The sequence below is a fragment of the Paramormyrops kingsleyae genome, chromosome 1, assembly GCF_048594095.1.
Source record: "Paramormyrops kingsleyae isolate MSU_618 chromosome 1, PKINGS_0.4, whole genome shotgun sequence".
NCBI lineage: Eukaryota > Metazoa > Chordata > Actinopteri > Osteoglossiformes > Mormyridae > Paramormyrops > Paramormyrops kingsleyae.
In genome coordinates this window covers 72,737,262-72,806,852 of record NC_132797.1, presented here as the reverse complement: position 1 = coordinate 72,806,852, position 69,591 = coordinate 72,737,262, and the positions used below count along the sequence as shown (strand labels likewise).

The 69,591-nt window shown below is 46.2% G+C and overlaps 5 protein-coding genes across 11 annotated transcripts; 2 read left to right on the top strand and 3 right to left on the bottom strand.

The window, feature by feature from the left end:
* Nucleotides 1–1,878: 1,878 nt before the first annotated feature.
* On the bottom strand, nucleotides 1,879–6,591 carry LOC111848770 (inosine-uridine preferring nucleoside hydrolase-like). 3 transcript variants are annotated; one of them, XM_023821140.2, is made up of 6 exons: nucleotides 6,497–6,591; nucleotides 5,411–5,595; nucleotides 4,920–5,099; nucleotides 4,618–4,729; nucleotides 4,178–4,314; nucleotides 1,879–3,964 (listed from the first exon to the last, which is right to left on the bottom strand). In XM_023821140.2, the coding sequence occupies exons 2-6, from the start codon at nucleotides 5,585–5,587 to the stop codon at nucleotides 3,635–3,637; spliced, it is 936 nt and encodes a 311-aa protein (XP_023676908.1). In that variant the 5' UTR covers nucleotides 5,588–5,595; nucleotides 6,497–6,591; the 3' UTR covers nucleotides 1,879–3,634. The 3 variants fall into 3 exon arrangements, with proteins under 3 accessions (XP_023676908.1, XP_023676825.1, XP_023676984.1); XM_023821057.2 differs by having other exon boundaries at nucleotides 6,456–6,587; XM_023821216.2 differs by lacking the exon at nucleotides 6,497–6,591 and adding an exon at nucleotides 5,876–6,419.
* Nucleotides 6,592–10,743: 4,152 nt separating this feature from the next.
* Nucleotides 10,744–37,570, bottom strand: LOC111857105 (inositol polyphosphate-4-phosphatase type I A-like). 5 transcript variants are annotated; one of them, XM_023837823.2, is made up of 24 exons: nucleotides 37,020–37,562; nucleotides 28,682–28,858; nucleotides 28,401–28,445; nucleotides 27,685–27,803; nucleotides 27,471–27,587; nucleotides 27,290–27,369; nucleotides 26,432–26,543; nucleotides 26,210–26,300; nucleotides 24,907–25,054; nucleotides 24,684–24,814; nucleotides 24,448–24,552; nucleotides 23,952–24,060; nucleotides 22,831–22,848; nucleotides 22,356–22,542; nucleotides 21,890–22,108; nucleotides 21,475–21,751; nucleotides 19,648–19,680; nucleotides 19,197–19,369; nucleotides 18,139–18,262; nucleotides 17,758–18,025; nucleotides 17,375–17,472; nucleotides 17,072–17,184; nucleotides 16,791–16,945; nucleotides 10,744–11,758 (listed from the first exon to the last, which is right to left on the bottom strand). In XM_023837823.2, the coding sequence occupies exons 2-24, from the start codon at nucleotides 28,779–28,781 to the stop codon at nucleotides 11,626–11,628; spliced, it is 2,955 nt and encodes a 984-aa protein (XP_023693591.1). In that variant the 5' UTR covers nucleotides 28,782–28,858; nucleotides 37,020–37,562; the 3' UTR covers nucleotides 10,744–11,625. The 5 variants fall into 5 exon arrangements, with proteins under 5 accessions (XP_023693591.1, XP_023693753.1, XP_023693837.1 ...); XM_023837985.2 differs by having other exon boundaries at nucleotides 21,610–21,751; nucleotides 37,020–37,482; XM_023837907.2 differs by lacking the exon at nucleotides 10,744–11,758 and adding an exon at nucleotides 12,770–15,321 and having other exon boundaries at nucleotides 21,610–21,751; nucleotides 37,020–37,570.
* A 1,758-nt stretch (nucleotides 37,571–39,328) lies between these two features.
* slc9a2 (solute carrier family 9 member 2) lies at nucleotides 39,329–47,088 on the top strand. The gene is made up of 12 exons (XM_023806906.2): nucleotides 39,329–39,432; nucleotides 39,609–40,072; nucleotides 41,052–41,302; nucleotides 41,723–41,940; nucleotides 42,162–42,361; nucleotides 42,747–42,836; nucleotides 43,171–43,241; nucleotides 43,872–44,039; nucleotides 44,557–44,662; nucleotides 44,810–44,926; nucleotides 45,272–45,359; nucleotides 45,753–47,088. The coding sequence occupies exons 2-12, from the start codon at nucleotides 39,617–39,619 to the stop codon at nucleotides 46,148–46,150; spliced, it is 2,163 nt and encodes a 720-aa protein (XP_023662674.1). The 5' UTR covers nucleotides 39,329–39,432; nucleotides 39,609–39,616; the 3' UTR covers nucleotides 46,151–47,088.
* Nucleotide 47,089: 1 nt separating this feature from the next.
* On the bottom strand, nucleotides 47,090–53,178 carry mfsd9 (major facilitator superfamily domain containing 9). The gene is made up of 6 exons (XM_023807033.2): nucleotides 52,857–53,178; nucleotides 51,488–51,575; nucleotides 51,087–51,130; nucleotides 49,851–49,980; nucleotides 49,180–49,389; nucleotides 47,090–48,900 (listed from the first exon to the last, which is right to left on the bottom strand). Exons 1-6 carry the CDS (start codon nucleotides 52,938–52,940, stop codon nucleotides 48,170–48,172), a joined length of 1,287 nt encoding a protein of 428 aa, XP_023662801.1. The 5' UTR covers nucleotides 52,941–53,178; the 3' UTR covers nucleotides 47,090–48,169.
* Nucleotides 53,179–54,642: 1,464 nt separating this feature from the next.
* Nucleotides 54,643–59,364, top strand: tmem182a (transmembrane protein 182a). Its single transcript, XM_023818492.2, has 5 exons — nucleotides 54,643–54,870; nucleotides 56,761–56,878; nucleotides 57,438–57,530; nucleotides 57,727–57,864; nucleotides 58,443–59,364. The coding sequence occupies exons 1-5, from the start codon at nucleotides 54,727–54,729 to the stop codon at nucleotides 58,664–58,666; spliced, it is 717 nt and encodes a 238-aa protein (XP_023674260.1). The 5' UTR covers nucleotides 54,643–54,726; the 3' UTR covers nucleotides 58,667–59,364.
* The last annotated feature ends 10,227 nt before the right edge of the window (nucleotides 59,365–69,591 follow it).

The following is a 69,591-nucleotide window of genomic DNA, read 5'->3' as shown; positions in this document are numbered from 1 at the left end:
TGATTTCCCAACTCATGCTAAGGGCCGTACTCTGGGTCTTATTTGTTCTACTGGTTTACAGAATGTTTGTACATCTGGTTCTGTCATTGGTATCTCAGATCACAAGCTGGTTCAATTTAGTTTCAATTATCTGTTGCCTACATTAATTCAAAAATCTAAAATAACCTATCGTAACATTAAGAATGTTGATCAATTATCCTTCTCTATGTCTGTCGATGCTTCCTGTCTTTATGATGTTCTTCAGTTGTCTTGCCCAATGCAGATTCTGTCTCTGTATAATTCGACAATGTCACAAGTTTTAGACCATCACGCACCTATTAGATCCTTGTCTGTCCCTGCTACCCGGACCTCCCCATGGTTCACATCTGAGCTGCGTACCTTCAGCTACTACTGCTATGCCAATGGCACGCAACTGTATATAAGTGTTGATCCAACTGCATCATCCCCAGCCTTGCTGACTAACTGAATTAGTGAAATCAAACACTGGATGCTGGTTAACTTTTTTCTGCTCAACCCTGACAAAACCGAAATCCTATTGGTGGGTACTAAATCTGTCCTCTCTACCATTCGTGGGTTAAAAATTGATGTCGATGGGATCTTAGTGGAGCCCTCAACATCAGTCCGTAATTTGGGTGTCGTTTTTGATCAGCTTCCTGTTAGTCTCCGTAAGGAGAATTCTGTTATCCATTTTAAGCTCCTGATAAAAACACATCTATTTAATGAATATTATTCATCATGTATGTAACTTGCCTCCCTTGTTAAATGTGTTTTTCTAAATTGTCCTTGAGTGTATGAAAGGCGCTATATAAATAAAACATTATTATTATGTCCTTTTCATATTAGGATTAATTAACTTTAAAAAAGAGGGTAAATATCTTCAGCTTATTATCAGAGTTCTAAATGTTCAGTACATTGGTTTTAGAAAAGTTCCACTAGAGGGAGACAAATACGACTTTAACAAATATGAAGGTAGAAAGCTGCATTAAATGTAAGTGAAGAGATTGTCAGAATTTGGCATCGATCAAAATTAGTATTTTTTTTACTCAGGCAGTCAAAATCTAAAATGGACAGTGTCCCGAGTCCACACCAATACAATTTGCAGAGTAGGGCAGCAAATGGCAAAATTTTTCCCCAACGCATCACAGTTCTCTGCGATGTGTGTATATTGTATCCACATTAATCAGCTTACATCCAAGGCCTGCCCCCCCCCCCGCAGGAGCGAGTCCCATGTAGTATTATACTGTTTAAATACACTTTTCATATCAAGATATTCGTCACAGGGGGCATCCGAAGCATCATCTTTCTGGACCAATTGCTACCATTGTGCCCCCCCTTCGGGGGCTCAGAATCCTCGCCGCTAGGTGTCTTTACTATTATTCCCTGTCTTTTTTGGTAGAACCTTCTGGAAAAAAAAAGATTGTTGCAAAATGGCCTCCACAATGTTTTGCATACTCATGGCAGGGAGCCCAGTGTCAGCCAAGGGCACTGTGATAAAAGTCCAGGCAAGATGCGCAGAAGTATTGTGAGAACCCAGGTGTTTCTATAATAATGACCAGTAGCTGGCTACAGAGCCAGTTATACTCTTAGGCCATTAACATAGTGATAAGTTGCAGAGCTGATTAAGGCACATATTCATCAGCAGCAATTGGGCTATACAGTTGGCCCTCATTTATCGCGGTTAACGAGTTCCAGAGTACCGCGATAAGTGAATTTCCACAAAGTAGGATTCTTTATTTATAAATTGAATATTTTCATAGTTAGAGCATAGACGACCTGTTTACGACCTTCTAAATACGGTTTTTAACATTATTAGAGCCCTCTAGATATGAAATAGCACCCTTTAGTTACCATTACTGTTATGATTGCTGGACACGGAAGCAGGATCAAAGGGTTTATTTGGAATCACTCCAAATGCAGGACACAGGAACATGTAACATCAAAACGTCAATGACAGACCTGGGGTTACAGACTGACGTGGACTTAAATACACCGGACAAAAAACAGCTGGTTACAATCGGGGTTGCACAAATGGTTAATAAGGGGGCGTGACACACAAGAGGATCGTACAACTGTGGCAGCTTGGATCAAAAACTGGCTAACTGATAGGAAGCAGCGAGTAGTTATTAGAGGCACTATGTCACAGTGGGCCTCCGTTTATAGTGGGGTACCGCAGGGTTCAATTTTAGGACCACTATTGTTCCTAATTTACATTAATGATATTGACACGAATACATACAGTAAACTGGTTAAATTTGCGGACGACACTAAGGTGGGCGGGGTAGCAGATACTAATCAAGCAGCAGAGAGGCTTCAACGGGATCTGGATTTAATTAGCGAATGGGCTGATACTTGGCAGATGAAATTTAACACAGATAAATGTAAGGTAATCCATGCAGGGAGCAGAAATATACAGTACAGATATTTTATGGGTTCCACTGAAATAAAGGTAGCTGATTACGAGAAAGATCTCGGTATGTATGTTGATGCTTCCATGTCCCACTCTCGCCAATGTGGGGAAGCAATAAAAAAGGCGAACAGAATGTTGGGTTATATCTCTAGATGTGTGGAGTTTAAGTCAAGGGAGGTGATGTTACACTTATATAATTCCTTGGTAAGACCCCACCTAGAATACTGTGTGCAGGTTTGGTCACCATACCTCAAGAAGGACATTGCTGCCTTAGAAAAGGTGCAACGAAGAGCTACGAGAATGATTCCTGGTCTTAGAGGAATGTCTTACGAGGAGAGGTTAGCGGAACTGAATCTGTTCAGCCTTGAGCAAAGGAGACTAAGGGGGGATATGATTCAGGTCTATAAGATTCTAACGGGTCTGGATGCTGTTCAGCCAAATGACTATTTCAATATTAGTCTAAATACTAGAACTCGTGGCCATAAGTGGAAATTAGCGGGAGAACATTTTAAAACAAATTTGAGGAAGCACTTCTTTACACAGCGGGTAGTCAGAGTATGGAATAGTCTTCCTGCTATTGTAGTGGAAGCTAAAACCATGGGTTCCTTTAAATCAGAGCTAGATAAGATTTTAACAACTCTGAGATATTAGCTAAGTTCTCCCCAAACGAGCTTGATGGGCCGAATGGCCTCCTCTCGTTTGTAAATTTCTTATGTTCTTATGTTCTTACAAGAAGGTCATGACAATTACACTGGTATTACCACATATATTAGACAAAATCAGAGAAAATAAGACGTATTAGATGTTACAAATATATTATTGTACATTTAATTACGAAGAGCAAAAATGCTTCTGACACGTAGCGATGTATCATTTTCACTGTCTCGATCAACTTTTTAATGAATATACAAAAAAGAGAGTGAAGCCCCGAGAGTCGAAGCGCGAAGTGGCGAGGGACGACTGTATTCTCTAAAAGTTACAAGGTTACATTGTATTTTGCTGGTTACATCTTTATAATATTGTCCTAAGCATTACATTCACTAAGTGTGATACAGTGCTATACAATATTCTATATTATACTGGCTTCTGAGAGTATTCTTTATGGTTTGTGTATCATTACCCAGTAATATTATTCTTGGTCAGGCCCCAGACTGTGTTCTCCACTATTTCCACGCATCTTCCACTTGGCCAGCTGAACTGCTTGGGCACCATCTTGGTTCTGACTGGTTATTCAAGGGCTTTCATAAAGAGGGTCTTAAACTTCTCCATGTCCACCTTTTGCAGGATGAAGGCTTTATGTTCCTTCTTCAGATAGCTCATCCTATCTATGACCATCATACCTCGCGTATATGTGCCTGCCAACTCCACGGTGACCGGCACCTCCTCGCATTCTGTGACGAAGGATTTATCAATTGCTGCTGCCATGGCGAACGCATCACAAAACGCGAAGCCTGCCTCCCCCAACTGCCTCTGAGAGACATCTCTGCTGTACTGGAAGATCTGCTTCATGAAGCGGGCCTTTTCAGAGTCCTGGTCCAACCACTGATCATAAAAATCCTGAAAAAAATAAAACAAAGAAAATTAACCTTTTTCCTCACTGTTTACCTTTCACCTCATGTCACATCCTCACCAACTGAAATTTCATATTACCTTCTCTATCTTATACTATTTTGAGTTTACATGTATCCAGGAAATGTATTCAATTTCAAGTAAACTGCTTTTACATTGTGATTCTTTAGAGTTCAGCCCTCAAGGTGTTTTGGCTCTTACCCAAGACAGTATGTTCATGCAGGTGAACTCCCAACTTGCTATGTAGGTAGGGCACGGGAAATCATTCAACACGATGTAAGCCGCTTCTGGGTCGGCGGCAAAATTGAACTCAGCGCACATTGTGGTGTTCCCCCTAGCTGCGGACACGCACGGTCAGTCTGACAAAGCAGCACTATGACTGATATTCCTTTGTGCAGCTGTCAGAGCCAATAATGGTGAATGCTAGAGTCAGTAAATTGGAAGATAAATTAGAAGATGGGGGGTCAAGTAGGGTTGCAAAGAGATGGAAAATTTCTGGAAACTTTCCATTCCATGGGAAGTTAAGCTAGGGAATTTTGGAAATATTCCAAGCTGGAGACTTTCCTGGGGAATTAACAGAAATATATGGGAATTAATGGGAGAATTCCCAGAATTTTTCAACCCTAGGATCAAGGGCTTGCCTTCAGTGGTCCCTCCCATGATATAGAGACCCTTGAGCTTCTTAGGGAACGTGGGGTCGAGTCTCACAGCCAAAGCCAGGTTCGTCAGAGGGGCTGTTGCCACTAGGGACACCTGGGAGGTACAAAGGCATATTTTTTATTTTCAAAGTTAGTGTAAAGTAACACATCATAATTGTTTGGGGTCATCAATTACTCAGTTTATGAAAACGTGACCCTACTCTCAACATGTTGTATAACGGTGTCTCCAAGCAATAGAAATGTATATTATTAAATACATGTGCATAGATTCTGCAGGTACCCACCTCTCCTGCATGCTCGTTGGCGATCCGGATCATGGCCTCCACTGCCCCCTCCTTCTGGATCAGCTCCAGGCCTGGAGCATCGGGGTCTGGGACATCGCCAAGCCCATCCTTCCCATGGAAGGCCTCCGCCATCAGCACGTTGCCGAGGATAGGCCTCGAGGCCCCACGGAACACAGGGATCTAGAGCATGGATGGAGAGGCCATCTCCAGGTCATGTGATGAGTCTTATGAGAACAGATACCAGTCATAAACTTAGTTTCTCACCTCATGTACCTCATTCATTTCTATCTACCAGACTCTGAACTTCTGTAATTATTAAACCGCACAAATGATTGTCACTTTGCTTGTTATGCTCCTATAACCATCACAAGCTGCAGTACAGAGGTCCGTGACACTCTTAAGGTAGTCTGTCTTATAGCCAACCTGCAGTCCCCATGGCAACACTCCACTGAAGAGCAAGAATCTCCCCCTATGCTTCACACACATCGTACCTCTGGGCGCCGGCAAGCCTTGAGGACCCGTAGCGTGTTCCGGCAAACATTCTCCACACTCGTGTTGCCATTGACACAAGTGATACCCAGAAGCTGGACCTCAGGATCAGCCAGAGCCATCATGATGGCAGAGGCATCATCTACCCCACAGTCCACATCCACCAGGACCTTCACCATGCTGTGACCTGAAAGAAGCCAAAACATGCAGGCTATCAATTAATGTAATCTACATGTATCAATGTATCTAAATTAAGCCCCACTGGTGCACACCAATGCATTAAGATCAATATTCAGTACCAGTCTAAAGTGTGGAGGCACCTACTTTTAAAGCATTTGTCTGAAGTTATTTTGTTCACCTTATATTAAAAGGCCACGAGACAATGAAGTCATACATATTGAATACTGCAACGACCAAGAGAAGTGTTCAACATCTCTGAATTTTCTCAAATTTATAGGTGTAGCCACCTGGAACGCTTCTCCAACAGTCCTGAAGGGGTTTCCACAAGTTCTGGGTACAGGTTTGCTACCTTGCTTTTACTCTTTTTACTCCAAGCAGGTGAAAACTTGCATTTCTCCATACTAGGTAATAAATCTTGCTGGAGATTAATCAAGCGCGCACCCCCGCAGACAAACCCCCATTCCTCCGCTTGGGACGGGGCTCCTCATTATTCGGTCTGTGCACATCCTGGCGCTGACAAACAATTCAATCTAATTGTTTAATCTAGAGTATTAACGTCAATTCAGATGTTTTTTTTAATCAGATGTACCTAGTAGGCCAATTGTTAGTGTAGCCAATTGCATGGAAACGCCGAATTCATACTTTCTTTCCTTTTTCCATCCTTATGTTGACTTAGGAAAAAACAAAGCCAAATTCCATACTTTTACATACCGCGTAGGAGCCCCATATCTAACAACGTATTCATTAACCATTTTTATGTTTGCGCTAAGCAGGATTCAACTAGCAACCAACACATGAACAGTTTTATAAAGCGAGCGGAGCTGCGGCAGTGCACGGATTACAGTGAAAACCAGAAATGTATTTCACCTAGAAATGAATAAAAGAGACCCGTCTCATAGCCGATTCACCTCTCCTATTGTGTGTTGAGTCCAGACATATCTATGAGTCCAGATACGACGAGGATGCTGGCAAATTCTTCTTCGTCTTTTTCAATTCTTTTGGCGGATGGCATCCAGCTTCAACGGAGCATTACCGCCACCTACTGGACTGGAGGGTGGTACAGGACGCTAACCTCTCAACAGGGAGAGAAAAACTTCATAATAACTAATAATAATAATAATAATTATTATTATTATTTAAAAATCCTAATATGAATAATAAGACAGATAAGACAGAGTAATCTTTGTCTGTGTGTGAGATATTTGGGGCCGTGCAGAATAACATGTTTGACGGACTCTGGACAATCACAGTGAACACAATTGCCATCACTGTGTTTCCTCATTAAAAACAATAACCTCCTGAGACCCAATGAAAAAAGTGTCCTTCGATTGTAGGTTATTTGTTTTTGGAGGAAATAAGACATCTGACAATTTAGATTTTTTCAAATTTATTCTTATTTTAATTTCACAGCATGTCCTCTTTAGTGCACAACAAGAATAAATACGTTTCCCAACATCAGTGAAAAAATGTCCACCACAATGGGCATAAATGAATAGGTCGGGTCTCAGGAGGATAATGTCCTGTTCAGTCTTGTGTGCCCATATCTCATCCTGGAAATGATATCTTCTTCCTGTTTTACTTCTGTTCTCCTTTCCCCACTTTTTGGATGCTATAAAATAGTCTTCCAGTCTGTCCATTGTCCCATAGTGTCTGCCACTCCTTTTTAACTACAGTCTTCACCTTACTCTTAATTTCTGATTTGCTCTATTTAACATTAATGTCTACAGTGGATCTTCCTGCTGCTGTCTTGCCGGATGAATCTGCCATTTCATTCCCTTCAACTCCTATATGGGCTCTTACCCAAACAAAAGTTCTAGAAGCTCATGACTGTAACAGACTGTCTGCTAGTTGTACTATTTCAAATATAATATCTTGCCTGGATTCTGACTGACATGTTGTAAGGCTGATTAATGATGAACTGGAATCAGAAGCAATTACCGCCATCTTTGGCCTATTGCCTTCCACCCAAAGCAGAGCCAACCATATTGCGACTAATTCCGCTGTGTACACAGCTAGGTCATCATTAAGTCTTCTAGCGGTCACTAATTTTAGCTGAGGAATTATATAGGTGACTCCCACTCTCATCAGTCATCTTAGATGCATCTATATACAGAATTACATCTTCTCTGTGTCTTTCCACCATATAGTTCTCCACCCTATATCTATTCACGACACCTGCCCTCTTTTCTTCCAATAGTCCCAAGTCAACAGTCAATTCTTTAAGAATCCATGGGGGTATTGTTGGAAAGACTACAGTGGGGCTTATTTGAACTAAGCGGGCCTGTCGATTTTTTTTCGTCTTGTACCTCGAACGAAATCTTGGAACTCGACCGTTTCTGCTAAAACTTCTTTGGGGCGAGCCGCGTTCCAGTCTACCGATACGGACCTCGAACGGGTCGGCTGAGAAAAATCGAAAACTCGGAACACGACCAAACAAAAACAGACCTGCTAGCACTTGATGGGCTGAAGCGAAAGCGAACAAATCTACTAGGACGCTGATGCCTGTGAATCCGACGTGCGAAAGCTGCGTTCCTGTGTTCGGTGTGAATTTATTTCTGCTTTATCTACAGAACCCTTAGGGATACAGTAATCATGGCCCCTAAGAAAGAAGTGAGCAACAAACCAAAGAGGGAAGAAATTAAGAAATTAACAGTATAAATTAAGAAGAAAATACGTGAAGGTGGTACACACGTCTGTCTGCTCTCGTTTTGGAGTGTGTATTATCATTTATTTCATGTTTGTTGCTTTTGTATGTGTGTTTTTTCCCATTTGTGTATTAGTTTTATATTTATTGTTAATGTTTTTTTTATCATTAGTTAGGTAGGTAGATAAGTTTAAATAGGGGGTCTGAAACGGATTAAATTCATTTACCTTATTTCTTACGGGGAAATTAGACTTGGACCTTGATTAAATCGCAACTCGACCAGCCTTCTGGAACGAATTAAGTTCGTGTTCCAAGGTACCACGGTATCTCTATTCTCTGAAATGGCAACAGTATTAGTTTTGGGCTGCATATTCCACTTCTTTACTGCATCAATTGTTAGAAGTGTCTGTGTTTGTTTCTACTGCTCAAAGGTTGAATTCAGTTCAATTTCAGTAACACATTTAATAAGACCTGAATGAGTTCCCAGCCAAAGTGAGGACTGTTTGCTGCTCACTGGATTCATAAGTCCGCATTATCAGGCTTAGAAATTTATATAGACTAACTTCTGGGTGCTTTGCAGCTGAAAGAAAAACCATTTAAAATATATCAATGAAATCCTTTTATTAGATAATACTTTTTTGTGGAAAGAGTTAGGGAAGGTGCACATATTACAGCATAGATAGGGAGTTGTTCTGTGAACCAAAATAAATACAAAAAAAATCCAGCACATTCTCTATAGCAGGTGGTATTGTTGTAAATTATATCATTAAATTACACAGAGTTTATGTTCAAACGTAAAGGCAGAACGTTAAGGTGATGACAGGAGAATAAAAATGCACATGGAACACAGAAGAGAACATGGTGCTATAGCAGAACAGTGTACACAGCGAAGTAATAAAACATAAACGGCATTTCACAGTTCTAGCGGCTAGATCTCTACATTGGTTTACAGGGTTGCGTGGCGTGCTGCTACATGCTTTTAGACAACAGCACCTCCAGTATGTCATTTATGATAGATTTGAATCCGTTTTCTGGTGTGATATATAGTCAAAAATCATTTGATGTATATCTGATGAAAGTTTTGCCGGTATTAAAGCTCCTTCCTGTAACAATAAAGCTCACAGGCTGATCCATAAAGGACAGACGATACAAGATGCTGGTTCTTACTGGAATATTCCTCTTTTTCATGCATCCCTGAAATTCTTTAGCAAGAGCGAAGGCGAAAGACAGATCAGTTCTCAGCAAAGAACAAAATGTTTATTTTTTCCTTAGTTGTGCCCATTGATTTGTGAGCCTGTCAAACCCAACCTGTATTTAGCTCTCAGTCAATCTGCTTATCTGCCGTATAGGTGTCTGGCTGTGACATCATTTCCAGACAGGTGGGAACCATGCCACTCTTTCATTGGATGATTCAAATGACTGACAGGTTCGAGGTTCAAATCCATTGTGAACAAACATTGCCACTGGCCAATGTTTGCTGGAGGTACAGCTGAGTTTTCCAGCTAGCGAATCCCAGCCATCTTGTAGACTGAGGTAAGGTAGCAGAGCAGAAGAGCGTTTCTCAGGCCATGGGGCTTGATGGCCACTAACCACAGGCACACTTAAGACAGGTCCCCCTGCAAAAATGCATCTTTGCAAAGGTTTACAAAATGACACTATTTCCTCTAAAAAAAACTCACAAGCGCACTCCCAGTAAAAACACATTTTTCAGCGTTGTTATTGATTTGTGCCCACAGCCTGGCAGAAATGGGACATAGACACGTTTGCTTACAAAGAATAGCATTTAGCGTGTAGCATGGTTACTTCAAAAGAGAGGAGCAGTGCGGGTGGAAGGAGCCTGGGCCGCGGGGGCAGATGGGAGTGTTAGAGCACTCTCACCTCCTGGGCGCAACATTGACAAAAGGCACAGGAAGACCATATATGGAGACCAGCAGAGATCAACAAGAGCTTTGATTGATTACTTTAGCCATGTTTTGTCTTTGGGTACCAAAGGATTTTTGGGGGGGGGGGGGGTTTGTGAACCAGGGTGGGGAGGAGGGTCAACAAGTGTGAAGCTTAGGGTGTGGGTGGTGTGTGTGGGGGGGGGGGGTTGGCATGGGCTGAAGCAGCCTGGCAGGGAAAACAAAGCAGGCAGACAGCATGGGGGGGCAGTACCCAGGCTGAGTGAATGACTGTAGGGAATCCTGTTTCGCTAAGAGACTGTAAATCTCAGTTAAATGGGGGGCGGGGGTGGTTTGTGTGTCCACATCTCAGTAAAGCCCCCTCCTGAGATGTAATGACTCTGAAAGGGGATGTTTGGGGCAATGCTCAGTTCTGTAAACCAAAATAAAGCCTGAGAAGCAGCCCTGGCTAACATGGTCACTGATGGGATGGGTGGGGGTGGGGGGGGTACAATTAGTAACAGCCGACTGAGCAGCAAGTAGGATGAGTTGCCGGGTTTCCAGGAATCACAGATATCGCTGCGCGACAGATGGAGCCGCACTGGGCTGTGACACCATTTTCATACCCCCCCCCCCCCCCCCCCCAGAGTCCCTACGTCACCCCTCGGACCCCTTCATGAAGCGTGCACACAGCTGATCAGCGAGACTTCACTCTTTGCACACTTATTTTGGCTGCGAACCGTGCAAAAGAGATTTTAAAAACAAATTCCCATTAGAAATCCCCATTAATTATTTACTTGTGATATAACATATTTAAAATTTGCAGGAAAACAAATCTATGGAAATTTGTTTGAAAATATTTTGGCCACCAAAATGCCCTGTAGAGGAATTTTGGATTTGTTTTGTCAGCTAATTATCTAGTCACTTGTGTGGCCCTGGCCAATTAGGTGCACCGCAGTGAAAAGGTGGAAGTGACAGTCACTATAGTACTGAGGAATGGCACTCAGATGTCACGCTGCTGGCCTTCCCCATAGCAGCTTTTAGCACTTAGCATTTTGCTATGAACCATGCTCCCTCATTAAGTGGAAAAAACAACCCAAAGCTGCGTGTGAAGGCTAAAGTCTACTGTGACGTGCCTTAGCCATAGTTACAGGGCTCGTGGGAGATTTACTTACACAAAATTGTTTTGAGAGTAGAATGAAAAATGATTGGTTCAGAGAGATAACCAATCAGATTGTCGAGGAGGTAGGACCAAAATATCTAATTGGTTGGTTCCGCCTCCTCTAGATGCTTGGACCCACCTCCTGAACAATCTGATTTTTGTGTAAGTAAAACTCCCATGAGAGCTTACAGGGCTCACAAATGAAATGCTAGATGACACCTTGAAAGCAGATTATGTTTTGTCCTACATATACGTCTCCCACTTCCCCTATGATCAGTGACTCCCAAAGGATGGATGGCCATCTTTGCTGCAGGTTTGATTCATTCCTGGCCCTGTTGGTTGGCTGCCCTATCAGGTGTCCACCTTGCCATAAGTCCCTTCCGGAGCTCTGTAATGTTTTGGGAAGGCTTTTAACTGCAGAGAGTTAAAAGCATACTTGCGACATCCCACGTTCTTCACAGTGTTCTCCCGTCGACAGCCCTCGCTGGGGGGGGGGGGGGGGGGGGGCAGGGGGGCAGGTATAGAGACAGATGATAGCAGGTGAAAAAATAAAACAACCAAACCAAATAGAACTGCAATGTTATACACAGGGTTGCAAAACAAAATCTTAGCATGGCAGCCAGTACTGATGCAAATGGTCACATGACTGAGATAATGGTCACATGACTGAGATAATGGTCATATGACTGGGATAATGGGCACATGGAGCAGGAATTGGGTGAGTGAGGGTCTGGGGGAGCAGAGGAACCTCAAAAGAAATTTTGCTATTTTTATTTCTCAAAGCAATCAATTTAAAAGGCCAAAAACAATACATGGCACAAATAAACACGCACAAATGGGTCATCTTTACAAATGACCCATTTTATAAATTTATAGATATTATTTTTCTGTAGATACTTTTTGTGACAATGAAATTCATTTTACATGATATATATATATATCACAGAAAAACAACATTGAAAAACAATTATATACTTATGGCATAACATTCGTATTTTTGGATACCTGAAAACCAACAGACAAATGTATCTTATCTGTTGTCCTGCTACATTTGAAATTCATTCAAAAAGGCTGATTCAAGATCAAACTGCACAGAATCAGAATCATGCAGTAATAAGATATATACCACCACATAGACAACATTTACTATTAAAATATGGACTCTTTGCAAAATAAAGCTATAGATCAATAAACGCTTTCTTAGCAATATTTGGACAAAATATAGATACAAATACCACTTTAATTCGGATCAAAACAAAAAGCAGAGATTTTGATTTTCAACCAGTCCCTGTTACATTCTAGATATTGAGATACAAACTTATTCCTCTAAACCAGGGGTCTCCAACTCCGGTCCTGGAGAGCTACTATCCAGTAGGATTTCTATCCTACTTGGCTTCTGATGAGCCACACCTGCTCCTGGTATTTACCTGAGAACAGCTGTGGCTCATCAGAAGCCGGGTAGGATAGAAAACCCACTGGTTTTTGTCCAAGTAGCTCTCCAGGACCGGAGTTGGAGACCCCTGCTCGAAACCATTTTTTTTCTTTCTTTTTGAGCCCAGAGTAATTGGTCACATGCTGGTGACTCCATTCTACAGCTGTTGTCCAGAGAGGATACGTTCTAGCATTTTTGACTGTGGAATTTTCCATCACCGAAGCCCAACATTCCGGACAGAAAGCCAGCGGATGCTGTCAGGTTGGGGGGGGGGGGTGCTAATGCCAATGCAGTGCAGAGTCACACAGGATGCTTGACACTGATCAAACAGGCTGGTTAAAAACCTGCACCCCCACACACCTGGGTTCTACACTAATGCCGTTCTGCATATATCAAACCAGAACACCTTGAAACATCCCCTCCACTGGTTTACCTTCCTAGCAATTCCTGTTTGCATTTTTTTAACGTCTCACTGAAGAGCCAATTAGTCAGTCACACTACTGTTGTACTGGGTTTTCTGTTATATTTGTTTTCAAAGTAATATGTCAGCAGGGAATTGCAATTTCAACAAAACAGACAGGCATTTGTAACACTGGTAACACACTTGATGCTGACTTGATTATGTTAATAACAACTAAACACTGTGTGTGTGTGTGGGGGGGGTAGTTTTGGCTAAAGTGATGTGAGAAGTTAATCTGTGTGACACTTAAAAACACGTTTTCCTCTCACCCAGAATGTGGGGGCAATGAGGCCACAGCCTAGTGTTACAGAGTAGCCGGGCTGTACCTTATACGGTATTATTACGCTCAAATCAAAGCAACAAACCCAGGATCCAAAATATATTTATACTTTGGCAGATCAAGGTGTCGACTATGTGTACAATACACACAAGACATGTTTGTGATGATATCTGACGCACTCCAGTTCCAGCTTAAAACTACACTGCCGTTTTGACAGAAAAGTCATGCTAATCTCCCTCTCGCCGCTTGCTTGTGCCTCCAGAAGGCCTATTGTAGGACTGATCTGGCCTACAAAGGAGCACTCAACGAATTTCCTGAATATTCGAGCAAACGAGAAAATCACATCATGATGTAAGTTGTAACTGAAGGTGCTGCCAACTTTTCTCTGCTGTGTGACTCTCAGATTCACATTTCGCATTTGTGGCCTGCGATTGCATTTTTATACTCCATGCCCTTCACATTTTCTCATGGGTGACTCATTATCCAGTAAACACTCCCCCTTAGACAGTTAAACTGCATACAGTATGCTGCATATGGTGTTTATATTTGGAATATAAGCTTACAGGTGCATACAGTGCATATCATACAGAAATGAGTCATGCAAACGGTGTTTAATCTACATAATTAGGCACTCTTTCTGGAAATCCAGCGTAAACAAACACCCGCTATATCTCATCTTGTGTGACATACCACGCTAATGGAAACCTTACGAAAACCAAGGCGTAAAACTTAATCTCAGCTTCTTGTAGCAAAGTCAGAGTCTTCCTCCTAACCCGTGAGAAAAACCGGACTGACAGTCAGAAAAAGAGCTTGGTTTTGGCTGTTTTTGTATCAAAACGCAGAGGGAATGACCACCACAGTGGCCACAGAACGGAATGGCTTAAAGTATGTTTAGAAAACCAACTGAAATATCTATGTTCAGCTGGATATGCTTGTTGCTTCTCACTTACACTTCAAAGGTCTCTCGTTTCTGGGGTACTCAATAATTGTCTTGGAAATTAAAGTAAGGCATTTGTTGACAGTGTATTGGCATAGACCTTTACACCTGTGCACTGGGTCTGAGCACTGGGTCTGAGCTATTCACAAGAAGCAAGCTTGACAGAGCAGGTAAGTATGGAAATCATCTGGGTCATATCTTTCTCAGATTGTTCTACTATACAGTTAGATCTCTGAGATTAGATACACATTACTTAATAACTTAGTTTGTATAACCACTTTCATTTTGATTTACTAGTTATTAGTGATGGACAAAATGATGCTTCACAAACCATTCGATGTATTTTTTAACCCGACTAGATGGTGCTCTTGGTTTGCTTTGAGCTCTTTTTTTGAACATAGAGCACCATCTAGTGGAGTCAAAAAATACAGCAATTGGTTCATGAAGTGTCATTTTGTCCATCACTACTGGTTATGTATGTTTCTAGATGCATACATAGCTCAGCTTCATAATAAACCGATGGGCTCAGATTTACAGGCTAGCCGCCCTCCGTCCTGACATGGAAATGCAATTCTGGGCCAACATACGATACTCATGTACGGTGCCTTGCCGAGAGACACGAACGACTCTCAAGACTCAGAGCGTGCTGACCGACCGGTATACCTGACAGGCACACGGACAGGAAGGCCAGTGGCCAGACTGACAGTCAGACAGAATGGGAGTAGGCAGCTGAACTGGCAGGCGGGACGAACAGCCCTCAGTTGTAGCGCAGCTTGCTCAGCACGTAGACCGCGCTCAGAAATAACAAGACCATCAGGAGATTGGGGCTGAGCGCCAGCAAGGGCAGGGAGTACAGGAGGCTGGGGTCTAGGTTGAAAACACGGATGGGCAACAGGCCACTGAGGTTCTTCTGGGTGACCCCCTCCCTGGTGCCAATGCTGTGGGGGGAGAGGCATTGGGGTGGGACCACAGGAGACGGCATGGAACAGAAACATGCAAAAGTGGTAGCAGGTTTGGGGAACGCAGTGTGGAAGAGAAGTAAAGTGAATGGAATTATGGTTACCGCGGCGAATACAGTACATTGTAGCGTGAAATAATATTTAAGGAAATGGTAAACAAACAAATCGGGATAGAGCAGTGACGGACAGGAACAATGTCAATCAAGAAAAAACAAGGAAAACAAGCAATAATAAAGGAAGCAAAACAGGAAGTAAAACAGAGAAAGTAAGTAAAGCAGAAAAAAATGAGAAAGAGGGATGATATGATACAGAGAAAATTACACAAAAATTTCTATAGTCTTTGGAAAAGTAAAAAGATCAGTATGAGGAAACATTGACATAAAGGGGGACCAGTGGGAGTGTGGAGGACGGGGGGGGGGGGGGGGGGTGTATCATGCAAAGGAGTCATGCATCTTCCCCGCATGCAACAGTTACAGAGTCACCCTGGGCAGAATTTCAGATTATTCTGAGAGCACAGAAAGGTCCCGTAATTCCTTTTCCCTCCCTTGCAGCCCCAAGGAGGCTGATCACTGTCTGAAACTGAGCATCACGCAAAAGCAACTAGCAGGACCAGAGTCGAGTGAGTCACTCTGGCGGCGCAGGGCTGCCTGTGAACCCGGGACGGCAAGCTCTGTGCATAAGTCTGAGTCGGGATCAATCAAGCAGTGAGTCTCGGGGCAGATGGTGAGAGATGACAAGGTAGCGGCTAAACAGCATGACATCATCTTCTGAGAGGAGATGGGGGCTTTTCTCAGCCGCTTTTCATGGCCTCCAAACTGGGAGTTTTAACAGGGGGCCATCTACCCCCACTGAGGAGTGTGATTCAGCCATTTCCTCCCCCCCCCCCCCCCCTATAACGTTCCACAAGCAGCGTGTTAGCGTTCTGGGGGTTGGAGATGGAAGTAAAATGGATGGAAACATTCTGTGTGATCTGGCTGAATGGGCAGGATGTCGGGAGGTGAAGAATGGATCTGCAGGAGGGTGACAGTCTTCACGCAACTCAGAAAGGGCATTTCAACTCAAATAATAAGAAAAAACACATGAGTGTAGGAGTGCTGTTGCTTGGATCCCTAATGATAGTGATGGACAGCTGTGTGACTTCAGATTAACTCCATATCCCTGTCCACCTCCCTAAAATGTGTGTGAGACACGTATGAGCTCGTGTCAGCGTGTTCTGCGCAGTAAGGACGCGCAGCTGTGACCATCTGCAGAGCTGCCTGCCTTTTCAATCACTTTTCCTCTCAGACCTTCAGATTCTAAGCTTACATGGATGTATCAGTCTGGGTGACCATGATTTGGCATGCGGCACTCGGCATGGATTTTGCAGATGATGGTGGAGGAGGAGCTGATGTTGAATTTTACATATACACTTTAAATTTTCGACAGTTTTCTACAGTCGTTCAACCTACCTACGCATGCAGTCCAGGACCTGTGCGAAGACCTGCGGCGCCATGCCGTGCTCGTGCTGCAGGATCAGGCACTGCTCCAGCGTCACCGACATGGCTGTGCGGTCTTTGGCGCTCTTGCAGCTGGTGAAGCGCACGCCGTTCAGCCGCCGGCAGATCTGGAAGCGGGCGGCGCATGGACAAGGTCACATGACCGCATGCTCACAGACGCTAAGTTTCTAAATATACACTTGGACGCATCTGTCAGTGGGAGTAGCGCTCAGCGTGGGAGGACGGGCCCCCACCTCAGCGGCCTGCCACAATATGTCCACATTCTTGTTCTTTCTGACGCTGACGTTCTGACCCAGGAACCGCAGCAATTCTGGCAAGCAGGTCTGGCTACGAGACCGAGGAAGACCTGCAGGGATGGAAACCATGGGAACTGCTCCTCACTGCTACTGTGACTACTACTGTGTGGGGTAATAAGCATTACCCAGCCACAATGATAATAAAGGCATTCTATTCTAAATTCAATAATTTAAATTGGGTCAGTTTATCTCCTGATGAATATGTTTTGATGGGTGTGAGAGAGACGGTGGTGTAATTACAGTCTTCAGGTAAAACTTCCTTAAACTGCTCGTAGTAAGAACTTAGTCGAGTCAAACTCTCAGTGTTGACAATCTCCTGCAGAGACGTGTCTCCGAACCTGTGGAAAACACCCAGCAATAGAGGTAAAGAAAAGAAAGATCCATATTAGGTCAGTATCCATACAAAGATCGGCCAGAATTTTAAACCCTTGGCTTAATTTCAAACCCTTCCTCTCTGTCACACCAAAAACTGCTGTCACGTTCACTATGATAGCGCACGACTGTGCATTTTTTTGTGCACGAGTGAGGTAAAACAGTAAAGGCGAGAGCGTATCTCGTGTGTGAACTTGCAGAGCTCGGCCACACACGCACGCGCCCCCAGCCCCCGCCGGCTGCCCCCTCACTTCTCGGCCAGCGTCTGCTGCTCGTTGATGCCCACGTTGAAGAGCACCGGCTGCACGCGCAGCAGCATCCCGCTCTGGATCTCCCGTGGCAGCGCGTCGAAGACGGTCCCCGGCAGAGGGACGCGCACATTGAAGCCGTCGCGGTTCCCGGTGATGACGGGAAGCATGTCGGGGCTGGACATCGAGGTGGCCGGCGTCACCTTGAAGGTGACGTTTCTCAGGTCCATGACCCCCACATTCATGTCCTCCAACATGGCCAGCTCTTCTCCTGAAAGAGATGCCCTCAGCCTGACTCGGGTATCCACACCCCAAACACCCTCACGGACTGCACAGACCCAGAAAGCACCCCGATAAGCGCGCCGTGGGGCCGTGTGCGGTTACCGTAGGTACTCAGCAGGCTTTCGAATTGCGCCAGCAGGCCGATGGTGTAAAGCTGCCGCAGAAAGCCGTCGTCACGGAGACAGTTCCTCAGTTTGATGATGAAACCGCATATGAGAGCCGTTAGCTGGAGAAACGACATCGAAGGCAGCATGAACCTTTTGGCAGGTCACATTAACTAAGCGAAACAAGCAGCCCGTCCAGCTTCACATTTCAAAAAGGGTCACAACACGCAACTACAGAAGCAGCAGTAATCAGCCGATCTCTAACATCTAATTCTGCTGCCGCTTCCAGCCATTACTGTACAGAGTTGTTCATTTATATTGAGCTGTTTAATACAAATCTGCAGGAAGTAGAGTAGATGTTAACAAACTGAACACATCATTGCTGTCCGATAAAAAACATGCATCTCCAAAAATCCATTATTTCAGGACTGGGAAAAAAATGCATTTTCTCAGAAACTACTTTACACAATATACCTAAATCAAAGTAATCAGACACACTTAGTACCACAAATAGACACCTGTCTTTATACACCCGTCAGTGAACAGTTTAATGTTTTAAATGGACTTATGTGGATTGTTGTCAGTGAGGCAAATATGTCAGCATCTGCAAAACACAAACTAATGTCATATTATATTCACAATTAACAATAATGTTAGCTAACTATCTAGCTATCAACGTTAAGTAGTTAAAATTAGTGATATAAAGTAATCCATACAAACCACCATCAAGAATATAAATGCTAACTAGCACAAACATATATACTAGTTAAATAGATGACTTCATAAAACCTCTTTTCATTGGTCAATTAGATGTCAAACACTATCAGTAGACAGAGGAGAATGGGCGTATTCCATCTATGGTAAGAAGTCACAATCGTCAAAAATGAGACATACACAGATTTCATTGGACAGCAATCACATGACCTATGGGCTGGACCAACAGTCAGACACATCTGTTCATGGACCCCATTTTTTCCACTATGCCACCTGCTGTCTAATGAGACCCAGCAGTAATGAATACCCAAGCTCCCTCTGTCAGTCTGTGTGGGTACAGACCGTCTGGCAGAAGACCACATCGCGGCGGTACTGCAGGCTGAGCGCCGTGGCGATGGTGGGGGCGCTGTCCTGCATCAGCAGAAACACCATGGATTTCTTGGCCTTGTCGCTCATCATGGCCACACACTCTGTCAGTGTGGTGAGCAGTGGGTAGAGGGCGTCGCTCCACTGGCCTGTGGGGGCGCCGGCGAGGCACACACATGTACAGAGGCACATTTACACAGCATAAAAAAAGACACATTCAAACACTCAATCCACAACCCATAAATTTGAACCATTAGCTGTCCTATACATAATATCTTACAAAAATAGACCAGTCTGTTGAATTTATCGAAAGGCACTGTTCTTTATTTCCAAAACCACTGCGAGATCACAGAGAGACCACAATTGCAGTGACCTAGACCTGTGCTGCTGTTGATCTCTGAAGCAGGAGGAAGGGGTGGTGTCTTACCTGGGGTGGCTTCTTCTGCATTGGGGCTGCCATCTAAACAGGGTGGGGGGGCAGGGGGGGGTGCGACAAGCCTGGTTAGGAGGAAGCCCTACAGCGAAGGGTATTAGCCACCCAAAGCTGCCACAGACACTGGGAGCAAACAATCCGACTGACTGTGCTACTTGCAGAGGTGGAAGGTTCAGGTCCCGAAAGTACAAATCCAGACCAAGGTTTTGTTTCGACCAACCAGTTGAATATAGAGAGACACAGTCACAGAGTGCACAGCTGGTGCTACTTTCTGGGCATAAACTTTCCACCTCCAGCTACTTGCCAGTCAAAACCAATGAAGGATACAAGCAGGAGAAGCTCTTCTGCAGAACTATCGTGACAAAAATCAAAGGGGTCCGAGACGGCTGCCCCGTCCTCCTTCCTGGGGCCTGGCACACATTACCACATATGGACCAGTGGGTTCAAAACACAAACTGCTACGTCCTCCTTAAATGATCTCAGACTGAAATCTTACTTTTCATTTTTAGATGTCCAGACACACAGGAAGCAGGAACGAGAATCGAGTAGCCCTGTGGCAAACATATACATGCACCAAGCCTAGGATACGCTCTCTGGTTCATCGCTCTGGTCACATCAAGCGGGAAGCGGCTGGTAGCTTCTGTCAGCCTGGTCATATTGACCTAGTCGTGCTGTGACACACCAGGCTTGGTCTATATTACAGTAATATGGTATCCCGTGGAATTTTGGTAATACTACAAGATTCCCCCTTGCTTGCTTCCTGTGCTCCCCCCTATTTGCTCAGTGAATTTCATCACCAAGATGAAATTACCGGAATAGAAGTAATGAAAGTACCAGAATAGTGCTGCTTTTGAAAATACTGTCAAAATACCATATACTGTGGTATAACGCTTGGACGTTATGACACAGTGAAATATTAGATGCCGCCAAGCCTGCAACACACACTGCACGCACTGCAACACACACTGCACACACTGCAACAGAAAATGATGGAAATCTGTAGCAGTGAGATCAACTGCAGTCCTTGACTGGGTTCCATATACCAGCACTGATGCCAGTGTCCTTCACGCAATGTTGCAGGAATAAAATCGGTATCAGAGAGATACGTTTTCATAGCACTGGTGTTAAAGAGCAAAACTGGGGACCGGCTGCACTTAGGACCAGCAAAACAAATTTGGAGGCATTTACAGGATCGTTTTTCAAAAAACATGATCTAATATCTGATTGAGCTTGGGATCGTACAGTTTTTAAAAACCCAGTAGCACCTGTCTACTGAGCCATCGTCTACGCTGGCGGACGGCAAATCGATGATGCTTTTTAAGTAAGAGAACTCTTGGCGTGAGTTTGTACAGCAGAACGCGTCAATCACTAATGGATAAACAAAAACCATGAATGAGAGAAAACAGGGAAAGAAAGTGGTCAACAGGAAGAACAAGAGGAACTAGGTGAGAGGAGACCAATTCAGTTTTTTTCAATGGTGAATGACAGGCTTGGCTGAACGTTTAATGGCTGCTTTGCTAAGTATGGGGCTATGGTCTCTCCTGTCATTGGCTGACATGCTCATGCCCAGTGATGTCATCAATATGGGACAGCATATTTAACAAGGAGAGTCTAATCAAGGTGGCCATATCCTGTCCTGGTGATAAGCCAACAATACTTGTTTGTCAAAAACGTTTGTCTTCAGAGATATTATTATATATCTGTTGTTCTGGCTGGATTACGCATCTCTCCAAGTTCTTGACAGAGAGATTCAAATGAAAAACAAAGGAACCAACAGAGTGAAGAAAGATGTGGGGGGGAAAAAAAAGCCAGCAAACCTACGACTGATTTGGCATGCGGCACTCGGCATGGAGGGTGGAGGAGGGGCTGATGTGGAAGATGGCAGTGATGGTGACTCCTGAGATGATTCCTCCATGCTGCCAGGGTTAATCCAGAACACGCATGGCCTCTGGTTACCTGTCTTGCTGGCACCACCTGACTGTTCACCCTGGAAGACCTCCTCACTGCTGTCACTCCTCAGTCGCTCCCTCTGCAGGAGCTTGTCCACACGCTGGATGATACACTCCAGGCTCTTGTCCACATTTAGCCACACCTTCTCCTGAGGGATCATGGGAAAAGCTTTGGATTTATATTGTTTTCTAACTGGTGTCTATATGTGGTTTAAATTACGACCAACTGCATTAAGCTTATGCCCTATGACCCCTTGATCCCTGACCTTTGACCCAACTCTCTTTACCCATTCCTCCTCATGCCAATTGACATGAAGCGAGGTGCGACTGGTCCGTCCTGCCCACTTGGCCAGTAACGTGTCCTGGTCATTGCGCAGAACCACCTGCTCGGGTTCGGCGCCGGTCGGCGAGGCCTTGGAGGCGATGTACTCTGGCCGGGCTGCGTTCAGCGCCTGGATGGCGGATGCCAGAAGCTTGCAGTCACACACTGTGACCAGCTGCCGGGTCTGGGCAAGCGGAGGGAATGAGACAGCCATGATTAATGGGACGATGCGTCCCAAAGCGAAGCGTGCGGTGGATGTGAAGGTGCTGGTGGACAAAGGCCCAGGCAGATCATGAATGAAGCGTCTATGCCCTTAGGTGGACTGGGACTGCGCATCATTAATTACAGACTGCCATGCTCTGAGGTATGTGCAGTGTTCTATCCTGAGCTCGGAGGAGACGCCCCAAATTCATTAAGGGGACGGTGAATACCTTATCAGCCAGGATGGCCAGGGTCCTCTCCAGGCCGTTGGCGGAGCGCTCCTTGGCAGCGCGGGAAAGTCGCTCAGCATAGTAGCTGACCTGCGTCTTTAGCGTGTTGATGTGCGCGATGATCTCCTTGGCGCGGACGATGTCCTGCGGAATGTACACCATGGACTGGGATCCGGCCATCGCACTGCTGGAACGGGGTGGGGGGTGGGGGGGGTGAGTGAGTCAGACAGGAGAAGAGCCCCTACACACACAGAAATACACCGGAGCAGAACATGACATACACATGCACACGTATAAGCACTGAGGTACACCATCGTCATGGAAACCCGGGGTTTTCCCAGGGGAGACGCACAGTTTGACACATGGCCACCACACATGGCAAGCTGGTGAGGAGACACACTTCTTCATGCGCGTGAAACACACCAGTCGGAAATGGCCAAAGAAAAGAATCAACGATAGAAGGCAAGAGACTCACCAACCCTCCTCATAAAAGCTTTATAAAAAAAACAGCAACAACAAAAAGCAATTAAAAAGCCATCAAACTAATGAGCAGCCTGAGACAACGGCCCCATCAGAACAATTACAGAGACAAGGAACCCGGTCTGTGGTTCTACATGCAAGAACTTCAGAACCAAACACCACGAGGGCTCACTGACGCCACAGGGCTCGTCGAGGGGAAATCAGCAGTTACCATGAGCACATGACTGGATGCTTAGCTGATTAGATTAAAGGAGAACAGGGTTTCGGATCCCATCCAGGAATCAAGATAACTTAAATGTTATGTTAACAAGGCTTATGATGGCTGCCAAACAGGCTCCCAGAAACCTGCTGTGATCCTACCAAACAAACCAAGCATAAACTTGTGGGTGTGTTGTTGGAAAACAGAGTACAGTGTGCTGAGCTCTGTGAGGCTTGATGCAGACTCAACAGAGAAACCATCCAATAAGAACAGCACAGTGCTGTCCCCTCCCCCAGATAATATAACCAATCAGCAGCCAATGTGGAATGTGACGCGGCCAATGACTGCAAAATTTCAGCTTCCATTACATAACATGTTATCTGCATCAGCAAATCCCAACGAACCGGAGGATGCGGGGAGCCGCTGTGCTAACAAACGCAGGACTGCCAGCTGCTGAGGCGGAGATGATAACGGGACAGAAACAGACTTGAATAGCTAGCCGTTGCCATAGCAGCCAGTTGCTAGGGTAGTGATGACAGCTCATTAGTTTATTAGGCTATCAGTATAAAAACCGCAGCCTAATGAACGCTTACTAGTTTGGTGTACAGATAAGAGTGTGGCATGTTTTTTGTGTGTCAATCTGCAGTTTGATGCCCAATGCGGATATTTTGTAGAGCAAATTAAAAAACATACTATTAGCGAAGCACATAAACATACTTTCCTTTTCATAAGGAAAGGATTCGTCATGAAAAAGGTAAACTAAAAAATGGTAATGCAAGCAAACGCAGCCAAATATTTAGAAAAGCAGAGAGGAATCCAGATCGGCAGAACAGCAGGAAGGTTGAAGTGGGGCGCCAACGCCACAGCTCCTCACAGATAGGCATGACCTTTGACCTCTGACCCCACTCCCGACTTACTGCCGCCTGGCCTCCTCAAACTTGTTGATGATCCTCCGCAGGCCGCTGTGCTTGAAGCCCTGGCAGTGGGCCGCAGGGGCCCCGATGGTCACCACGTCGTACGTGTGATCTGTCAACGCAAGTGGCCAAGATACAACAAACGACAGGAGGCCTGTGGGAGTGACCTCTCTCCGGGGGAGTTCTGATGACCACTGATTTATGGTGGAGGTCATCACATGAGGCATGAACTGTTTGCCCCCCACAGACTGGACAGTCTGGGTCCTCATTCTGTCCTCTAAAGAAGGGCAATGAATAATTATGACACGGAGCACTAATCTGTACTTTAAGTCGCTTTGGGAGTTCATGGACGGGTTTTTCAGTGAACCTGCGGTTTTCTGTTTGTTCATGAATATGCATGAATGTGTGGAGTGCCAGTATTAGCATTAAGGTGCTAAAGTGAGCGGCTTCAGGGAGAAGAGATGGAGGTAGAGGTGACAGTGAAGACCAGGACTCTCACCCGAACCCGACTCATCCTGCACCCTCATTCTTTGCACATGGAGGTTAGTGGGAATGAACTCCAGCTTCTTCTCGGCCTTCAGGTTGCTGGCTTTGAAGGAGGGTCCTTGCAGGAGAGAGTGAAAGGGGGAAAGAGAGAGGAGAGATATCGGGGTAGATTGAGATCAAAGGTGACCAGTTAGATGGAATATAGATCAAGATCAACCCATGTGGTCATGACGAAATCTCAGCACTGACCCTTGTACTCATGTAGGTTATGGATGGTCTCCTGGTAGTTCAGGATGATGGTCTGATATTGAGTGATGATCTGTTTGCGCAGGTTCTCCCAGCACGGAGACAACTCGCCCAGTTCCTCCAGCTCGCAGACCCTGAGACAGACATGTGCTCCTTGGGTCTCCCAAACTCCCATCGCTGCCCCGGCCACGTGTCCCCGGCCATGCTGCCGTCTCCGGCTCCTTACCTGGCGGCGTCCTCCTCCAGCAGGAGTTTCACGAAGTTCCGGGGCACGGTGAGGGACAGCACGCTCTCCGCCATCTGCTCCAGGACCCGCAGGTGGTTCCCATCGGTGGTGGGGAAGCGGTACATGCGTGACATAGTGCCCCCGAACACTGGGCAGGACAGGGGTGAAGCACGGTCAAGACAGGATGGGCAAAGATGCGTGAAGGTGCACAATGGAGGGAGAAGTATGACCCCAAACTACTGGGCCACTATTTTATGGGGCAATTGATACAAGAGAAAACATCGCCTCTCTGTTCGGTGTGGAAAAACACACTAGCTGGGTTTATAAGCCTTTAGGACAGGTGTTTGTGTGCCGGTTCTCCAGCCTTTCCAGTTAGCCAACACCTCTATACAAAGTACCAGTCAAACGTCTGGACACATATATTGGAAGTAATTTATTTTTCAACAAGATAGCGACCCTGAGCACACCATTTCTTGTGAACAAGGAAGGAGGTGGAGTGCTGTGACAGATGACCTGGCCCCCACAACCCCCCGACCTAAACCCTGTAGAGCTGGTTTGGGATGAGTTGGATTGATGAGTAAGAGCAACCTGTGCCCAGAAGTTGTGGAAACTCCTTCAGGACTGCTGGAGAAGCATTCCAGGTGGCTACATCTGGAAACTGTCTGACAGAAGGCCAAGAGTCTGCAATGCTGTCATCAAAGCAAAAAGGGGCTGTTTCGAGGAATCTAAAATCTGAGAAAATGTTCAGATGTTGGACACCTCTCTTGGTAATTGCAATATTAAAACTGCAAATTTTCTTGAGGCCTTTTGTTACAGGGTGAGTAACGCAGCTAAAATAGAGACAAATGTATTAAAAACAGGTGTGTCCAGACTTTTGATTGATATTGTACATACTTTTTCACACATTTGTCTGCTGGATATAGCAAAATCCAGGACTTGAACCAGGAACCTGAAGTGTCATTCTGGGGTATTGAGTACCATTAGGTTCTGCTGTCTATGCATTTCCTATTTGCCATGAGTGTCCTGCTGGCCCTGGATTTGAATCAGCATCATGGGAAATCAAAGGTCTCCATTTCATAGGCGCAGATAAAGAGCAGCGGCACTAAGTGATGCATCATATTACCGCAGATGTCAATGTCTCCAGTAGGCTGTCATTTAGGAAGACTGTCCGAAATGACACTTTGAAATACAGGACCAAGACTGGGCCCCTGTTTACTTGACTATCAGTGAGACAGTGTCTCTGTTTGGTCCTGATTGTCATGTGATATAAAGGCGGGAGGGGGCAGAGGCGGAGCTGCGGTACCGGATTTAAGTAGGGTGTCCTTGCACAAAGAAGCGTATGTAGGTCTGATTCCCACAGACTCTGTCAGGCTCTCATCCACAGGAAGTATCATCTAGAGGTGGAGGAAGGCACTGGTCACTGTGAGCGCCAAAGCAGGAAGTGATGGCCGTTTGCACTGGTCACTGTGAGCGCCAAAGCAGGAAGTGATGGCGGTTTGCACTGGGCGTGGCCACGGATTCTCACCTTCCCATTGATGGTGTCTGGCAGTCTGGCCAGAAGAGGCCTCTGGTCCCTCTTTTCTTCCAGCCCCCAGGCGATGATGGAGATGTTGCCCACACACTCTCTGTCTGCTGACCTGATCGGGTGAGATCATCTGAATGGCCGACAGTCAGTGAATAAGACAAGCTGACCGCGTTGGCCGCCTCATCGGCCGTGTTTATTTCGCTGCCTCTGATCAATGTCGTCTTAGACAGGGAGAGTGACCCACCTGCCCCTTTTAACTGTGAAGGCAAACAAAGTTGCTCCAATCAGTCCATTTAGACCTGAGATCCATGTGGTCTAGATGTGGGGGCTTTTCATTATGTTCAAGGCTGTAGCCAGGATTTTTTAAATACTGAGGTTAGAAGTGTTCGCCCATCCTAGGTGTGCCCCAATGAATCATGGTTATTGAAGTAGCAGAAAAAAATACCGAGGACTTGACCTCAGTGTCATCAATGGTAGGTATGGGCATGGTGACGTTAGAGACACACTGAACCTTGGGCAAAATGCCATCTTCCTCACATCAGATTTCCCAGCACACTAGTCCTCGAGTCCCTTGATTTAAACCAGTTTTTCATTCATAAAGACAAAAATTGTACCCGTGATAGTTTCTATCCTTGCAGGTAAGTATTCCTGAAGACTTAAGTGCAAACTCACTTAAAGATGGCTTTCTCTGCTTTAATTTCACAAAGAGCCTAAATCCTGGTTGCCAGATTTGGAGTTAAAGCCAGTAACATGATACAAGACTTCATATTTCATTGCAGGAGCTGTCATTCGGGCTGCTGGTGTCTCTGGCTGCAGAATGGATAGGTTACCATGGTGATCGAGGGGGGGACCTCTTACCTGAGCGTCAGGTGAAGTCTGTGCTGGGGGTCCTGCAGCAGTTCCTTCACCGTAAACACAGCAGAGCCCAGCATGTACATCTGGGAAGGAGCGAGTGGAGCACTTAGAGAGCACACAGCAGGCCTTAACGACACACCACGTGAACAACAACGGCAGTGAGAGGCCATATTTCCACGTTTACCGTTCCCTGAGCGCGGTCCTTGACATCGTAGACTGACAGCTTGACCTGCGTCTGCTGACTGATGAGGGAGTCCTGGAAGAAGGCGATGCTGCTGAGGAAGATGGGATTACTGGTGCCCTGCAGGGAGATCATGGATTGATAGGCAGGGGTCAAAGGTCAAAGGTCACTGGCACTCTTCAGGAATAACAGTACAGCTGCAGGTGTTTTAGCTCACCTCTGTGATCTCCGTCTGGGCGTGCTTGGTCCAGAAAGCCTGGGGGGGTGTGGTGCAGCTAACGGCAACAAAACTGTTTGGTTTGCGCTCTAGAGCAGGAGTTGTGAGCTCACTACAGGCTGGGGGGGGGGAGAGAGACAGATTACCACCAACTTACAGCAGTGACACACGTAATGACTTCAAAGTTAAAAATAGCACAATTCATAACAAAGCCAAAATAAAAGACCCTTTGTTTTCAAACTCATACACAACTGGAACGGTGTTTTTCATTAGCTAAACAGTCATTATTTGTGCGAACCCCACCAGACCCACTAAACAGCTGAACCTAGAGGAAAACGAAAGGTGGGAATGTGACCATGTCACGTTAACTAAACAGAAATGCTTTTAAACCTGGCTGCTGGCTGTCAGATCTGATGCGGGAAAGCGAGGGTCTCAGTATACTGCCTGACAGGGACTTTGGGTGAGAGTGAAGTTTGGTTGGTTTAAGAAGAATCCTCCTGAAATCAACTTCACTTCATCAAGACTGGTGTATTTCCCTTATAAACACTGTCTCAATTATGCTAAACACGGAGCAGTCAATCAGCAAGCACTGGACAAGAAGCTAAAGACACTATGGTCTTCACCCACAAAGTGAGAGTCGGCCATAGCGTGAGACTCCAAACCTGCTTCCTGCACGCGAAATTGTCTGACGAACTATCCCATAATGCACCACTCACCCAGGCTGAACTCCAGCACAGGCTCATCAGGATCCTGGCTGTTTCCTAGGAGACGATGAGGACACAGTTATGATCCTACAACAGCTAAATCAGCATCCGGCCACCAAAGAAGATCAATGGGCAATAGAGACGCACAGAACCATAAAAACAAAATCTAAATGTGCCTAAATAATCCAACAAAATGAGTGGATAAATTTGGACAAATTAAATAACAAGCATATCGGCACAGGATCTAAAGAGGGCTGGTACTGAGAATAGATAGTAGGGAAGAGTTTACTCACCTGCCAGTGTGAGCCCCAGAATCTCGGAGGAGAGGTCAGTGGTGTTGGTGTGGTACATGGACCATGGCCGCTGGCGGGGGCAGCGATCTCTAGCAGACATCTTGGCAACGGTTGGGCGGTCTCACTAGGGGCGGGGACCACGCCCCCCGTAACCTTATTCAGTCAGCCTGGTGTTTCCTGGAGCATAAACAAACAAATATGTCCAACGTGGGTGAGCAACACCAGCCCGGAGTTCGGCCCCCTTCATGCCGCTCTCTCCAGCATCCTCCCTCTCGTCTTTCCTGCTCCATTGCTTTTCGGAACCCTGTACCCCCTAGTGGCACCGGCGATCGGGATCTTGGGGATGCCACAACACAAAGCTTAAAATCAGACTCAGATTAAATACAGACTTCCTGACTTAAACGCTTATATCAACATTAAACATGCTGGGAACTGTAAACCCTGGAGCAGCTCGTCCTGGTACACTCGCTCATTCCCATATAAACAGGACATTTTGTTACAAGATAATGCTAAATTATCTTGGCTCCTTACTCACAGGTTACCTTCAAGGGACCTGCAGTCTTTCCACTACTTACCACCAAGGAAAGATTATTTTTCACAGGCTTTAAAAACACTGGGAATAGGTTTAGCTTTGCTAATGATGTTCCTTGGCCAAGTTTCAGTTCTCTTTCATGAACTGCCTGATATTTATGTTTACTGTCACTATCCAAGGGAAGCTTGTTCCCTGAAGCAGCACAGGGCAGCCATCACTGCGTTTACACGACACAGATACATAAATGCTCGCATGCGATTTTAGATGATCAGAAGTCCTCTTCCGGCGTGAGGAAGATCGCAAGAGATCATTTATTTTTCAGCATGTCTGGGTCTTTCTTCTTTTGGCCTGCATTATTCATTGCTGGATGGTAAAACAGATTTAAAATCAAATGGGAAACGCAGGGAGAGACAGGGAGAAAGCATTTCCTCTTGTATTATTCATACTAGAAACGGAGATGTTGCTAAATGGCTTGTGTGGGACGTTGTGAGCAAGAATCCGAGACGGATTGATGCGTAAGAGCCTCTCACGATAAACAGAGCATTAGCCAGCTAATACTCCATGTTTATAATTCATATTCATCATCTCTATTTTTGTTTGTTTGCTAGGTACTTTATTATAATAGTAGAAAATTAGCAGTATAACTGATTTATTCATGCGTTGAAGATGTTGACAAAGGTTAACTAGGTCTGGATGGAATTTCTTGTAGGACTAATGACCATTTCTCAGGTGATGTGAATACTGGAGAGCAGGATCTGTCAGCAGTCAAATGGACTTTTATCTCCAGACACAGACCACGTCAGCGACTGCTGCACGCCTACATCTCAGGACAGCTGGTGTAAATTGCTTCAACCGCGACAGAGTCTCTCATTAGCTGCTGAACTTGTCAGGACATTGTTTACCTAGGTGAGAAACCTCCATGATGGTTCTCCTTCTGTTTATCGACATTTAAACATAAAGGCATCATGATTGGAAATGAGTCAGAGTGGGAATCTTACTTATTACAGACAGATGCTGTGATGTACAAACGTACAGAGTTTTGTTGTACATGTTCAATGACAATAAGGATATTCTATTCTATTCTATTCTATTCTCCATTGTGTTGCTAGGTATTTCACATGTCTGACTGCCTTGGCTCATACTCTTCTGTCAGCAGGGGCGTTGGAAGGGCAGGGATACCCTGGCAGACTCAGGGGGCCCGGCCCCTTACAAGGGCCCCTGAATATGTAAAATTATACAGAAAATTGGACGGGGAGGCCCTAAGGTGACATTTTATCAAGGGGCCCAGAATTTCCAGTTACACCCCTGTCTGTCAATCATGTGGGCCAGCTTGAACATAACACACCTGTACTTCACAGTCATGTGAGACATTATGACATGCCCGTGCTTCACAATTGACTCTGAGGGGATGATGAGAATTACAAAAACTAAAAATCAGCAACCTCAAGGGGGCACAGAGACACCCAAATAAAACGCTACCAAGGCATCAGAAGTTACAACAAACAGGAGACCAAACGTCGGGGTCGCTGTGTAGCGCTGAGTCATCTTCCATTAGCCAGCTCCCCTTCACCCCAACCCAGCCTGTGAGTGTCATGATGATGGATGAGCACCAGACAGACTTTACAGAAACATCAGGCTTCAAAACCAACTGTAAAAATGAGTGATAGACTGATAACATCTCCGAGAATTTACAATTCCCGCTTACCATTCAATCTGGACAATTCAAAAAACCCCATTTAGGTGCAGAGAGCCATCATTTATGGGCGGACGGAGACGGCTTTTTACAGTCTGCTGGTGAAGTGTGTTTGCTTTTATGAGAAGCTCCACCATCCACATCTAAAAACTGGGCCTTCAAGGGCCAGCTCTCCTCCTGCAAAATCTCATCATCTTCAATTCTCCCAGGTCAAGTCGAGACCACAGGCCTCAGCCTCCGATGTCTGTCACCATGGGAACCACGGCAGATGAAAGAAGCATGAAAGATGTGGATGGGAATATGTCCAGAGGGTTGAAGAACAGTGTGACTCTCGCAGGAACTTCATCCGAGTTCTCTACATGCACATAAAAAGTACCACCAGTACATATAGGCACGAGCAGTGCACAACGCAGTGTTGCTATGGTAACTCTCATATGCCACATGTGCTGGTCTATACAGTTCAGAATGTGGGAGCAGAGGCGTGGTGGACTGTTCTGGATGAAGATGGGGTTGACATAGAACAATGAGCATGGCCTGTTAGGAGCTTAGAGAGAACCAATAATATTTCCACTGCCACCATGAACTTAGCTGATATACCCATATACCCATGATATACCGAGCTGATATGCCCATATACCCATGATATACCAAGCTGATATACCCATATACCCATGATATACCAAGCTGATATACCCATATACCCATGATATACCAAGCTGATATACCCATATACCCATGATATACCGAGCTGATATACCCATATACCCATGATATACCGAGCTGATATACCCATATACCCATGATATACCGAGCTGATATACCCATATACCCATGATATACCGAGCTGATATACCCATATACCCATGATATACCGAGCTGATATACCCATGATATATACCCATGATATACCGAGCTGATATACCCATGATATATACCCATGATATACCGAGCTGATATACCCATGATATATACCCATGATATACCGAGCTGATATACCCATGATATATACCCATGATATACCGAGCTGATATACCCATGATATATACCCATGATATACCGAGCTGATATACCCTATACCTGCGCTGATATGGCCTTACTAGCAGTTGAACCGAGCTGGATACGTCACCACCATCTGATCGGTCAAACTGCACGGAGATACCAGTGTTCTGCATAAGAAAGAATTATCTGAAGCATATATTCTACCTATCATTCATTATTTGTAGTATCGCACATTGTGACATACTGATACATTACTGATAAGTCAAAACCTGAAAATTTCCAACCACCTATTTAAAAAGTACTATAGAACAGCTGAACGGAATGGATTCGTAATGCCAATCTACGCAAGCGAATGCTAATACCGCTAGCATCTGATGTTAACATTAGACAGGGATTCTTCAAAAAAGAAATAATAAGATGGTGATTCTCACAGACTTGTTAGCGGACATTAGCGCATAGTAAATTACGATGTACACCATGTGAACTGTATATAAGTGTCTTCAGCTTTACGTCATTGTCACTCTACAAACCCGGCAACGCCTTTACCAAGCCGACCCTTCTGCAGTGGAAAACCAAAAGTGAGCGGGAAAGATACTGGAACTGGTCTCTCTTTGTAGTGTGGCCTGGGTATGGCTCGGGTCCTATATGCCAGTGGAAAAGCACCTTAAAATGGCTTCCTAAGAAGTGAAAGGGTTGCGTCACTCAGGATCTCCAGGTGCTCGTTAGGGAAATGAAACCTATGAAGACAAGCGCACTCTCAAGGGCCAAAGAACCATCGACTATCCCTTTAGTATCAGGAGAGTCAGAAGAGATCTGATTGACATTATTTAATACCATGACCACAAAGACTGATTAAATGCACAGAACATCTCAGCAGGGGAAACCTTACATGGCCAGAGAGGGTGCAGTGTTACACATGAGGTAAATTAAGGGTTAGGATTAGGATTAGGGTTAGGGTTAGGTTTGAATGAACCACCATTCTAATTTCTCATGGGCTCATATGAGCTGCTTATATTCTTCCGATGGAGAGCTCTGAGAGGTGTTTTACTGATGGATTTATACGATTTTATTTGCCATAATGCAGTCCTAAGGCTGTAATCCTAAGAGGGCTCCTGCTAGCATACCCTGTACCCCTGTACCAAGCAGTATACCCGTTTCGGGTACTCGTGCACTCTTACAGCATCTATTTGGTGAGCAGAGTGTCAAACATGATTTGGATGGCTTTTCTGGTGAATCAAAGGCCTAGTCAGCTCTTCCATGTGTGGATCTTTCCAAAAACTCCGTCCAGAAGGCGAAGAGCGAGTCACAGCAGGAGACATTGATCGCAGCTCCCCAAGCACAGCTCCTGTCTGGGGGTGGGGCTTCAGAAATCTATCGACATGTCATTCCCATATGCACCCTGTTCAGATTAAATTTAGAATGTTCACTCAGTATTACCTAATAAACATTTCTGTCTTAGTATTTGCTATACTAAGTATATTCACTTTCTTACTCAAATATATTAAGAAAAATGGATTATAATTTTCTAAAATCATGCTGTAGCCACTTACTCAGTGCTGGCACTGGGATTGGTCACTCTGAGCTGACATGGGATTGGTCACTCTGAGCTGACATGGGATTGGTCACTCTGAGCTGACATGGGATTGGTCACTCTGAGCTGACATGGGATTGGATGGTCTGAGTTAACATGGGATTGGATGGTCTGAGGTAATATGGAATTGGTTGGTCTGAGCTGACACGGGATCTGTTGCTCTGAGCTGATACTGGTATTGGTGGGTCTTGAGCTGACACGAGATCTGGACTGAAAATTACAGTGCATCGGACGATGGCTGAGTGCATAACTGTATTGATGTGGGCATTTAGCCCAATTTCTGACTGTTATTGATACAGAAAATGTGATGCAGCCGTTTTAGGTACATTACCTTAAAAGTGGGCCATGGTACCCAGCTCAGCATTTGCATCCCACTGTACTGCACTGATCTTAGTGAGCTTTGCCTGCTCCGCTGCCCCAAACTGGTTCTTTCTCCCGACCGATTATGAGTGTACATGCTTTTTTTTATTATGGATTGCTTGATTAACGGAACTCACAGCCTGATACCAGCACCGGGATATTTTCATCTTAAGGCCCTGTCCAGGAGGAATCACTGGGCCCACATGAACTGATGATCTGGGCCTGGTACCAGTGCAGGTGTTTGGGTTTTGTGCCCGTGTTGGGTCACAAACCATAACGAGCTAGGAAATTCTGAATGAATGACTGGATGAATGATAGCATGTAGCTTATACTCCAGCAGCACTTCTGGCCAAACGCACATTTGTGGATATTCCAAGCAGCGCCTCTCAGGGTAGCTTCCTCACTAAACAAGAGCGCAGGTGACCTTCAGGTGACCTTCAGGTGACCTTCAGGTGACCTTCAAGTAACCTTTAGGTCCTGTAACCATTTTTCTACCTGCCGCCTATAACTGGAACCTTGCTGTCCTTCCCTCTTTTCACTTGACTTCCTCATTATGGCCTCTGTCCCTGAATCTGACCCCCATGACATGTACAGCAGTACATGTGAAAGGCCGATGCGCATCCAAAGAGCTTCCAGTCACATGATCCCCACTCAAGCACAATTTAGGCTTCCATTTCCTTCCATTGCCCAGCCCAGGGTGCTCATGTGAGTGTTCATGCCATCGAGCTGCGCTTCTCTGTGTGAAATACGGGGCCAAAAAGGTTACCAGGGCCACATGGCGGCAGTGAGCGTCACACGGCTCGCCGACGGGCCACCATCTGCTTAGGAAGCTGGATATGGGCCGGTGGTTCTGTATCCTGCATGAGCGATCTGGGTCCGTGTATTTATGTGAGCACTGTGGACAGAGGTGCATGTGTGTGGCTGGGGGAGGGCACTCCCAGGCACTGGCGGGTTCGAGGGCACTCCCAGGCACTGGCGGGTTCGAGGGCACTCCCAGGCACTGGCAGGTCATGGGCACTCCCAGGCACTGGCGGGTTCGAGGGCACTAGCAGGGACTGGCAGGTCGTGGGCACCCGCAGGCACTGGCGGGTCGTGGGCACTCCCAGGCACTGGCGGGTCTTGGGCACCCCCAGGCACTGGCGGGTTTGAGGGCACTCCCAGGCACTGGCGGGTTCGAGGGCACTAGCAGGGACTGGCAGGTCGTGGGCACCCGCAGGCACTGGCGGGTTGTGGGCACCCCCAGGCACTGGCGAGTCGTGGGCACCCCCAGGCACTGGCGGGTCGTGGGCACCCCCAGGCACTGGCGGGTTGTGGGCACTCCCAGGCACTGGCGGAGGCGTGACCACTGTGTGTCTGAAGAATGCGGTATGTTGCCAGCTCTTTGCACTTGTCTGTTTGTGTTTGACAGCAACATGGCTGCGTCGGGGAATGCAAACAGCACAAGTCCGGGTCAACGGCACGATTTCTCAGACTGCTTAACCTGCTTTGGCCTCAGGGCACATACAGAGGCTCAGACAGAGTCCAACAGTTTATGTCTGTGCGTTAGCATGACAATGTTTATGTATACATGTGTGGCTAAATGAAACTCAACACTAAAGCACTGTTACCTATAGCATCCGACCATCCTATCAGTGTCCGACCGCTTATCCAGCACAAAGAGAGCCTAGAACCTATCTCAGACAGCAGGGGAACAGCCTAACTGGGACGCCAGTCTATCACAGAGCCACAACAACCTTGCGCTGTAGATTTAGACACTGAAGAATCCTCTCCTAAATAAATAACTTCCTATAAAGTCACCACCCGCAGACTGAATAGCCCGGTAACGCTGCACTGCTTCTTCCAGTCCTCATAAACCGAAAATGACAAGATGATGCTGGCAATGATGACAAAGCCTCACCACTTGGTTCTAAGACTGGACAGCTCCCCCCAGCAATAAGGATATTGATTGAGGGGGAGTATAAGCTTCAGGTATCTCATCAGAATGACATAATCCACGTGAACAGTGTAGCCTAGCTGGATATCTGCCTTATAAACTGTTTTGCATGACTAGAGAACTAGACCCATAAAAATAAACAGCTGTGGGGTCAAGTGTGAAAAGCGGTTCTGCTTTTGTACCGCTGTGTATATCACTTATGCCGAGTCTTTGCAGGAGAAATGGAAATTCGTAGCGTTCTTGGCGTTTAAGTAGCTAGGTGAGGCCACAACCCAAAACTACAGTCAGATACTGAAGCGTATACTGAAACAGCCTATGAAGAAGTGGCTGCAACATCTGCCCGACATTGTGAAAGTCCGTGGTGCACCCATCCCACACCTGGCACTTCGGTTTGGTTGAAGAACAAACAATAATTTACTTTCTCATCTCATCACCTTGAAAGTGACGTGTTTGTGAATGTAAAGACGTTTTTAAACTGTGTATAACGGGAACATCTTCTGATTGTACGCAGGACTTTATAAACACAGGTTACAGCTTCTGCACCCTACGGACTCACATATAATGATGCACACACGATTAAATGGGAAGTACAAGTAAAAAAAAAAACCGCCAACAAGTTGAACTGAATATATCAGTATAAAACAAGTGAGGCGTTTTCATCTTATTGCATGATGTCCCTATAGCTGGTGGACTCTGCAACCAAGAATATAATCATCCATATGGTCTTTAACTGAATCGCCTTCTGGGTCGCTTTTAACGGCCTTTCGGTTAAAAAAGGGCAGTTTTGGTATCACACCCGTATCCGCATAAAACCCGTAAACACATCATCTCTGCCGGAGCTCTTCCACGCGCCAGCATAGCGGTGGTTAATGATGAACTAATTACACGCATCCTCCCTACCTTTGCATAAAAATGTCTGCAGCACTTACACGTCATCTTATATATCCAACTCCTACCGTAAAAATCAGTTATGGACCATGGTATGGTTTGATGTGCAATCCCTGTCGGACGCATAATTAAAAATGGGGACTACACTATAGAGGTCCAAAACAACAACCGCTATTACGGTAAATAAACTTATAACCATAACGGAATCGCAGCTGTTCCTTTCACATCTTATGCCACAATTGTCCAAATCTCTACTAATATGCAATTAATCATTTATTACACACTAGGATTTCATTGATCTGTGCCTGCAAACAGGAATGAAATACACTTAAATGCACTTACACTTTTATCGTGCACCGCAACAATCCGTGCTGGCTGTTCAATGCGATGCTGTGAATTCATAAACGGGACATTTTTCTAATTCTTCCTTTCTGTTTACGTCGAATCGCCTCTGGTTACTGCCTTGGTATATCACAATCTGACGTAAGAACGTAACAAAGCTGTCGCCAAACCGTCCCCCACCCATTCCCTTCCTCCCCCTTCTTTCTTTCGTTTAGTCCGCAATCAGAAGCAGCTTTAGTCCTTCGCGCACAGACGCAGTGGCAATGCAATTAAAGTTACTGTCTGAAGCAGACCCAAGCGACTAAAACGAATGTATTTACATCATACGCATTTTCCCACAGCGTGCACTTGTCAGAGATCAGCACAATAATAATTTGAACATTGCCTCCCGCTTTATAATGTCTTTTAGCCGTACTCTACATTTTTTTTTCAATAACATGAGCCTGCTCAAACATTGCATTTACTATAATTTAAGACTGAAGTGCAAGTTTCACCCTAGGTGGTCACTAATGAAACAGAAAAATATAGGCTGTCATTGCTAGATGTTGCGATCTTAATATAATCGCATTTTTTGTGTAACAGTTATGCTGTTATTGCAAATTGGGAGCAGGATGGGTTTTCCCAGGGATACCATGCGATAGGGTATATATTTCTCCCAGGAGACGGACCTCAGAAGCGATTCACTGTGCCTTCATCGTTTATGATGGACAAATAACAGTTTACAAAAAGGACAGCGCCGCGTGAATAGTCATCGATGGTCAGCACGAGGGAAGGGGGTATGGTCTCGGAAGACACGTGACGCCCACTTCACTAGCCATTTACTGGCTTTAGTGCGACACAGCGGTGACACAACCATGACACGATCACTATATTACTCCAAAAATCCTAGATGCCATTTTCACTAACATCTTAACAATAACATGAAACTCTTTACTTAGGTTTTAGTCTTCACATAACATTAAAATATAGAAGACAATAAATAAGATACATGTCTTCACCTCTGATAATTCATCCAAAAATATTAATAATGCAACGCAGCAAAGATCTACTGCCATCTTGCGCTGGAAAAACAGCTATAAAAGACATACTTTGGTCCGTCGATATTCCCAAATAATACTTCGTGCATTTCTGGTGGTATAAAAAAAGAATTGTTTAATGGACGCCTGTGGTATATTTAAACCCACACGCTTAATACTATCTCTGTCCGGCTATGCATGGTAAGACCACAGTAGCTTAATTATCTCCACGAAACCCAAGAACAATCAACAGCCTCGAAGAATAACGCGAAAGTTTCGATAACGCGTGGTTTACAAGTATATGGACGTAACTGCCTGGAAGGACAGATCACAGAATAGGAAGAAAATGACCCATGACAAAATTTTGGAAGTGAGCTGATGTTGTTAATAATGAAAAGATTGCAGCTCAAGCTTGAATTATTGCAGTCTCTTCGAATCTTTTGGCTTAGATTCTACATAATAATTATGTAATTATTATATGACAAGACTCTGCTTAGGACAAGCGGGTATAGAAAATTAATTGATGGATAATTAAACCTGTTTGTTTTTCGTTATTTTATAAATTTATCCGATAAAAACTGAATGGATTTATTTAGATTCCACCTATTGCAAATAATAGTAAAAAAATCATACGATTAATTCACATGCACCTTTATATGAATAATGTTCCGGACTAAATTTAAATTTAATTCGTTTTTTTAAAAAACATTTTTTAATACTTTTTTTAAAAAATAAAGCCAACCGTATACCATTCATTATATACATATAGCCTACTAAAACGGAATTAAACAAAGAATATGACATCTATGAAAGGTGAACAAAGTTTGAATGTTCAGTCGTACCATGGCCCCTCCCACGATTTACCGTGTGTAGGTAAGTCAGGTTAAATCTCTGTTCACGGGAACTTTTCATTCAAATAAAGAAATAAATCAACGATTGTTTAGTGGAGGCGAAAGGCATTTTACTTATCCACTTTCCCGGTCCATTGAAAACGTACTGGATAATTACCGGTGTTTTTAGGTTTTATTTTTTGGTTACATTTAATTTAATTTCGTTTTACGTAGTCCAGCCTGCTGAACACTGAAAAGCACTATTTCATCTTTTAAAGGTTTTTGAAGAGATGGACGACTCCATCTCCTGTAAATGTAACTGGACTTCGAAATATTTAGTTTGCTTGGTGATTTTTCTTTCTGGCGCACTTTGGTCCAGCCGTGATGTTTTATCTAACGCCGCAGGTGCCACTACCAAGGCGCCTCCAGTTAATTCACCCGCATGGACGCAGGTTAGCCCGAAACCTCAGACGCAGCCCTTGCCGGTCTTCACGATAAACTATCCTCGCATCCAGGTGCCTTTTGAAATCACTCTGTGGATTTTACTGGCGTCGTTTGCCAAGATTGGTAAGTCCTCATCCCGTTTCCATAACCACCGTGGAGAATTCGTCTTTGTCTCGTTGCTGAAATTAATGCAACATTGGAATTGTATTTTTAAAAGAATGTATTTCGAGGTTAAGATACTTTTTTCCTTGAACACTGTATGGCCGTTTATGTGATTCTGTCGCTGATCTCCCTGAAAGGTTTCAACATGTACCACAAGATAACCATCTGGATCCCAGAGTCTTGTCTGCTGATCAGCGTGGGTCTGGTGGTGGGGGGCATCATGTATGCAGTACACGGAATGCCCCCGGCCGTGCTCACCTCCAACGTCTTCTTTCTGTATATGTTGCCCCCCATCGTGCTCGACTCCAGCTATTTTATGCCGACGCGGCCGTTCTTCGAGAATGTGGGCACGGTGCTCTGGTTTGCTGTGGTTGGCACACTCTGGAACTCGTTGGGCATTGGGGTGTCGCTCTACGGCGTGTGTCAGATCGAGGCTCTGGGCCTCAAGGACATCAACCTGCAGGAGAACCTGCTGTTCGCCTCCATCATCTCCGCCGTGGATCCGGTCGCGGTGCTGGCTGTGTTCGAAGACATTAGCATCAACGAGCAGCTCTACATCGTGGTCTTCGGCGAGTGCCTGTTCAATGACGCCGTCACTGTGGTAAGCAAGGAGCCTTTCAGGTCGAAGGTCAGCTTGTTTGGGTATTAGGTGTATAAAACGAAAAACTGGGACATTAAAAACGCATTATTTCTCTCACCTGGAAGTAAGGGTTAGATGAGTATTTAAATAAAGCCAAAAATATATTTTTTATAAATAAGTCAATCATAGTAATGGGTCTAATTAGCAGTTGCTGGTTTATCCAGAACATTGAGAAGGTGCTGATCAGGTGAAGAGCTTCACCTCTTCTTGGGGTTCTACTGATAAGGGATCCCTTTGTATCTGATCACATGATCTCCAGACCCATTCCTCTCAACAGAACACAAAGCCCAGAACGTACGGCAGTGTTCTGTAACCATGCAGTGGAACACATGGTACCTCCAAGAGAGAGATACTTTGTTCTGTTTAGGTGTGAAGATATATATATATCAAGGCCCAACATTATCACTATAATAAAGCTGGAATAGTAATGAATAGAGTGTGAGTCTGAGACTTTTACACATGAAGAAAGGATGGTGATCACATTTTGAAGGTGAGGGTGGTGGTTTAGCTGGTGAGGCTGTTTTGTGCATGTGAGGTTTCTATTTTAAATGTGTCTGGTGTTTGCGTTTCTGCACAGTCAGCTCATGAATTCTGCATCGGATAATTCCACTGTTGAGTTGCTATTGGCTATTTTTTTTTTTCATTTTCCTGGTCATAAGATTATTTATTTCTATACTGCTGGCAGAGGACTTGTGCATCTCCATTTAACTGTAGTGAGAGCTATTACCCTGGACTGTTTAACTTTTATTACACACAAATCAAATTCAGTTTATTTGGCTTTGTAAGATTTTACAGAGCACATGAATGGCACACTCTGCAGACATTTTTAGTTTTTGCAGATTTATATTTCTACTCATGTGATTTATCTGATACCTAATGGGATTTGAAGCAACAAACATTCTGGTCCTAGTTGTTAACCACAGCTCCACCTTTTGGCCAGGCACTGTACAACATACTCAGCTTTGTGGCCACCATGCCGGAGGTGGAGACGGTGGATGTTTTTCTTGGCATGGCTCGCTTCGTAGTGGTTGGTCTGGGCGGCCTGTTCTTCGGGTTCCTGTTTGGCTTCGCGGCAGCGTTCACCACACGCTTCACCGCCCACGTGCGTGAGATCGAGCCCTTCTTCGTCTTCATGTTCTCCTACTTGGCCTACCTGGTGGCTGAGCTCTTCTCGCTCTCCAGCATCATGGCGTGAGTGGTACCAGCGACAATAAGTGCAGATGGGGTTTAAGAGTGAGTGGAAAATGGGGAGGTCCTGGACCTAGAAAATTAGCTCTGAGAAAAAACATGCTTTTTGGTTATTGTTGTATAATTATACAGTACAGTTTAGTGATGGACAAAATGACTTCATGAACCATTTGCTATATTTTTTGACTCCACTAGATGGTGCTCTCTGCTTAAAAAAAAGGTGCAAAGCATGTCCCAAAGCAAACCAAGAGCACCATATACTGGGGTGTAAAATACAAAGAGATGGTTCATTAAGAGTCTATATATCTATATTTCTCATACTCATTAACACATTTCTAGTTATAAGATGGCTGATTCCTGTCTTGTCCTGTGACCTTTGACCTTGCACCTCTTACATGCTCCCCTCTGCTTCCCACCCCCAAGCATTGTGACCTGTGCTCTGACTATGAAGTACTATGTGGAGGAGAATGTGGCCCAGCGCTCCTGCACCACCATCCGGCACGTTGTCAAGATGCTGGGCACCATGTCAGAAACACTTATCTTCTTCTTCCTTGGTGTGGCAACAATTACCACTGACCACGAGTGGAACTGGGGCTACATCCTCTTCACGCTGCTGTTCGCATTCGTCTGGAGAGCCCTGGGTTCGTGTCTGTCCTTGCATTTGAAAGAACTTGCTAATGCTACTCATTGTAAATGCTATCTGGTGTTAACGCTAGCTCATACTAATCATACTAATTCCATCTATCCATCCATCCATCCATCCATCCCTCCGTCCTTCTGTCCGTCCATTCGTCCTCCAACCAGTTATCCGGTACGTGGCCATAGTTCCTCCTAAACTCTTACTTCTTTCTTTCTCTTCCAGGCGTTTTTGTCCTCACTCAGATCATTAACCCTTTCCGCACAATCCCATTCAACTTCAAAGACCAGTTTGGCCTGGCATACGGAGGGCTGCGTGGGGCCATCTGCTTTGCCCTGGTGTTCCTGCTTCCGCAAAACATCACTTGCCGGAACCTGTTCATCACCGCTACCATCGTTGTCATCCTGTTCACCGTGTTCATTCAGGTACAGCGTGCCCCGGCGTGCTAACTTTAGCACTAGCCGTCTGTCACTCTTAATGTGGTGTATTTCAATCAAGGAGGGTGTAGTCTACTGTTATTTTGCTTCAGTTCTGTAAAATCTTCCATTTCGCCTCTTTTATAACTGATTATTCTGGTGGAGCAGTTCAGGTCATGTGATACTACGAGTTTTTGTCTTTAACTGCCTTGCCAGCTCAGCCGTGCAGCTGCTAGCAGCTTTTCCAGACCGAAGGACACATGTGAAGGTTAGGGGCTGTTAAGGTGGTCCAGCAGAAATCAGTCTGAAAATGTCACTGAAACTTACTCATTGGAAGCCCTGGTCCTACCTGAGATGGTGAATGTGTCTCAGTGGGACATGTTGTCTACTACAGGGGATCAGCATCCGGCCTCTGGTGGAGTGTATGAAGGTCAGGAGGACCAACAGGAAGCTGGGCACCATTAACGTTGAGATTCACAAGAGGGTGGGTAGCTATTTCATTGACTCGGTATCTGTTTACACAGTTGAAGATACTCTAGCCCAGTGTTTCCCAACCCAGTCCCCAGGGACCCTCAGACCAATTTTTCGGAGGGAGCAAAAATGTGGAAAGTCTGGCAGGAAGCTGGGAGGGAACAGATACGTGAATGGCTGGACTCCACGAGTCACTGTTTTAGCAGAATCTCATTCTGTGAGTCCTCTAAGTCAGAGATTTACAGAGATCTGGATAACCTTCATTTTATGTTCCTAGAAGAACAGTGGTACTATTTTGCATCAAATTTTCAATTGGCAGCCTGTAATGATACTGATGACCTTTTCAGCTGATGGAGCACACCATTGCTGGCATTGAGGACATCTGTGGACAGTGGAGCCACTATTACTGGAAGGACAAGTAAGCGTGTGTCTGGCATTGACTGAATGAGGTGTCTTTTTCACAGCTCTGTGCACATTGCCATGATTCATTGCAGCAAGAATCTAATTCTTCAACGAGATACACAAATGTTCATGTCAAGCAAATACAGAGGAGCAATACCCTATTCATATGTATTCTGAAGGTTTTTTTGCATGCATGTATTTAGATGCTTTTCCACACTGAGATGATCTGGGGGTTTTGGCTGATTGTTGTTCCCAGCACTCTGTCCTACTAATCGATCCTCCCTGACATATCTGTAAGTGAAGGCTCTGCCATGTCAGAATACTCTCAGGGCTAGAATTTTGCTGCCCCCAGGAAAGAGGGGGGTGGGTGGGGGGAGCACACTTCAAAATGTCAAATGGAACTTGACATAATTCAATGTGTGTGGCTTGGCCTGCTGGCTTCAATCTGTCACTGGTCATGGCTATTTTTTAAAGGAAGAGGAAAGAATGTTATTGGACATGGATGACAAAAATATAAATTCATGAAGACATACCAGGTACAAACATCACATTCCTTCGCTTGCCTATGAAAGTTTTAGCCTTTTCCCCAGCATCTCTGAAGCCTTATGAACATCAGAAACTGACAGTTGCCATGGTAATGTACCAGGTTTAAGAAGTTCAACGACCGGGTCCTCAGGAAGATTCTCATAAGGGACAACAGGGCTGAATCCAGCATTGTCGCCTTGTACAAGAAGCTAGAACTGCAGAATGCGCTGGAGCTTCTCGGTCCTGCCCCCAGTGACCTCAGTGCTGCACCCTCACTCATGGATTTGCAGTAAGTGATGTATCTGCCGGCAGTTACTTTCACTGCCTTGGTTCACTTTCTCCCCATCACTCATACAGTGCCAGTTATTTTCAAATCATTTGTTGAGTATTTCTCTAATTCCCTAAACCTCCCTCTCTGTTCATGGTCAATAGGTCTCCAGCTGCCTTTAGCTGATTTGTTGCTTGTTTTTTAGTTTATACCAGCGTTTCCTAATCCGGTCCTTGGGAACCCACAGGTGGTCCACGTTTTTGCTTTCTCTAAGTTCCCCGCCAGACAGTTGACATTTTTGCTCCCTCCCAGCTCCCTGTCTGTGGGTTCCCGCAGGCTAGATTGGGAAACACTGGTTTATACAATAGGAATGGCATTTTACTTGAGTTTAATTGATGACAGGACATTTTTTGGAGATGCTAAGCTGCTGACTGGCTGGTCGAAACAGTGATTCAATTTGAGGAAGCCCTCCACTCCAGTACAGGATGCCCTGTGTTGCTCATGGTGACGAAAGCTCTTTCACTTGGGTAACTTGCAGCGTGGAGACAAAGCCAACGGCCAGAACGAAGAGGAACTTCCCGGCAAGCGATCTGAGGAACATGCACGAGCTGCTGTCGAAGAATATGTACAAGATCCGACAGAGGGTGAGTGGGTCTGTCAGTTCAAACGCGCTGTGATCCCTTCCCCCAAAACCCTCAACGGAGCACCTGCTTCTGGTAGCTCTGTCTTGTGTTGCTATGAAACCTTGATGAATGAGTCGAGCTGGTTCCTTTGTGGATGGTTCCTGGCAGACAGTGGAGTACACCAAGAAGAGTGCTTTGCCCAATGACTCCAAGGTCAGAGAGATCCTGATCCGGCGACACATCAGCATCCGGCACAGCTTCCGGGTCGGAAGTTTCCCTAGAACGGTATGGAACCTGAATGTGTGTGTGTGGGGGGGGGGACTTTGTTTCATGGTTTGCATGATATCAGTTGTTGAAGGCCTTTATTTGTTTTATTACTATTAAAACAAACAAGGTTCTGCCTGTTTCATATTCACCATGTGACATTCAAATTCTGACCCTAAAGAAGATAACTTTGTACATAAATTCAACACACTGTGTTGTGTGGTATATGCATGAAATACCACTGGCATTGATTGTGCTGGAAACTAAGTGGATTTTGAGGAAGTTCACTGTTCTGCTTACATGTATGTTGTCATTTGGAGATCATGTCCCTGCTGTGACCTCATACCTCTCCAACATATCTTTCAGGGTGTGTCCAAGCGCCACAGGTTTCTCTCATTGCCTCCCAGAAAGAACATGGAATCCAGGTCCCCCCCGAGCAGACCGAGCTACACCAGTGAGTATCAGGCACTCAGCTAGGAAGTACTGTACCGATGTTCCAGAAATCTTCTGAGGGCTCCGATCATTTTCCGACACGGAACTTGGATACCTGTGGCGACACTGGATCTTCTTATATTATGTTCTTCTATAGTGTTGGTGTTACTTACACATTGTGTCCTCTAATATTCTGGTACCCCCGGGTCTGGAAGAAAAGGCTTTCAGTCTGCCGCAGAACTTAATAATACCATTAAGCAAATCATTTTCCGAAGTAGGCTTTTCAGCACTCTGTTTGGCTTTGTTAGGTCAGCTTCATACACCCTGCCCCCGGGACTAGCCTCTTTAGACAATGCTGAGGGGCCAGGCTTAGAGGATAAACAGTCGTGGAAAATGACTTTGCACCCGTGTTCAGGTTCCAGAGGCACAGACCTGGAACTGGAGCCCCTTTCAGCCACATCCAGCGTGAGCCAATTGCAGCGGTTCTCGTCTCGCCAAGAAAGGCCCCTGCAGAACCGCTACCACCAACCGGAACGACGTGAGCACGAGTTGGGCCAGCAAACCTCCCGGGAGCCAATAGCAGAAGGATTATGGGGGCAACCCCAAAGAGATTCCTGGACGGCCCATCGTTACTCTCGCAGCCGTGACGAGCACAGGCCAGGTGGGGGGAATCTTCCGCCATCTGCACCCACAGGCTGGGCCCAGGAGCCTCTCATCCAGAAAGGGGGTGGATCCCAGAACCACCTGAACAGGAGACCACACTGGAGACCCCACAACCCCCATGGTCCTCAAAGCCCAGGACAGGTGGACTAACCAAAGATGACCAAACCTGACTAGAACAAGCTGGAACAAGCAAGAAAGACAGAACAGACCCACTGTTTGCACCCCAAAAGAACAAAAAATGTGTCTTTATTTCACTCTGCTTGCCAGGTGTTGATTGGCCTTTTAAAAAGGTGGATATACTTGGCTAAATTTCCAAATACACAGTAATGATACTTCAGTAATGGCAATATTTAGAGAAGTGAATAAGTGAAAAATTGGTCTCTAAAGAGCCAGTCAGAACAAAGGTCAGATGAAGGAGTTTTGGTCTACGCCCTTTTCAAACAGAACCCAGATAATACCTGAATGTGTGTAGTGCTGCCCTTGTGGTCATGTGACATGGGATGTTTCACACGGTAGTCAGGAAGGTGGTCTGCGGGCGTGTAATGGACACAATGGGGCTACAGGTTTCTCGCCTGGAAAGTCCGGTCAGTATCATGGTCAAATGGACCACTGACCTTTAACACAGGAAAACAAGTGCGTTAGAGTATGCATGTGTGAGTGCAGACCATTTGTTACCTAAAAATAAAATGTTCATTTGCTCTGTGTTTCAATGCCATAAGGCAGTGTTTCCCAACCCGGTCCTCGGGCAATCGCAGCCGGTCCATGTTTTTGCTCTCTCCCTGCCGAACAGTCCACATTTTTGCTCCCTCCCAGAAAAAACGGTCTGTCTGCAGGGGACCAGGTTGGCAAACACTGCAATAACAGCAGTACCATTTAACACTAATGAAAATATAAGGGGTGGGGCACTGAGGATTGTTTCTGCATTTGTACGCAGGCGGAGCTAGATCCTTGGTTATTATGCACTTCAGGGTTCCTATGCCTGCCTGGTTCAAGTGGTGTTTCTTCATACGATTTGCTGCCACACAGTGGTGAAGCGGCACATAGCAGTTTTACGTTGCTGTTGTTTTTCAATAAAGGATAAAAGAGCAATAAAACACCGAATAGCATTTACTGAGGTAAAACCAGTGCTTCATCACAAATGGGTCACACCCCCATACACTACCGGTGTCAGCATAGAGCAACCTGAGAGGTATGAAGTTATCCATTAATAAATTAAATGAGAAATAAGGTTTAACAGCCTGATTATAGATTATTATATATGTAATACGGACAAGCAACTTAAGAATGAGGTTCGATTTTAAAAAAGGTCAAAACGGTGTTTTGTAAAAATCTGTTTGTCTTTATTCCAGCAGGACGACATTTCATCTAGAACTTGGTCTACCTGAAAAACACGGAAGTCCTGTTAGGTGACATTTTCAAGACTTCCAGCTACAAACTAATTAACTGGCTCATGTCATCTGCTTCAGTTCACTGCCGCTCACTGCATGGGTCCCCTGTACACTGACCACAGTATTCCACCATCATGATATCTATTTATCTAAAATATTTCTCGACTTCTGAGAGATTTACTAAGTATCTTATTGCTGTGTAGTTCATGTCGGAGTCTCTGAGGTAAAAAACATTCAACAGGAATGAGGAATTTTTTTTCTTAAATCAACTGGTCCTGTGACACTTTTCTCCAAACATACACCTGATCATGACATTCAGGTCCTATTCAGCTCAGAAATGCAGATAAATAAATGCTTATAGGTAAAAATAAATAACCAAAACAAAACAAATGACATCAGAATATTAGTTATAAAAATGAACATGTAAAACCTATGTTGTAATTCCAGCATAACCTCCTGACACCATCAATGTAGCAGAAAAAAATGTATTTCAATGGAACTAAAAGGAAAAAGTGGTGCATTACGGGACATAGAGATGAAGACAGGCTGTGCTGTTACTGCTGAAGGACCAACTCGAAATGGAAAAGGCTTCTTAAATAAAACGTGATTTGGTGAGTGAGCAGCTCAGATGGTTGTGCCGTTGCCTGCCATTGGTTGGGAAGACGAGACCAATGTCGCTGGTGGTTACCGACAACTCGGTGACCAACAGGTTAACAGAGCCCGCGGCGTATGAGCTGCTCCAGAGTGTGAGCATCCAGCCCAAGAGCAAAAACCCGGGACCTCAGAGTTTGAGGTGCTTGGCTTTGCCTCCCTTCTTCCACTTTGGTGTCCGGATGAGGAGAAGCAAGACAGCAGCGAGGGCCAGGAGGACACCCAGGCCTGGGGGGCCGCAGGGACTCACTTCCTGGGCCAGCCCAGAAAGCAGAGGCGCCACCACGCGGCCAACAGCTGTGACGGACTGGCCGGCCCCCAGCAATGTGCCACTGGAGCCGGGGCCCCCCCGGCGGAGCTCCAGGTCAGTCACACAGGTACGGCCGATGGTGGTGGAGATGGCGAAGAAGGTGGAGCTCAGGACCACGTGCCAGACGCTGTGTGCAGTGGCGTACAGGAAGATGAGGGCGCATGTCAACACTGTGGAGTGCAGCAGCAGGGCGGCCATGTCGTTGCCGTAGAGACGAGTGACGGGACCCACCAGGCAGCCGGCCAGGGCCCCCAGCATGCTGCTGTAGCTGATGAGGTACCCGGCTACTTGGGGGCGCAGTGCGAACCGCTCCTCCAGGGCCAGTGAGAAGTTGCTGTAGTACAACATAATGGCCACGGCCATGAAGAAGCGCACCAGGAAGACGTCCCACATGTCCGAGGAGGCCACGGCCCTCACACGCTGCAGAACCGAAGCCGGCGGCCCCTCCCCGTCTGAGCAGTTCATCACGGCCTGCTTTGGCCTGTCCCCCCGGGCGGCCTGACTGCTAGCGAAGCCCGGAATCTCGTTCCAGGGTAGGATCCAGACCAGGCCTGAAGAACCAGGACGTTACACGTCAACAAACATCCATCAACCCTCTAAACTCCATCCCTTCAATCAATCAATAAATAAATTACTGATCCCTGTGGGGAAATTCTCTTCTTATCTACCACCACACAAACACATATGTAGATAAGAGGAAGCTTAGCAGGGAAGGGCAGTTAGGGAAGGACCTCGCTCAAGGGCCTCCGGGGCTCAAACCAGTAACCTCCTGATCACAGGCATAGAGGGTTAGGGTTAGGGATCAGAATACTGAGGAAACGACCGAACACCTGCATTGAGGACGAAGATGGTGGCGCAGGCGAAGGAGGATGTGTAGAAGCCACCCTCCCGTTCGGCGAGATACCCGCCAACCACGGGGCCCAGGATAAAACCCACGCTGGATGCCGCGTTGAAGTGCCCCATCACCAGGGGGCGCTCTGTTTCCGACACCAGATCAGACAGAAGGGCCCGGCAGATCGAGAGCGAGTGCTTGAATAGCCCTGTGTGGGTGTGAAAGGGAAAGGGGGAGGTGAACGGGCTCTGGGGGGGCACAGATGACGACATCGTCCGTGCGGCGTTAAGGAAAATCTGACTCTCAAATATAGTTTAATCTCATCTTACATAGTTGTCAAAGCAAATTGGAGTTACCAGGGCGAGTCTAAGTGAAGTAAATGCATTTTCTGTCTTTATACTGTACTAATCCCAGTATGTATGTCATTCCTACAAGGGCACCATCATCTACACAGTTAGCAACTGTAAGCTTGTAGCATAAGCTGCAGTAGCAGACCCCTTACCCTAATCCTTAGCTAGCCGTTAACGTTCTATTCATTTAGCAACTTCATTTTTCACACTCAATTAGCCATATAGCTAAAACAATATTGTTGAAGGTACAACAGCCGGACCCTCGCCTGGGACTGCCACCTGCCACCTAGTGGTCACAAGCGTGATTCCTTAAACTCACCCACAGGGACCCTGGCGAGCACAAAGAGGGCGACGCTGGTGGAGAGGCCCAGCAGGGCGTAGCCCAAAGCACTCAGCAGGAGACAGGTGAGGAGAGAGCGCCGCCGTCCCACGCCGTCACTCCAGCTGCCCTGCGGGGCCACCAATGAGACACCGGCATGTGTGAGCAACAGTCAGGGCAGACATACACCAGGTCCGAAACACTCCACGGCTCAGGCCAATCAATCGGCTCCTTGCAGACTCGCCCTAACCTGTGCTCAGTCTCGCTAAGTTCATCGTGGCACCCCGTTCCATAATCAAATCACGGAAACTAGTTTTCTCAGGATGGCCTTTGTGATTGGTCAGGGGACTGGGAAGATAAAAGGCCCTTTCTCTCATCCTAATTGGTCCCATGACTCCTGTGTTTTAAAGGAATTCCTCAGCCTTGCAGTGCTGCGGCTCAGTCTCTCTCTGAGGCTTTCGTCTATCCTGCGGTCCTCACAAACAATACAACTGTTCTGCTCCAAATTCCAGCGCTGCGTTAATTATGAAGCAGTGCGCCACATCGCCGGTGACTCTGCCCGTCTCCATGGACACCTGACAAAGCAAAACCCCTTTAGGCGCCGTACGAGGGCCGGTCATATCACTTGGCTGGGGACCTGCGGATTTGAGTTTATGTCACTATGCATAAATCAGGCAGCAACAGACTGTAACATAGTAACAATCCAAATGTCAGATTTGAAAGCAGCCATTTGTTTACCACGTTAATCACTCATTCCTTGGATGTGAATCGATTTATAAAATTCTTAACGGTTAAATGCTTCTAAAGTTGTTTCATGCAGTCGGCAGCAAACATCAGCCACACATCGGTTTACATTCTCATTGCAACCATGATTCATGGGAAATATGAGATTACAAAGCATAAATGGACAAATGTAACAGTGCAATAAGTAACTGGATGGTCAGGAAAACCTGTCAGGTGTGGAGAGATCAGAAAAACACTAATGATTTGTACGGCACAAAAATTCTCATTGATATCCAATATCAATACAAACATAGTGTCTCTAGGTGATGTTTATGCTTAATGTGAACACATTTTAAGTTCATTTCTGAAATATATGACATTACTCGAAAAAAAATAGATTTTGATATTTTCGGTGGATTTTCCCCCCCTTTTTTTTTAATTCAAGATGACTAAGACATGCAGAACATAAAGGGCAGAGAATATGTACATATCATAGAAAATGATGATACTTACTACTATTGTGCTTGAAAATAGCTGTAAAATGCCATAAGTTGCACCTGTAAATGACAAAAACAAAGCTGACTGCTCATGAACTCGTGAAGTTTGGCTGAACACCACGGCCATCTGGAGATCAGTGCGGCCTTGCAGCACAGGGTGATTAACCATTAAGGGTTGGACAAACAGAGGAGGTTGCTGAATGGAAGGGGTTTATGTTCACTGCACACCCTGGTGGTCACCTAACAGTCACGTTTCGCATCCCATAAAAGGGACGAGGTGAGCTGGCGATGTTCTGAAATGCCATTTCTTGGCTGGATGGGCTGCAGATGAGCCGAAGCTAAAGCTGCGAGACGACCGGCTGGTTATTCATCATCCAGCAGCATCGGACAGAAGTTTAGAGGCAAACATGGACTGACCCACTATTCCAGCCATCGTCGGACTGGCCCCGAGGGACTTGATGTGATGACTCAGCAGAGGTATAACCATGCTGACTCCAAACAGGTCCTGGAAGGGGGGGGGGGGGTTAAGGAGAAGACTTAGCTATGGCGCTTATGCATGTAGCGCGTGTGTCAGGCAGCATGCAACATGACTTGCTGGAATATTTACACAACACTCATTACATAATGGTCAAAAACCAGAGATCCATGCTGATCCGTGGTGTAGAAGCAAAAGTTTTATAACTGGACGTATGAAGGACCTTAATTTTAAAGGGTTTAAGAGCCCAGATAGGGCTCTGCAGTTGTACTATGCGTGTAAATATATAGATGAATCCAGCTGTATAGTGAAGTAAAGCGCAATACCCCGAGCTGTCGCACTGACAAGTCAATCTGATGTGTAACTATACAAATGAAATTCAGAGCTCGATCTAGTTGGGAAGGCGTATGTGCGTGTTTGGGGTGTAGTGCCCAGTCACTGGTCAGCGAAGGTGAGAGCAAACCCAGACTTAAGCGCTCAAACGGAGGTAGACGATGTCTCTCTAACCAAGCTGCTCATTTCCTTGATTCGAGTCATGCCAGGAATTTCAGCGGTATCACGGCACTTCCCATTACACTAACTCCTCAGTTACTGGGAGAGAAACGGAACCCTGTCCAACATCGCACGAGAAACACTGCTGTTTAACCAGCGACTCCTTCGTTCTTCAGCCTTTCAAGGTCAACAATCATCTGGGTTAATTGTCAGACTTTATTGGGCATCTTTACAGCTTCCAAATGTAGGCTGTCATTCCCGCGGGAACGTAGCAGGACGGGGATCCATAAAAGTGGAACACTGGAGCTGTGCTGGTGTCGACGCATTCTATCCCAAACAATATAACCCTCAATGCAGCTTGCAATAAACTTTAGCAATATAAAAGCGCATTGACACATTGTTAACTCGGAACCTCAACACACTTAGCGCCACTGGTCTCACGTTCGCAAAGCATCTTTTCTAAAGTCAGACACACATTTATCTACCAAGAACACAGTCGAAATTTGTCCCAAGATCGGGGGTCACAACTGCATAATGTGTCGACACTGCATATCATGTAGTAATTATACACCATAAACATGACAACAACACAGGGAAAAGTACACGTCACTAAAAATATCACGCTTTTTGGGAAAAAATACGAATGAGATACTGTAATTTATGGAGATCGACGTATCAGCCTGTATAATGAAGAGACAGAGACGTGTAGCTTAGGCTCTGCTGCACTGTGCACGGTCATATTCCTGTACAAAGGTGACTGTCACTCTGGCATTATGGCGTCCGTAAGCAGATCCGTTCCTCCGCTTCCGTATAACTCACCATGAATCCCACCACATACATGCATCGCAGGAAGCGCGGCCGCCCGCGGGGTCTCCGAGGTGAGCTGCATGCCGAGCCACACATTCTCCCGCACTGACTCGATTAACGCAGTGGCCTCTGCGGAAGCGCGCAGTGCGCGTCCTTGGCGCGGCCGCGTAACTGCCAGGCAGCTCCGGGGCTCCCACAAGGCGGCGCGTTGCAGGGGCGCGTTTGCTTATTTAAAACGAGCATATAAATACCACATCGCTATGTGATTTCCATCTTAATGTTTAAAGGGCGCTTAATGTGTGTCTGCGCTATACTCAACTGTGAGTATGTGATCACATACGTTTTCAGGGTCCCGAGTCCTTTCGGAGATGGTACAGTCCTTTAGTGACGTCACGCCACGGCGGTGGATTTAAATTGGGGGTGGCTTCTGCGCTGTGAGACTGCTTGTTTTTACTTTTGGCTTCTTGACGGTGATACTGTTAATAATGTAAAATGTAGTTACTTTGTACTTAAGACTCTATGTCAATTTGGGATTTCGAATGCGTGTTTTAGACAGTAATCAGGATAAGCTGAATTCAATGGGGCTTCTTTGCTCCCCATACATTTCTCCAGCGCTTCCAGTCATTCAGTACTGTATGTTCATAGGAGATTTTACTTAGGTGCTTAACTGACTACTGGTCAGATGAAAATGTCATTTGATTATATTAAGTTCAATAAAATTGAATATTCTAAAGTTTTATTTGAAAATTTGGTCTGCTAGTCATATCAAAGTGTAATGATAATTGATTGTACATTTATTTATGGTTAACTAATTCACGCGTGCTGGAAGTGAAATACAGCCTTGACGTAAAACATTTCACTGATACAAACAAGTCATATTCCCGTGTTTTTTAAAGCCTACATCGCGATCGTGTAGTGTGTTTTTTCCCCAGTGCAAGAGCGACACCATGTGGCCAATTAACGCTATTACGTGTCTAGTCAGAAAACGCGTCCTGTGAGATTCGGTAACTGCATGACCTCACATGTAGAGGCAAACCTCAATTTTTTTCGGCGTGAACCTTCTTTGACATCCCTGTTAATGTTCTACAAGAGTAACATATTGTGCAAGTATTATTTTTTTTTAATGAGAATTGGAAAATAGTAAATGCTTCATATGAAGTACAAACATTAATCGTTATATGACATTAACACTTGCTTCCTATGAGAAACTAAGATGGAGCAAATATAAAGGCGGAGAAAAAGGGGAGTCGACTCTTTTCTCAGCCCCGTATTAATTACCCCTCGTCTCTTTGCAGCCTGTGCAAAAATACCCCAGCTGTGTGACAACTGCGTTCGTCTCCTGTGGTATGGTGTAACCTTTCAGAACAGGAAGGCTAAAGTTTCAGAGCGATCCAGATGGTTTTGGAAGCTGCATGCGATTTCCTGTAAAACTCACAGGAGCCATTAAACATGTGCTGGAGGAGAACAGCTATCATTCTGAAGCTTCTGAGTGACAGGATGGCTGATCGTAATACTGTTTAATGCAGACCTCTGTCACATGGATCTGTATATATTTGTGCAACACATATGTTGATATGTCAGTAAGTAAACCTTAGAGTTGGATTATAATTTGTTAATGCCTGTATTCCCTTCCTTCACCACAAGGAATTCCCAACTTCTGTTCGAACACGTCTTTTTCAACCCCTAACTGTCCAACCTGTTGAGCTGTGTCCAAATGCTGGTTGATATTTCTGTGCTTGCCCCAAGGCCACGCCTCCCCTGCTGGGGAGTAACATGGGGGCCAAAAATAACGAGAAAAAAAATAACAAGGCAGGTCCAGGGAACTGGACCCCTGTGTTTCTTACGCGGCCAGGCAGACGGACAACAGACTCGGGACGGAACCATGAAGCTTAGTGTGGCGCTCTTCTTTGCCGGCTTCTTTGGAGCCCTTAGTGTCCTGTTCTTCCTGCTCTCTTTTGGGACAGATTACTGGCTCTTGGCCTCAGAGACCTGCAGCCCGGAGGACACTACACAGCCCCTGTTAGAGGTAAGCTTGTCTTTTTTGCGCCTGGCCGGGTGTAAGTCATGCCGATGTAATGTTTGCTTCTCGCTAACAGGTCCTGACATATTTTTTTTTTGCTGTTTAAAACCGGCTCACATGTGTAGGAATGGAGGAGATGATTCAGGGAAACAGAGGCCCGTGTCTGACAACCTCTCGCTGAGTGAAACTTATTATTTTCAACAGAAATATAGATGGAACACTGAAACGGAGCGCAGTGCTATTGGGGGAGGGCTTGACGTCACTTACTGTAACTGTCATGAGGCACAAGGGAGTGTGTTTGATGTCAGGTGTGGCATTAACACGCGTCTCGGGGCTGAGTGGGCTGCGGGCCAGGGGCAGACGCCCACACTGAAGCCTGGCGACAGCTGCTCTCTGGGGGTAAAAGGAGCGTGTGCTAATTTGGAGCTTTATGAGTCCCGCACACACCCACTTCCCAGCAAAACCACTGGCCATCACACGCATTGGCCCTGGTCGCGGCCGGAAAACAAGCCAGCCGCTTTGGGCAATGGGCTGCTGCTATTAATATGCAAGCCTGTATATCAGCTACTGAATGATATACTCTGAAGCTTTCGTGGAGAAAATATTATGAAAGGATTCCGGGCCAACAGTTGCCAGGGATAGCTGTTGTTGATGCCGGCATTTTCCCCCTCAGGGTGTGGGAAGAGGACGACCTTAGATCACGTATTTGCAGCATCAGCGCAGCTTCACGTTTCTGATTGGTTTTTCAGCAGGGTCTTGCTTACATGCTTGTTTGTTGACTGGCCCCTTTTATCTGAGGTGCCTCATGAATTAGTGCAGCAAAGTGCACTAGTAAGTACTTAGAGATGGTCACCTGCACAAGCACAGGAGCTGGTAGGTGTGGCCCAAGGCGGGGGCAGGGGGGCAGCGGCTCCTTAAAGATACGCAACATGTTTAATCACAGAAGTGTGTAGCTCAGAGAACGTTTAGAGTTTTTACTGAGAAGGTATCAACGTCAGAAACCCCTCTCCCCCATGGAAGGCTTTTAATCCTGAGTCCTACTCAGGTACTGAGTACAGAGTACTTTAAGTACTGAGTATAAGTTTTAGATGGTGGCACACATGGACGCAGTGGCTTACGGCTCTCTCTCGTAATCTGCTCGTAATCGTAATCTGTAACTGCTCTGCAATTTCGTTATACTTGGAAAAATGACAATAAAAGGCTTCTAATTGTAATTGTAATTGTAATTGTGATTCTCTGACCAGGACCCTGAAGGCAATAGTAACTATGATAGTCTCACAAAACTCTTGAATGTAAAATGACACAGTTCCACTAGAAGCCATGTGTATTGGCGCTGATGTTTCAGATCAACTTTGGCAGGCAGTTGGTGCAGTAAGGAGTTGTGAATGGGGTGCCTGCATTTGGAGGATGAGGGGAAAACGTGTGCGGCGAGGTCTGGGCGATGGAGAGAGGCCTGATGGAAGACGGTGACGGTTCCGCCCTACCGGGGGTGTGCGATGCTGCTCGGTGAGGCCGCAGCCCTGGCTGTGGGCTCGACCAGCAGCGGTGTGAAGTGTAGGCGGACCCCCCTGAAGCTGTACAGCTTGAAGCTGAGCACTGGAGCTCCAAGGTGGGAGTGGCTTTTGAAGACAGAAGACAGCTTCAAGCTGCTTCTCCTGGAAACTCCTCTGCCAGGATCTCAGTTTATCTCACTTTATTTTTTTGCATGTGATATTTTTTTCTGTATGGATGTATTTTCTGTCTGGCACAGCAGTTCTACTCCATGTTTACATTTTGACCCTATCTCACACTGCCGTTTATGCTCCATAGTTCTGCACGCACCTTACACTAGCTTCCCTGCATTATTCTCGTGTTACACTGTTATCCCGTGACCTCAGTCTGATTCCTTCCCCACAGCGAGGGGATGAGGTCTTGGCTGATGAAGATACCACTGGTTTCCACCACGAGGGCTTTTTCTGGAGGTGCTCGTTCAGTGACAAAAGCACAGACGACCCCTTGCTGAAGACCTTGCTCTGTAAGTGAGACCCGGTGATCTGGCTCAGGGTTTGAGGCAGGTTATGTAAGAAGGGTGTGATCCTGTTTCAGTCATTGGTCATCGTAACATGATTGAAGTTTATCTGTCCAAACAGGATCTCTCTGAAAGGAAACAGATTATATTCCGTCACCGAATCCTCTTTCAGTCCCTCTCAAAATCAGAGTATTCAGACATGGAGTGTTTTGAATCACGGGTCAGGAGAATGTTCTCACTGAATATCACTATGGAATCATTTTTCTCCCCGACAACTTAAACCTACCATCGAGAAACGGGCAACTTGAGAAACAAATTCTTCCCTTTATAATCCTCACTAATTTAGAATTATGAATGAATGTCACCATACTCACGCGGTAGGGAAACAGTAACAGGCAGCTGACACAACAGAAAATTGCAGATTAACAAAACCACATATAAAGTGTGGGATTCACAAAAACCGTCATGAATGTCAAGCTGACGAGTTTAGGATCGCTTCACTGATTTTCAGCACTCTTTAGCTTCTGTATGTTGTTTCTTTGTGTCTTTATGTATTTTCTCCCAGTCAACCAGCCTTTTTCCAAGAAATGCGTGCAGTCCTACTTGCAGCCGTTTCCCATTGTAGAGAACAATGGAACCGTTCCACAGTCAGCCATCAGTAAGTATGGTCCATGCAGCCATATTACGAGTTGTGAATAAAGGTCTGAAATCTATACCTCCACACTAAACTTAGCTGTACTAGAATAACTTGACTCATCCATCTGCTGAACTATTTGTCTTTTCTGTCTCTGAGATCTCTGAAATATCTGATAGCTGATTGGTGGTCTGTCATGATGACCACTCTGTGTTTGCAGTCTACAGAGGATTCTGGAGCGTCTTCATGCTGCTGGGCGTGGTCACTGCGGTGGCAGCTGGCTTCACCATAATCTGCGCCGCCCCCTTTGCCAGTCACCGCCTCTACAAGGCGGGTGGGGGTCTTTTCCTGATTGCAGGTGAGGTCTTCGTTTTCATGATGGTTTGCCAGATGTTTCCTACCGTGAAAATGTCCTGCAAGCAGTGTCCTAGACGGGCGTCACTGCCGGCACATGCTGTCTGTGACAAAGTGAAATTCACTTGCTAAATCAAGGCGCCCTCAGAAGACAGTGCCCTAGGCAGCCGCCTATACGTCACCTAATGGGTTGACCGGTACTGCCTGCAAGTTACAGTGGAGGTTACCATACCAACAGCAAACTGTGGGATTATTGTGCCGTTGTGTTTTTCCACAAGGCCTCTTTCACACAGTTAATCCCTGAATATGGATTAGCAAGAATAATCTGAGCCTTGTGCACGTGAAGAATCTCTCTTCAAGGATTTAAAGATTATGTGTCCACTAAGTGGACCTCTGTAAATGTAAAAAAAAAAACCCCAGTCATCAGGATGTTCAGCCAAATGTTCAAAGGGCATGCTTAAACATCGCGTCGTAGCAGAAACACGTAATTACATAAGCAAGACTTCAAACCAGTCACATGAAAGATGAAATCTTCCCACCCCGATCCACCCCATCCTTCCCTCTCTTTTTTCTTCCCTCCAGGCATGTTCTTCTTAACTGTCATTGTGATGTTCATCATCTGGATCCAGGTTCTGGGTTTTGTGGATGAGTATGTGGACCAGAAGCAGGACACATGCGCCAACTACCAGTTTAACTTCCGCTACGGCCTGTCCTTCATGTTCGCACCCGTGGGCGTCTTCTTCTCTCTCTTTGCGGGGTTGCTCTTCTTCCTGATTGGACGATCGGTGCAGATGCAGTACCACTGAACCCAGATATGACCCTGGTGTCATGCAACCAAGCCATTGGTGGACTGAGGTTGTGGGCATTTCCCCACGCTGAGGTTTGGGATTCTGACATTTTTTTCATTTCATTGATTCATCAGGAACAGAGATTCTGAACCTGGTCAGACAAGAACTGCTGTTACGCAAACAGCACAAAAAAATGCATCCCTCTCAGCTATCAGCCGTGTGCAGTAAACTGGCCACACAGAGAACTTCCAACATAAAACCTGGAAAGCCATTGGTTGAGATTTTTCTTTGCTGAATTTAGATTCACAAGGCTTTAAAACTAAAAATACCCATTTCCATTGTTTTATATATCTGTATATATATATATGCACCCTAAGAACATTGTTAGTCATTTACAAAATAGCTTGTACACCGTTATTATTTTCTCATTTAAAAGAATTTGGCATGTTTCTATATATTATTTCGCTCTGCTTAAGAAGCCAACCACCTTGTGAGATCAACGAAAAAGCATTATCGAATTAAACGAGGACATTTTAAAGTCGGTTTACTTTTCCTTCATGTAACCATATTTGGTATCTGTTTGGTTTATGATAATTCAGGAAACAGCATAAGGTTTTCACAGTCATTCTGAGATTCAGGAAAGATAAAGAATTGTTGTAAATATCGTGTGTAAGCTTGACATGAAAGCATTTGATTAAATCCGTTCATTACATGGATGAATGTCTTTCTTGCTGTATTTATCACACTTCAGGAGACTCGCGAGTCCGAGTTTGATTGCAGACCTTCTCATGATCTGTGTTCTGCTCCGTGTTAAACCATGTTTTTTTATCCCTATCGGGTCGCGCTTCGCGCACACGTTCTCTACGCCCCGCACCAATGTCAGTTCATGATGTTATAAGACAGTGTCTCGTGATGCCGAGTGCTCGAGCTGACCGTGCCGCTAAGTTTAAACTCCCCATTAACGTTAAAGATAGAAACGCGCACTGGACGCGCAGCAGCTCAGGGACCCTCCCGAAGTAGCGAACACACAGGGGGCTGAAATGATAGGTCAGCTGACCGGGCACCGCCGCGTGACTCATCCCCATTGGGCAGAGAGGCATGGCACGGCGATGCGGGCACAGGTGCGGCCCTCTGTGCGCCGGCCTGATTGCGTTACAGCATGGATGCCAGAAACCTTGTTTGTGCTAGACCAGCTGCTATTTTGAAGTCCTCCTCACATTACCCAGTGATTGCCTAACCTTACTCACACAGCTAAGAGACCTTGTTAAAAGTACGCTGTTGTGTTCTTCCATACAGAAAAGTAGTAATGCTGCTTTTTATGGTGTCTTATGTCTTGTTAGTATTTCTAGTCGTATATTATAGATGGATATTATTTCTTCCAAGACCACACAAAGTTTCGTTGTGCATGTGTAGTGACTAATATTATTCTATTATATTTCAGGATAATTCCTTGATGGTAGAAAGCGAATGTGATCCATGTCATACCACACCAAGGGGAGCTTCCGGTGGTTGGTTAGTGACATGGGTTTAACTGTAGGCCAATTTTAACAGAAGTGCGTCGAATAGTCCAGAAATCACTCGGGTCATCGCTACAGGAGGTTCCCGTTGTGACTTTATACGAAGCTATTAAATTATAAAATGCGATAATACATATCCACCACCAGATGGCACTACTGGCTTAACGTTGTTACGGAATGTGCCTTATTTGTTCCGATACTTTTTCCATTAAACAGCGTTTATGTACAGGGGTGGAGGCACGGTAGGGGTTTATCAGTTTAAGTGTATTAGACCTCACGAGTCTTGTATTTGGCTATAAGAGGAAAACACACTAGAAGTCTCCCTAAAGAATAGGGAAATAAAAACAAACCAAATTGTCTGAAACCATTCACATTACACTGGGGTAATTTAAATAATTTGTCATTTACTGTATAAATGCAGTTCCACATTTCATATAAGGTCAATGCTTTGCCTGGAAATATCCTGTAAAACATTGAAATTTTAGCGTATTAAAATTTGATAGCAGAACAAAAAAAAAGAAAAAAGAAAAAAAAAGAGATTTTGATATGACTGCGGCTGATGGTTGCTCCGTATCGGCCGCGTCCCGCCGTCTCGCCCGCCTTCGCGATCCGCCGCTTTAATCCCCTCTCTCGCTGAGGTGACTGTAATTACATCTAAAACCTGTCACATTTGTTTTTGCGGTTCTGGGCGGGCGAAACATCTCTGTCAAGAAGCCCCATCTCAAAATCAGCGCAGGCAATTGATGTTTCAAGGTAGATTTTAATGAATACTACGGCGAATTCAATCATAACTCCTAGTTAAGTGCTTTTTTTCCCCCCAAAAAATCTGCTGGCAAATTCATTACCGGCGTGTCTGTCCCGCAGTCCCAACCCCTTTAGGATGCTCAGACACCTCTGATCTTTGTCTTCTCCATCACCAAGGTCTCCATCCCTGAGAGATGGGACTGTCCACAGCAATTACCAGGGGGTCGTTAATGTCGAGCTCGCCAAGCATCTTAATCTGGCTGAAATGTCATTGAAAAGGACCTGGACACTTCTTAAGTGGGCTGTCTTTGCAAGGGGACAAAATGGATCTTTTATCCCCAGTGAAGATAAGCTCTGGTAGAATGGATTACAGAAACAGGCAGATCACACACACAGGCCACCTGCAATATAAACTCGTGTGTGCAGGCTGTGTGATTCTAGTGTGATATGTTTTACTTATAATACTGAGAAAACAGCAAATTTATGAATTAATAAATTTTATCAGTTCTCTGTTTAGAACTCAGTTGTACAACTTTGCGATCAGGTGAGATCCACCTGAAGCCCTGCTCTCTTCCTGGGTGAAGCTGTAGTATGTGGATCATTAGACACAAACAGGTAAACAGGAGATCCCAGCCACGTTTGTGTGTGTATGTGGGGGGTGGACCTTATAATCCATTCATCTATTCAGGGTCATGGGGGGGGAGGGGTCGTCTTCAGCCTATGGGCACCAGGCAGGGAACCACACAGGGTGAGGTGTGAACCCATCATCACAGGGCAGCCTCACACATGCACTGCTATGAGCAATTTGGTAACTCCAATCAGCCACGGCATGTTTTTGGACCAGAGAACCCAGAGAAAACCACATGATGACACGGGGAGAACATGCATACTCCACACACATGGAGCCATGGCAGAGACTCGAACCCTGGTCCCCGAGGTGTGAGGTGACAATGCTGACCACTGCCCCGGCCCAGGGTCCGAAATACCTGTCAGTATTTGGGGGGGGGGGGTGGTCCCCATCTCCCTATTGTTGCACAATACCGATCTTGAGATCCCCTTAAAATTTTGCTTTTGAGGCTTTCAGGGGGTCTCATGGGTTAATCGGGGTGTCGGACCCCCCCTGACCCCCCTGTATTTTGCACACAGCCCCTGGCCCATATAATCAAAGGGTTAATTTGGTTACCTGGGCACATGAATGCAAATACACACACACACACACACACACACACACACACACACACACACACACACACACTCACTGTTGCACGTACCTCCAGGTCTGACTTTCAATCATTTGTAGTGCTTCTTGCCAGATTCCTCCCAGGGATGTTCCTCCGTGTTGCCCGGGGGTGACCCAGGGGGTATAATTACACACCCCCAGCTCACCTGAGTCACACAAATGACTCCACTCCTGAACTTCGAGCTCTTCAAGGCTGGATGCCTCTCCTCACACCCACGCTGACCTCCTGTGAATACATTTGCAATGTTTTCCATACATTGATAATCCCCTTGTGGGTAGCCGCTTGGCCGAGAAGCCAATTTTCTGTGCCCCCCCCCACCCCCCGCCCAAACCGCATGCTCTGCTCGGCCCTCCCTCCTGGTGACGTCAGCTGAGCATGGGCACTCTGGCAGATACAGGGGGGCTCAGCACTAACGCTGGGCCTGTCCTGCAGAATCTACTGATACTGAAATGAGCCACCCCTTCCACTTGGGGGGAAGGCAAGGTAATATTTTAACAGGGGATCCAGAATTTTTAGCTACACTCCTGGCCGAATGGAGAAGCTGGACTAGACCGTGTGAAAAATCAGGTCATCGCATGGACAGGAAAAACCAGTAAGGTCTGCTGGTTCCACAAGGCTGAGCTGAACTGAGGAGGGCTTTGACCTGACGTAGACTGGTGGAACATCTAATGAGAGTCCATGTGGACAGAGCCAGGTAAGCGAGAGGCTTTAAGCTGCTTCGCCTGATTTGCAGAGCCGCTCGGAACTGGCCAGTCAATCTGCATTTTGCTCATCTCCTCTGTGCCTTTGGTCCTTTCTCCAAACTTTTACCGTCCTCCAGTCATTTGCTGTCTGTCACAGTTCTGTTCCCCTGTCCATCTGTCCCCAATGGTCCAGGATGGTTTGGGGAGTGCCCTATGTACCCCCCCCCCCCCGGCTAATGAAGATGCTGGGGGCCAGCAGGCGGGGTCAGAGCCTCGGCCAGATGGGAGGGAATTCCTCTGGGGGGCCATGTCAATGCGGTGGGGTCCACCCAACCCCCCCTCGCATCCTCTGACTGTCTCTCTTGTCCTCCCCCGCTCCCCCACCTTTTCCCTAACATTTCCGTTTCTCCTCCTCGGCCTTAATCTGTTCCGCTCCCCCTTGCCCATAGCCCTCCCCTGGTCCCCCCCCCATCTCACCTAGTCTCCCCCACTCCTGTCTCGCCGTCTGTCCTCCAGGGTGTCTGACATCAGCCCAGCCTGTCCCGCCCCCCCAACCGGGACCCTTCTCCACGCACACACCGAGCTCATGCTCTGCTGTTCCGTTTTCGTCTCCCTTCCTCACGTTCGCGTCTGTCTTTTCCTTCTCCCAAAGAAAATGATCAGTGCAGTAAGCAGGATGAGAGAGAGCAAGAGCGAGGGGGGGGGGGGGAGATTAAATCCAACTTTCTTTCATCCATGAATGCTTTCATCTCTTTTTCAAACAGAAGGATTTATCAGCACTGCTATAGACTCAGTTAGGAGGAGGATGGTGTGTGTGTGTGTGTGGGGGGGGGGGGGGGGGGGGGCAGAAGGTGTACATTAGGGGAGCTGCTGACTGGACAGGTTATTTATCAGCCCACTGAAACCAGTTCAGTATAATGGTTTCAGTATCCAGTTCAGTTCAGTATAATGGTTGAAGAATGAGTAACTATGGAGACAGAGTGGACAGTGAGATCACAGGGTAACGGCAGTGAGATCACAGGGTAACGGCAGTGAGATCACAGGGTAACGACATCCTGTGCTCTTTAAGGCTCATTCGGTGACAATCTCTGATCTGTCCCCCAAGAAAGGAGAACTTCCTGCACTGTGTTACTTCCATGGGTTCACATACCCTGTCTGCCAGAAAGAAAACAGCTCTGCAGTAGAACATTCACTTAGCAGATATTTTTATCCAAAGTAATGTATGTCTTTGAGAAAGCAGGGTTAGATACTCCTTAGTTCAACAGGGCTTTATAGTCGAAAAGCTCAGTTGATGCTGGGATTTAAACCAGCAACCTATTGAAAACATACACAGCAACATAACCTGCTGAACCACGCACTAGGTTTCCAGAGGTAGTGAAAGAGTTTAATACTGATCTAGATTTGACGAGACAGATGGGTGATGGGTTTGAATCCCTGAACACACATGTAGATTGTAACACTTCTCACTGCTGTAAGTTGCTTTAGTTAAATGTGTCCAATAAATGTAAACCAATATTACTTGGAAATGTATGAGAACCTTTTGTTTAAATGCCCAGCAAATGCTCACATAACTGAAAACGGCAGCAGAGCCCAAGAGCAGCCGGAGCGAGAGGATTTGGCGGCGTTTTCGTGCGTCCGGCCTCCCCGTCTGATCTCCGGCGTTCTCCATGTTTCTCTTTTTTCATTAATTTCGTGTCAAGACTAATTTTGGGAACGAATGAATACAGATGTCAGGGAGCCATCGAGTCCCATCGCGGAGCCTGTAATGAGATAAAAAGCTTTAGTCAAAGAATTAGCGCCATTGAAAGGGGAGAGATAGACTTCATGGCAGAACGTGCAGCTGGAATGCAGGAATCCTCATCTTCCGAGCTGCTATCTGATGGTAGAACCGCTCCGGCTTGTCCGTAAATCTATTTCTAACGCTGGTATTAATTATCAAACCACAGCCGCTGTTGCATACTGATTAATCGGGCCTACACTAGTTATTATCTCCTATTAAGTAGGAAAAAGAGGAGATTATGAAGGCCTTGAGGGGTTTGTGATTTCTGTGGGGCTATTAAAGTGTGTCATGGACTTCCACGGATCGTGACTATGACTGCTCTGTGTCATGCTTCTTTTGCCGTAACGCGCATCCTAAAGCCTGAAATTCGATTACTTCTGTGCCATTTTCAATTAGCGGCGAGCTGGCAGGGCGGGTCTCGCTGGCCGCGGACCGCGCCTGCTTACATGGGCCTCAGCGCAGAGCCTGTGCAGGTCTGTGCATTAGGGCTCAGCTCTGGCAGAGCAAGCTAAGGTTAGGAAGTAGAATTAATTACGTAATTATTAGCGATAGTGGTTTTCGGTTAAGAAGAGCTGGCAGATTTCATGAAAGTGTGTCAGGTGCCATGTCGTCCACATAGGGGAAGATGCAGAAAGAGTAGCACTTATAGATTTGTGGTCAGATGAAACCTGCAGCTATTTTACTGGTTTATGAGCTTTGAGGATTTTCTGAGTTTTGAAGCGAGGTTTGGACTCCAAAGCCCTTAAACATGACTCTAAACATCAGCGTGGTTCCATGTAGAGTACTTTGGTCCCGATTGGTTTCCTGACATGGCTTTGCTATTAAAGGCGGAGAATAGGGGTCAAAGGTCATGCTTCTTAAGTCATTGCATCAGTCAAAACACATTGCATTGACATGGCTCAAATGTTCCACTTATACTGCTGATTCATATTAAAAGGGGCCCCATTTGTTCAGTTAGTGAAGGCATTGTACAGTTTAGATGAGAGCAGGTCCGGCGTCTCAAGGGGCGACTTGGGCCCGGAAGAGGGTGGGGGGGCAGGTGATGAGTACCTGGTTGAAGATATGGTATCGCTGGCCAGGGAATTACGCGTGGTGGACCTGGAGAGGGACACATCTGTCTTTCAGCTCATCCCAGGATCGTCCTAGACCATTTAACCTGTTAGGGGGACGTACTGGTGAGTGATTATGGGCACTGGGCTGGTTTTATGGTTGGGGAGGCAAGCAGGCTGAGAACAAGGGTGGAGAGCATGGAGATGCCATCGTCACCATCCTACAGCGCCGCCCCGCCCTGCCTGCCCGCCCTACCCGCCTTGCCCGCCCCGCCCTGCCCCACCCCGCCCTGCCTGCCCCGCCCGCCAGCGCGCCCCCGCCGTCCCGCCCTGCTCGCCCCGCCCCGCCCTGCCCTGCCTGCCCCGCCCGCCGGCGCGCCCCCGCCGTCCCGCCAACACGTGCCTCTCTTTTGATTGCGGACCCCCAGCCACTGTTCCTTTCATCTGCCATATGCCGTCGAATGAAAAGGAGAGAAAGAGAGCGGGGGATGAGGGTGGTAGGACAGAGGGGAAGAAAGAAAAAAAAGGTGACGGAAAACAGAGGAGGCCATGGCCATGGGGGGGGGGTCGGGGGGGGGGGGAATGGGGCGATGGACGAAAACCAAATTTTCTTGAGCAATCTCGCCGTCGCTGCTGCAGGTGCAGGCCGCCCCGCTAAAGCCTGCCAGACGCCAATGTCATTAGCCGCTGAGCCCCAGGTGAATTTAGCGCGGTTCCACATGATTAAGTCAGATAATTGTGTGTTGATAGTGAGCACGGTTGATGAAATACAATTTTGGGGGGTGAGGGCGAGATTCCTAAACAAACAGCTCAGCGGTGAACCGGGCAGCGGAGCGCGGGGGAGGGGGGGGCAGAGCCACCGTTGGATGGGGGGGGGTCAACCTTGCAGACCTTGGCTGCCTGTGACCGGCGGCGGGCTGAGTGTCCTGCAGGGTCCCTGCTCGGCCCCCCCTGGGCTTTGCCTGAGCAGTTGCATAACTGTATTAGTTCTGGTGTTGGTTTATGGGCTTTCTCTCCCCCCCCCCCCAAAAAAAAACTCCCTGCCAGAAGGGCTTTCCCCAGAAAGGCCTATGTGATGGAGATTAGTTTTACCTTGTTAAAACACTGCGGCTCCACACCCACGCGCCCAGCGAGAAAGTGAGAAGAACCTTCCAGCGAAGCCATCCCTACTCCCCCCCCCCGGGTAATTCCTCACAAGCGTTTGTTCCGTTAACCTGGCTTGACGATTGGCAACCCGCTTTTCCTTTAAATGTGCTTTTTGTTCGTCTCTTGTCCCTCCCTCCTCGTGTCAAGTGGCCCGGCGCCAGACCCTATGGAATCACGCCGGATTTTCGAAAGAAGCAGTCAGGTTGCAGATTTGTTGTGTGGGGGGGGGGGATACTTTCACGAGGGCCACAATCCCCTGTATTCGCCGGAGACTCTGCTAAGCGTCGTGGCCAACGAGTGTTAAAAGTCAGAAAAGGTGTTAAATAGGAACATGGCAAGGGGGGGGGGGGAATCTTCACACGTCTCGACACTCCAGAGAAAGCTGGCTATGAAGAGTTGCATTTTGTCAGAGATTTGGAAGGCCTCGCTCGAACCTCCAACACTCTATCCGCTCAGCGTTGGTTATACTGCCGCTGCCTTAAAAAGCTGTTAGTGTGTGATAAAAGGAATTATTTTACCACAGAGCAGGGCTCCTGTGATCAGAAAACTCACCATGTTGGGGTAGTGGACTTATTTAAAAACAGTGATTATTATAATGTAATACAGTATTTTAAAAATGTGTCATACAGTATGGATGTCAGACCAAATGGTATTCTACTGAAACCAAACATTGAAAATTTCCATTGTTTGTGGCCCAACTTTGTGGCCATGGTACTGTCCATAAAAACACTTTAATTTTAATTAATTCTCTGTGTCAGTTACTGAAGCACCACAACTTCAGGGCCAGTCTGCTATCTGAACATTGCAATCAACGTACACTGATAGGTAACGTGAGCTATATTGTTCTCCCCTCAGGCTGCGAGTTCCAATTCATCTCATCTTCTTGCACCTGGGTGGTCTGTCCGGCGCTGGTCGTCAATGCCCACCACGTCAGAGGACAGTGTGCCACAGACGGGGGAGGGGAGCAAGGACAAATGTGACGCTAAACAGCACAGCAAACATTCCTTCACCGCTAGATGGGGGTCAGACATCCAGGAGTATATTTCAGGCATGTTGTAAGAGCTTGCGTCGTATACTGTTAAATGATCCATACATCCATTTTTCATAAACGCATATCAAACACAGGATCATACAAGAACTATGGGGCATAAACTAAGAGGAACCAGCATAAGGAAATCCTGTGGTGGTGTGTGGTTCAGAGCAGAAGGTCATTGGTTCAAATCCTGTTGCATGCAGAGTAAATAAACAAATGTAAACCAGGACGGGAAGACCGTCCGTCACGGGGTATGAGGCAGAGGGCACCCTGGGCGGGAAGCCCGTCCGTCACGGGGTATGAGGCAGAGGGCACCCTGGGCGGGAAGCCCGTCCGTCACGGGGTATGAGGCAGAGGGCACCCTGGGCGGGAAGCCCGTCCGTCACGGGGTATGAGGCAGAGGGCACCCTGGGCGGGAAGCCCGTCCGTCACGGGGTATGAGGCAGAGGGCACCCTGGGCGGGAAGCCCGTCCGTCACGGGGTATGAGGCAGAGGGCACCCTGGGCGGGAAGCCCGTCCGTCACGGGGTATGAGGCAGAGGGCACCATGGGCGGGAAGCCCGTCCGTCACGGGGTATGAGGCAGAGGGCACCCTGGGCGGGAAGCCCGTCCGTCACGGGGTATGAGGCAGAGGGCACCCTGGGCGGGAAGCCCGTCCGTCACGGGGTATGAGGCAGAGGGCACCCTGGGCGGGAAGCCCGTCCGTCACGGGGTATGAGGCAGAGGGCACCATGGGCGGGAAGCCCGTCCGTCACGGGGTATGAGGCAGAGGGCACCCTGGGCGGGAAGCCCGTCCGTCACGGGGTATGAGGCAGAGGGCACCCTGGGCAGGAAGCCCATCCATCCATCACAGGGGAAACATGCAGACCTTCAGGATCACTGGTGTCTCTATCGTGCCCTTAGAGTGTGATTGTTTTTTTGGTAAGTTCTCAACCAGGTTTTGTCTAAATCAGGGTTTAACTGGTTTATTGAGCATTTCTTCAGCTACTGTAAACTCAATATTTTTTTTGTGCTAATAATACCCGATTTTACAGTGAAAATTAATCAGTCAGAAAGTTAAAATACCTCAAAGGGAACTTTTTCTGCCAACGTTTTTTTTGCCTTCGTCTCATGATCACAGTTTAGCCATTCAGCTGATGCTCTGGCATCCCACAGTGAGGATGATGGTGGTTGTTTTGAAAAACTCCGTATGATTTCAAAGCTGGGCTTTGTGTCCGTCACTTTTCAGATGGATAGAGACAGCCCGAAAGTCTGAGACATGTTCCAGCTCGGTCCTGAACATGCAGGTCCTTCTGTGGTGTGGATATGGCTGCCATGATCAAAGGACGCTCCATTTCAGATGGTTGCCACGGCGCTTCATAGAGACAGCTAACCCCCAAGTGCATTCTGGGAAATTCGACCTGGCAAGTGAAATTAACACCGTGGCTAAGTGAATTGGATAATCCCCCCCCAGTTGAGAAAGCTGCCAGCTGGATTTCAGACCAGATCTTGGTTTTTTTTTATTTTATTTCGCTTTTGGGTTTATTTACTAGATGGGTGAAGTTCTCTCTCTCTTCCTATCTCTCACTTGCTCTGTCAGCTTGGAGAGAAAGTGGTAAACATCTGAAGGTTTTGTGAGACAGATAGCTCCTCCCCTCAGCTAGGTTGAGAAGGTCAGGGGAGCTGTCAGTTCTGGCTGCATGGGTGTCGTCGTGGGCCAGCTGGTTCACAAACTGTCTGGTTAAACAGGGACATCGCTGTTCAGCACCATG

Coding starts and splice junctions, on each gene's coding strand:
- slc9a2 (XM_023806906.2), top strand. CDS start 39,617: ATGTACCACAAGATAACCATCTGGATCCCAGAGTCTTGTCTGCTGATC. Junction 41,303..41,722: donor TCGCTCTCCAGCATCATGGC/GTGAGTGGTACC, acceptor CCCACCCCCAAG/CATTGTGACCTGTGCTCTGA. Junction 41,941..42,161: donor ATTCGTCTGGAGAGCCCTGG/GTTCGTGTCTGT, acceptor TTTCTCTTCCAG/GCGTTTTTGTCCTCACTCAG.
- LOC111848770 (XM_023821140.2), bottom strand. CDS start 5,587: ATGGTGAAGGTCCTGGTGGATGTGGACTGTGGGGTAGATGATGCCTCT. Junction 4,730..4,919: donor CCAACGAGCATGCAGGAGAG/GTGGGTACCTGC, acceptor TGTACCTCCCAG/GTGTCCCTAGTGGCAACAGC. Junction 3,965..4,177: donor GCATGAACATACTGTCTTGG/GTAAGAGCCAAA, acceptor TATTTTTTTCAG/GATTTTTATGATCAGTGGTT.
- tmem182a (XM_023818492.2), top strand. CDS start 54,727: ATGAAGCTTAGTGTGGCGCTCTTCTTTGCCGGCTTCTTTGGAGCCCTT. Junction 56,879..57,437: donor CTTGCTGAAGACCTTGCTCT/GTAAGTGAGACC, acceptor ATTTTCTCCCAG/TCAACCAGCCTTTTTCCAAG. Junction 57,865..58,442: donor GGGTCTTTTCCTGATTGCAG/GTGAGGTCTTCG, acceptor TCTTCCCTCCAG/GCATGTTCTTCTTAACTGTC.
- LOC111857105 (XM_023837736.2), bottom strand. CDS start 28,781: ATGTCTGCTAGAGATCGCTGCCCCCGCCAGCGGCCATGGTCCATGTAC. Junction 22,543..23,951: donor TTTGAGGAGGCCAGGCGGCA/GTAAGTCGGGAG, acceptor ACCCCGTTCCAG/CAGTGCGATGGCCGGATCCC. Junction 19,370..19,647: donor TGCAGAAGAAGCCACCCCAG/GTAAGACACCAC, acceptor GCGCCCCCACAG/GCCAGTGGAGCGACGCCCTC.
- mfsd9 (XM_023807033.2), bottom strand. CDS start 52,940: ATGTGTGGCTCGGCATGCAGCTCACCTCGGAGACCCCGCGGGCGGCCG. Junction 51,576..52,856: donor TGTATGTGGTGGGATTCATG/GTGAGTTATACG, acceptor CCCCCCTTCCAG/GACCTGTTTGGAGTCAGCAT. Junction 51,131..51,487: donor GACGATGGCTGGAATAGTGG/GTCAGTCCATGT, acceptor TGTCATTTACAG/GTGCAACTTATGGCATTTTA.